This window comes from Falco peregrinus, chromosome 8 (assembly GCF_023634155.1).
Source record: "Falco peregrinus isolate bFalPer1 chromosome 8, bFalPer1.pri, whole genome shotgun sequence".
Lineage (NCBI taxonomy): Eukaryota > Metazoa > Chordata > Aves > Falconiformes > Falconidae > Falco > Falco peregrinus.
Window position 1 is genome coordinate 4,087,637 of NC_073728.1, and position 72,089 is coordinate 4,159,725.

A 72,089-nucleotide genomic window follows, 5' to 3' on the forward strand; every position below is an offset into this window, starting at 1 on the left:
GAAGGGTTACTTTTCCTTTTTTTTTTTTTTTTTTTTTTTTAACGTGGGTCATTTCACATCTTGTGTTTGCAGTGAAGCCCACAGATACTCAAGTTATCGCAGATTATCTCAGCTTTTCTATACAGACAAAAATGAGCAGCTTGGCATGACAGAAGGCAAGAGCTTTTTAAATCTTTTTCTCTTATTCAGCTGCCAAAGTGAAGCTCTGTCCTAACTAGGAAGAGCTGAGAACAGAAGTGCATTTTGACCTCCAAGGGTTAGGAGACTCTGGATATGGCCCTCACCATGTAAATGCCATCCCACCGGCATTTTCTTAAGTGTAATTTTAAAAGCCAGGTAGTATGACTGAAATACTTTTGGTCCTAATTTATGATCCTTGTCAATCCTTTTTATGTGGGAGCAGTAGTTAATGGCTGTTTGAGAGTAGTCGTAGTATGGGGCTGCTTGTGGTTGCTCTCCTCCCTGTGCTAGGAAGCCCTTCTATTAGCCCTTCTGCAGAAGCGAACATAACCTGATCTCATTTTAATATACCGGCATTCACGCATATTCGGAGACACAAATCTTGAGTGTTAGCTATGAGGGTCTTTCAAATTAACACTGATGCAGTGGAGTATAGCATTTTCCAAATGCTATATTATAGATAATTTTAGCCATACATGAGTCTATATAAAATATAACTCATTTAGCTTATCTATTTTAAAGGCTTTTACGCTACAGTCAGCCACCATAGTTGGTTAAATAGGTGCTTGTCACACCACTTTAATGAATTAAATGTGAAAGCCATTTCTTATTACTTTTGGCTGTAACAAGGCTGGCTCAGGTTCTGTTCCGCTGAAGTAATGGAATGGTAGGATCCATGTCATATAATTTTATAAGTGTAACGCTCATCAGTATATCAGCTAATAAGAAAAGCAGACAAAAGAGTTAGAAATAAGACCGCAAGCCAAATATCTAATCGTTCTAATTCCTCATGGAAAGATACTGCTTTAATTGAAAGATATGACAATAAAAATGAGAAAATATTAAATCATTTCATCAAAAAGTGGCGTAATTCATGTGTGCTATCTATCGTACTCTGTTCTTTACTTGAACAGAGTAACACAGATTGATTACTGACCTCTCTAATTTTCTAGAGAATGTTGTTATTTGACACCCACTGTAAGCTCTTAGACATGTTGTGTCCTTGCTAAGGTAAGAAGGAAGCATTGTCTTGGCTGTTAGGGAAAAACCTGCCAAGTTATAAAAGATACTGAAATAAAGGGAAACAACCTTTTCCCTCCCTTCTCTTTCTTGCCAATTCCGAAGAAGGTTTAACCTCAGCCAGGCAAAAAGCACTCAGTCCCCTCTGCAGCGAGTCCTTTAGCACCTGGGAGGTGGAAGGGGCATTCAGGAACAAGATATAAGAACAGGGCACCTTGTTCCTCTGGGAAAGACCTGGCTGCTCGGGCTGCGAGAGCTCCCACCCGCCCAAGGCTCTGCTTCTCCCCTGGCAGCAGGGGCTGCAAGAGGGGCTGAGGGTCAGCTGCTTAGCCCCCAACACACACCCCACATCGCCGCTCTAGTCCACTCCTTTAGGCAGTGCTCTAGTTTGCTGCCTCACTAGGGCTTGCTCTGATGTAGATCCAGGGAGACAAGCTGGGGTGTTCCCCCACAGAGTGGGTGTGCATTACACCCCAGAGGAAGGAGATTTCTGCCTTCTGAGGACTCCGATCTTTGTCAGGTTTTGGAAGGTCACTCTGTACCACTCCAATTTTTGTGTGTTCTCTTACACAAAAATCAGTGCCCAGCCCACTGACAAAGGAAATTGCTATTTGTCCCTTCGGATTAGAGTGGTAGTCTGGCTGCAATGCTAGACAAGTTTAATCCATTTAAGATGCAAAGAAGAAATATTCACAGCTGGGATTTTTCCTGAATGTTAATATTTGGGAGATAATATACTCTTGACTAGCAAGTTGTCTCTGTCAGGTTCTTTATGCACTAGAAACCCTGATTTGTATTGCTACTGATACACTGTGCCATGGAAGAGGCTCACGTGTGGAAGAACTTTTCAATGTACCTCTAAATCAGTAAAATACTCCCAATTACCTAATTAACTAAATGCAACTTTCCGTGTAGTCATTGTAGTACTCTTACTTTTAAAATTCACGTTTGCTTTTACATGATCTCATACACAATTTAATTTCCCATACCAAAAAGAAAAATAATAAGTGCCAGGATATTACATAGAGTTCCCAGTATTAATAAGTAAAAGAAAATTGCAGTGAGATAAAAAAATATGTTCTAAGAACTACATCTCCTTACAAAGAAAAGTGAATCAGAAAATGTTTTAAAGTGTATGATGTATAATAAAAAATAATTAATGGCCAGGCATGACCGTGTTACTTTCAATCTCACAAGAGTGTATAAGTACAAAAAAAAAGATCTTGGTAACTTTTGGAAACCTTAACTCATGAAGCTTTTTCAGCAAAAGCTTACATTCTAAATGACTCATATAAAAGTGTTATTTTAAAGATGATTCTATCAGTTATTCAGGGACCAAATATTGGTAAGTAGTCTTTAAAACTAATTTCATGTTTCATTATTCCAAATGTATGCCGGCTGTTTTATGCAACAAAGCTTGTGCATCTGAATTCTAGAATTAGGTCTTTGTTGTCAGATGTCTCCTTTTGGACGCGCTTAAGGATCAGCTGGAGAATATATCTGCTCTAATAGTTTCTACCACAATATTTCTCCTACTCATCCAAGTCCATTCCACTGCTACTGTGAAGTAGGATTTTTGCCATTAAATTGGTTCTTGTTATTCTCATGCAGTGAATAGAGACGCTGGGATCAAGAGGTATATATCAAGAGACCTATACCATATCATTGAACTCATTATTTAGCATTTTTTCTTTTGTTGTCTACAGAGCTGAGCATTGCAAGCTTCTATGTGTGTCTGCAAATTACTTGGGACCATTTGTCCCTGCAAGGACATCCATTTTATTTTAACTTTTTGCTACCTGGAGTTATATAGGAACTCTAAACTTGAAGGAATGGCTATCGCTAATTTGATGGCTATGAGGCTAAGCATGTGGCTTTACTTCTAAGCAAAGTGATTAAGGACAGATCGCCAAGCACCTGTTGTCCTCTGCCGAATTTTCAATGTGTAGCGATATTTGACAATAGTCACCCAAATAACAGGTGTCAGACTTTTATAGCAAAGCCACAACTACAAGGTGTTTGGTACCTAAGTATTTAGGAAGCAAACAAAAGGTTAAATAGCTTGTTATGCGTAATTATGAGCTATGTGTGCAGCTTATGCAAGGCTGTATATTTCAATGAAAACAGGATAGTCTCAAAATGAAAAAATCCATCTACTCTGTCAGAAAGTAGTTTTAATTGAAATTTCACTCAGAAAAAATAGAAATGCATGTGTCAGAAGTAAATCTGGTCAGGCCAAATTTCATCTCTGCTTTTACCTAAAACATAAGAGTAGACATGATGGGAATTCCTCAGGTCGAAGGACATATCCATGTAACCTACTCTCTTTCCAGACTGTCTCCCAAGATCCATGGTAAATTGTGATGCCCAATGGTAAAACAGAGGGAGTAAGACTTGCAATGGAAGTGGTATTGCAAATACCTATAAATTATTGAAAATTACAGTAACTGGTCATGTGGCTGAAGAGAAGAATTAGCTGAAATCAAGAAACTAAACAAAACCTGACAACTCTGAACCAGTATTTTCTTGAAAACTTTTGTCCTTGGTACTCCAAATATGTGAATCCTTCTTTTAGGATGGAGCTACCAAATATTCCCACTGTGGCCAGCTTAGAATTTAGATCCATTGTCTTCACTACACACACTGCAAAATGTTCCTATTAAGTTTCTGGTGTGTAGTGACTAATTGTGACCTATTAATTAGGATTGCTTTATTCTCCTTCTGGTTCCAGCGCTGACTTACTGAATCGCTTCATGCAAACCATTCACTCTTCACCTCCAGAGATTATAAAGTCTAGACATTATAAAGTAAGTCAAAAAGCACCTATTAAGTACTATGTTGTTGTATTAGTGGAAAGATAAATGTTGTTCAGTTATAGGTTTTTGTTTCTGGTACACTGTACGTTGGGGGCAAATGTCTCTTTCGCAAAGAAATGAACTAGGGACAGGCAACAGTCCCCCTGAGCATGTCCCTTCTAATCTTCTTGGCTTTAGCCTACTGAGCCAAATCATCCACCAAACACGAGTCTTAGAGTGATACCATCAAAAAAATGACCCCGTACAGGTGCACAAACATGTAAGAGTACAGATCAAAATCAGTCAAGAGGCAGACAGATCTGACATTTGCTGAGAGCGTCCCTATATTTTATTGAGTTGTCATGCCTTGTTGCATACTTAATGAGGATGAGCCCCTTTAGATGCCGTTTTCACATTACAAATGTTGTTTTGCTGGGACTGTCAGCTGCAAATAGCTTGTAGCAATACATCTTCCATGCAGCAAATAAATATATACAATGTTATAGCACACCCATGTTATTGCCGCAACTGTAAACAACTAATAAAAGGAATGTATTTCCTGTGCCTTAGAGTCAGTTGCTCCAGTAATATTTTTTTCCATTTTCAAGCCTATTGACTTTATGCAACGCTTGGCATTATTTCATTGTACCATTATGGCTTATTGTGTCATCATTTAAACAAAAATAATGCTATATACCTGCATATATAGTAGGCCACACAGAATGGGACATTTCTGTGACCAACAGGTATATCGTGTATAATCTCAAAGACTGGGGAAGTATTTTGTGCACTAGAAATAGTTATTCACCTCAAGACAACTGACAAAATTCTGGTGGTAGGACACTGATGTCATCAAGTTGCTTCTGGTAGCATCTGGGCATGGGGGAAACCAGTGTCTGACACTGCAAAAACAAATATAGCACAGTGGGATCTTCATGGAAGTCTGTCTCTCTGTTGACAGTGTTGGTGGGACCAAGAGCTTGATTGCACACAAATGTGGTTTTGGCTTTGCTTTTAGTGGTATTTTTCTGGGTTTGAGGATAGAAAAACATGTAATTATTGAAATGTGTTATCTTGTGGATGTTACTAGACTGTTGGCACCTGAGAAAATCAAATCATGCTTTGAAAAATTTTCTCAGGAATTCAGCCAAGCTGTATGTCCCCTGTCAAAGATGAGTTGTAAGATCTAGATCCAGAAAGGAGCTCCTGTATCAGTGGACCCCTTTGTTGACATATCCTTTCTCAAACCCATACTTTGTTGGTGGTTCTTTATCACTAACTTCTAACTTAAGATCCTTTGTGGCCTGTTTTAATAATTTGTTGTCCAGCTACTGTTATCATTCTAGATTCAATAACTCCTTTTGCCCCCTTGATTTATTCAGAGTGCATAACCATAGCCTTCTCAGCTTTCTCCTTGGCTAAAAAAGGCAAGCTCTTTTAGTCTGCTCTCATAAAATAGCCTCTTCATTCTCCTTTTGTCCTGGCAAGCATTCTGTATTTTTCCCAGTTTGAATTAATCTATTCTAGTGTGACAAGAACTGCAAAGAGTATTCCAGAGGAAATTTGTATCCAGTACAGTAGCATGAAGCCTCCTCTGTTTATCACAAAAATCTTGACAGAGTAACTTCTGGAGAGTATTTGCCCCAGTTTTGAAGGGCCATTATATTTTTTTAATAATTTACTAAATAGAAACCCATATCTTTGTACTGTGACTTCTAATTGATGAGCCCACACCTTACAGAAGAAATCTGTTTTCTGAGTCTTTACATGTTAGCTTCATTTCCCCTTTTTACTCTGCAGTACTGCAAAACTGTTCACCCACTGGAAGATCTCTTCCTCTGCCTTATCCTTCTTTTGCCCCCGTTTCTCAAATTACATCTTTGTGCCTCTGTCTGATTTTAATTCCCAGCAATTTTATTTGCTACTGCACAGGTAAATAGCTTCTGTAATATAGTCAGGATAGTGAACGTGCTTCAGCTTCTGAATATCCGTGTTGCGGCCCCAACCATTGTCTTAGTAGCCATCCTTACCTTCTCCCTCTTGATTACTGTCAAAGAAAAAAGGGACCAATGTACTATAAATTCATCTCCTTACAGGCTCCCACTCCAGCCTTTGGGACAGGTTAAATGTACTCACAATAAACTATCCGTGCTTTTTTAACTTGGTGCCTGAGTTGTGGGTAAATTACATTCCTCTTTCTACTGCCTTTCACAAGTGATACAAACTGCAAATTGGCTAAAACCTGATGAAGCTAAGTTTGCATCATGTTTTTTCTTCACACATCACTTACAACACTATTTTATAATGCAAAAGTATTACCTGCTGCTAAGGAATTTTAACTGCATCTCCTAACTAAGCTAGTGGCAAATTGAAAACTAATAAGATATATTTTGCATATCAAATACTGCTCTGGGGACAAGCCAACCTAGGCACCTACTAGATTGCAACTTCCTGCTCAGTAAAAAAGAAGTAATAAAGAAAATCATGACAGCTCATTACATGAAAGAAGAAAATCATCACCCAAAGCAGAAGAAATGCTATTTTATTATACAGTAATTGTGAAAATATCTTAACATTTTTGTTCACAAAAATATTAAGAGCTTTCCAATGTTGTCTGTAATAAATGTTACTCTGAAGGCAGCAAAATGATGTAATATGTTTTAGCATTCAGCAATACCTACAAAAGTGAAGCTATTAATGTAGTCAGTTGAGCCATCTAACTGTGCAGAGCAAAAGCCAGGCAGTTTCTTTTGCTGTCAAACAAAAAAATAACATGCACAGACTTCCATGGGTTTATCCTCACAGTGCCTCTTTGAAATGGTATCTCTTTAACCTCTGTTTTTGTATTAAAACCAGTATTGACAGTATTTGTCCTTCCTGACAAGTATGCTTCAGAGCACAGGAACCAGAGCACCTTCCCATCCCCATGTTACAGAAATTTTGGGTTTATTCTCCATTAATCACAAAATATTGTTCTTCAACCTGTCATTGATAGAGAAAAGAATGTGGCCAACATGCATCTCAAGCCAGGAAAGGAGGGTAAACAGGGGGAGTTACAGGGATAAAGTTCAGTATTTGAAATTATTAAGTTATGTTTTACATATAATTATCTTGAAAACTAATCCATTTCATTACAAGTTCAGCAGCATTTATATAAATTAGGCACATGTGACATTTCTAATTAGGTATACTTTAATGGTTAAATCATGAGTTTTTAAAATTATAATTGGGCTAGTTGTAAAATTTCAAGGTCTGTGATTTTAAAATTGAATTGCTCTTTGACTTATGTAAAAGAATAGATTGTTAAGCGAGTGCCTCACAGGAGAGAAGCAGTCTAGGATATTATGATTTGAATTAGTTTTTCAAAGGAATTTAGAGTAGGCAATCTGTCCTCTGATCTTTCTTTGCACACTAAAAGTATGAGTCAGTTATGCTAAGATAGCTTAAATTGAGAATACAGTGATTTAATTAACAGCTGGAAATGCAGAATTCCACATGTGAGGAGAGCAATGCATTAATAGCACCCCGTACAGATGCTCTAATGAATCCAAGGTATTCTCCAGTGGAAGCATTTTTCTAAATACATAGTTGTTTGTTGCAGATGCGGCACAGCCTTTATGAGTTCAGAACAGAAATTTGGAACTTAGGGGAAATTGTGTCACCACCTGGAATATTTATAGTTGTTATATGGATTTGTTCCAAAGGCCCCGTGTATTGGTCCACGTCACTGGGAAGGGCAGTAGGCGAAGGCAGGGCATGGACACCTTTTATGCGCTTTGGAGTGAAGCACCATGGGTCCGATGTACTTGCTTCCCCTCCATGCAAGCCCCGACAGTGTATCAGAGGGCGATTCCCCTCTCTGAGTCTCTGGTGTGATCTGGACAGAGGCAAAAGCGAGAGCTGGGTGTGATATTACCAGTAAAACCCTGTCAGAGCACACACCCTTGTGAGAGCGTGAGTTAAAAACCTGTTAACGTGCTGATGTTGGTACTCTATTGACTCAAGATCTTTGTGCAGAAACATTCAGCTCCACGGAACATAGAAATACACTCTATAATGTAATAGCAAATATATTTTGTCACAGCTTGGTAATACAGCAAACAAGGACAGTTTGCAAATCACTTCTACCAGGGCAAATGATTTATTAGTGGTTTTGGGAGTTACATGGGAATTACTTTATTTTTGTGGTTTCAGTAGGGTAAAATAACCCAGGTATTAGGGCTGCATGCTTTGCATCATGTAGAAGAATAGTGAGTGCCTCACAAGACACGAGCAGCTTAGGATATAATGATTCAAAATAGGTTTTTCTGAGGAATTTAGAATAGACAAACTGTGCCCTGATCTTCCTTTGCACATCAAAAGTATGAGTCAGACATACTGGGAATGTGTGGCCTTCTTCTGAAGAATGACTGATTAGACTAGTGTTTTTCAGTCTGGGAAAGAAACACCTAGGGAAGCAGGAGAAGTTTCCAGATTGATGAGTCATTTGGAGAAGCAGGACAGGGCATTCCCCTTCCCATACAGAAATGGAGCTATCCAGTGAACCTGGGAGAAATCGTTCTCAGAACAAATGAAAACAGTTCTTCCTGTAAAAAGGAGCTGAGTTTAGGAAGCTACTGCTAAAGGTTACCCAGGAGTGCTGGAAGTTTGCATGGTTTTGAGACAGTTCAGGGAAGATAAATCCATTGAGGATTACTCAATACCTAGAAACTATCTATGGCCAAGAAAGCCCCTGAATTAAAATGATTGAGTGCTAGAGGAAATGTGTGTGCTTTTTTTCCCCTCTGGGTATCCATTTTTGGATACTGTCAAAGACAGAGTAGACTGTGCTAGTTGGACCTTTGGTTATGAGCCATCTCAGCTACTCTTGGTTTTTTTCCATATTTTGCAATAGGCTTTGCTCACAATTTCTAATTTTGGCTACTTCTCTGATGGTCAGTCAAATCAATTAAAAGATACCCTGCGTTCACTGAGGAAGCAAAATACGAACCCTTATTGGAGATTATGTGAAAAAAGTACCTGTTTCTTCTTTCCCTGTAGTCTCATTACCATTCAAACTTTGAGCTCTGTTTTAATTAATTTTATTTTAATTGCTAACCCAGGAAAAATTTCTTACAGCCTCAATTAGAAGTCTGCTGGACCTCCCAGCACAGGTTCAACAAAAGGTTTAGCTCAGGAAATGTCGTTCAGTAAAGCTAACCCCAGGTCCTGATAGAAACTACCTCACTTTGAACCTTGATTGCACTTCCCTGATCACCTTGGGTTATTGTGTCCTGGTCTCCTGGACTAGCACTGCTTTAGTTTTTATAAATCTGCAAACTTGGGTATATGTGATAGTCCTTTAAAAAAAAATCAAAAGTTTAAGTCTTCAATACCAGTCAATTAGGCATTCCCATTCAAATTGTGTGCTGTATTTGACTACGCTGGATGGACCTCCCAGATTAATTTAATTTATGTTTACTGTCTTTTCTTTCAGAGGTGTTTCTGACAGCATAAATATGTTGACTTTTTTGTATGCTGCTGATATCTCTCAGGATTCACCAAATAATTAATGCCAACATCTGTTTAGTATGCAAATAGTAAAACTGTGTTGTCCTCAGATTGCAATTTTGATCTGGGAAATATTAGGCTACCGCTCACCTCCACTCAGATATTCAGTTCAAGCTTGTTTTGACGTGGGTTTTCTGCCTGATACCTCTGAAAAGGGAGATGGTGGCTGCCTTGGTGCAGTCAAGCACTAGCTCTGAGCCTTAGAAGCTGGAGTGTGTCCTACAGCTTCATTTTAAGGGACAGAAGAGTTATTTTAGATTATTATAAGATAGGTTATGTTGTTTTCTCCCACATAATACACAAAGAGAATATGAGGGCCTCTTCATGTTGCAGCCATCAGACACTCACAGATATGAATACTTTATGTACAACACCATCACCTATATAAGCGTGAGTGTGTGTGGTCTGCATAATAAAGACCTGTTCAAAGTATACTGCAGAAATTGTTGGAAATTTACAATTACAGTTATAGTCCAGAATAGCCAGAGGTTACACTCCAGCAGTCACATAGGGGAGGAGAGTGGCACCAGCATTTTATAAATAGGAGATAACTACTCCAGTGCAGTGGCAAACGTTGACTCTTTAATATCAACCACTGTAACACCCAACTGATTTATGTGCCTGTTCTGTTGGTACCACTTTATTCCTAAGGATGGGAAGCACTGCAACGAAGGTAAATAACAAAGCAGAAGGTACACCTCGATACTGAGACGTTACGTGTTGTGAACAACAGTGTTATCACTTGAGAAAATCTGTTGTCGTACAACTACACGATCACAGCATCTTACATTCGCAGAATCGTTGCCAAAGGATCCCAAAGGTCTCATGCACCCATGAAACTTAACTTCTGCTTTCTTTACCAATGGAAGAAAAAGATACTATGAGCCTTTGTTTGTTTCCCAGTAGTGTGAAAGACACTGATGAAACTGTCTGCAGCATTTGCTAAAACTGTAAGTAGAAGATTCTGCAGCACTCAGTGGTTCCTTACGTTTCCTTTTGAGATCTTAGAATGAGAAGCTACACGGTGTCAAAGGGACTGTCAAAATGCTGTCAGGTTGTCTTCAAGCAAGTATTAACTCCAAAACTGGAGTAGCTTCTATTGCAAGAATTGTGTAGCTTTGTTCAAGAGCACAGTCACTTTTGTGTTAAAAGTTTGAGCGATGAGCTTTTTCTAATAATCTTATTACAATCCAAGACTTGTAGCATGTAAAAAAAAAAACCATTAAAAAAAAAAAACACCACTTCCAAACAAACCAAAAAAGCCCACCAAAACCTACTTGACTTGCATAGTCAGGATTTTTTGATGAAGGTGGTTAGCAATGCTTTGATAGGGCAGTTTTCACTGGAAAATTCAGATTCATTGTAATAATTATGGAGACAAATTGTTAGTAATGTAAGTCCAAAGAAGACTGGAAAATTACCTTATTTTTTGCACACTGAGTGCATGGTTCCTCTAAAACATAAAGAAAAATCTCTAAAGAAATCTTACAGGCCATTTTTAAACGTAGACATAAAAAACAGTTGCAGTTATAACTATAGGGTTGTTCAGAAATAACTGGGAACAATTTACATCTTTAAGCACCAGTGTATGATTTTAGAAAAAATCCAGTCCCTCTGAAGTCCTCTTTTTTTAAAGTTCATATGAGAAAATAATAACTGACTCAAATATAATGAAGCAGGTTTGAGCTTAACAAGAACTAGAATTGTTGCATGGGTAATAAGGCCATGTCATTGAATTGCTACAGATCAAAGCCCAAACCAGAGTGTTGCCTGCACGAGCTGCGGTCACAACTGCTTGAGCCATGCTGTTTGTTTAAGACTGGTGACAGAAGGAATTTGGGGAGGTCTGCTGTCAGTGCTTGATAGAGATTGATTAATGCTACTTGTGTGTGCAGGAAAACGTACCTGGAAGACTGAAGACTCATTCTGAGCTAATATTTGTAGGAAGAATATTTGAGGAGGACGACAATCTGAAAATTAGATTTCAGCCTTTGAGTTTCTCTGTACCAGGAAATAGCATCATCTTAGATGATACTAATAGACAAGGTTAAGTATCACTTTGGTTTTAGTATACGTTAGGAAAGTAACATTTTATATGTATTAACGGATTAAAGTCAACCATGTAATCATTATATGGTTAATCCCAATGCTAAAATAAATTTAATAGCATTTATTTAATCCATTTTATTATATTTGACCTGTCCAGTCAGAGAGCTCACTGGAAAAATATGACTACATTTTTGGTTATAATTCTACAGTTGAATTTATGATTATTTTTGCTAAGAATAAGGATAATATTTATTACTTTTCTACTGTGCTAAGAACTATATGTCATCTTCTGAGATGATTCAGGTAAAGGTACTTTCCTGCTTTATAACCACACATAAAAGGAGTGGGAAGTAATATATGGAAGTCTACAATTCCAAAAAAGCATGTTGCTGGGGGATGTTATTGACAGTTACTGTTATTGGACTTGGTGGCAAATATTTCTTTGAATAAGGCAGTCATGCGGGAAGAGCTCAGGCAAATGATAAGACGTAGCACAGCATTTCTGTTTTAATTGGATAACCTCCATGGACAAAACTACCCATCAGTGTTTATCAGATAAAACCTTCCTACTGCGTTACAAAACCAGATCTCTCCAGTATCTGCTAGACTGTTGCCTCCAGGTTTTTATCACTTGCCTCCTTCCAGATACACTTTGGTGTATTTGCTACTTCCTATTTTTCTTAAAGATATTGTTAAATGTCTTAATATCTTCTTCTGCTTAACTACTTGAAAAGTTTCTAGTCAAAACAGCTGAAAATGCACTTTACTAGTAATGAGAAGAAACAGGTTGAGAAGACAGCTTATGTATGTTGTTATCCTAAAATATAAGAAAGCTTCTCCAGTTCTGGAGAAGCTTCTCTAAGGTGCAGTCAATCATGTTACACACTGTGATTAAAGGCATATTGTTCTAGCCCATGGACTTGGCACTTAGTACTGGAAATTAGGAATAAAGAGCTATATGCACCCTTCTGTTACAGATGTTTTAACACATCAGGTTGTCTTCTCTTCCCTAGTATTTGCAAGTGACTGCTGCATACATCAGCATTTGATTAAGATATTGCCCTAAGTAGATCAGTCTTATATACCAAATGATCTATACAGGGAAAATAAAACTTTCCTAATAACCTTTTGGTATTTTAGCATCAGCTAATTTTCTGCTGAGGAGAGCAGAATGTGATTAAGGCAACAGAAAACATTTTATGGAGTGACAGGTGGTCATGAAATTATATTAGCATTTAAATGACTAAAATGGAACCTTTCCTTTCCTGGTCTGAGAATGTCAGAAAGTGAAGAGTCAGGATTCATCCTCTCCTCCCATTCCCCATGGGTTATATTTTACTTTAAAAACAGCTGTTAATTCTGTGTCACAAATTATGAAGGATTTAAAAGAGAGTGTCATGACTCGCTGTAGATACTACTAGAAAACATTTTCCATCTGTGTGACATATTTTAAAAAAGCCCTCAGTCACTCAGAAAGCCAGCTTTGTGAAGTTAATCAGATGTTTTTCTTCTCTTGTTAACTAAGAATCAACTCTAGGGAGTGTTAAGATCACTGTGGTATTTATTTTAAGTGAGTGATTGAATGATTCCTGAACTGCTCTTCTGGAAAATGAAGTAAAACCCTGCTTTAGAGGTCACCTCTAATTAGAGATCAAAAAATAACTGCAGATTACTTCATCAAAAATATAAATAACTAATCAGTACCAGTCCGGTGGCTTTGTTTTATAATTAGTCCTGTACAAAGGCTCCTTGAAGTCAGATGACAGTTGGGTCTCCTGCCTCAAACTTCACAAACGAACCAATAGTTTCAAGCTGATGCTCCCTTTGAACTGCTCTCCCAGGATAAATTACTGATGGCCTAAATGTTACATTTACATTTATTATTCTCTATTACCAAGAACATGTGAAGCTGCAAAAGATTAAAGCGGCAATTACTGAAGTTAGAACATTGGAAATTAAGTTCAAACACCAGAAATGGATGTTTAGGAAAACAGAAAAGACAATTACTTGAGGCCAGTTTTAACTAAGTAAAAGCAGTGCCTTCTGTGTCAGAAAGGACATTTACAGGTGATTGTTTCTATGAATCTTTGAATGAAGTTCTGACAGCTTGTGCAGTTGGGTTCGGGAGCAGGCTAGGTAAGACCTTGGTTGTCAGGAGGTTGGCCATGAGCCCTGGGCCTTGACAACCTCAGACTTCAAGGGAGATAACAGCATGGGAGAGAATACACTTGTCCTAGCAGTTGCTCTTTAGAAAACATTTCATAGGGATTATGAAGGTGTTGATTTATTTTTTTTAATCTTCGTTATCTTTCTCTTTTGCTACTGTTTTTCCCCATTTCATAAAGTGTCGTTTTGTTCATTTCTTTGATTCGTTGCCCTCAGTAGAGGAAATGGAGTTCCCTGAGTCCCATTCAGTTTAACTGAGTTTTCTCAGATTTGGAAGGGAAGGATGAAAACAGGAGATATTCAGAGAAAGAGCAGAAAATGGTTTGGTGCAAGTTTTGGTCTCTTTGCGCTGTAATCCATCCCTGTGTCATCTTGGCTGCAGCTACATGGAGAAATTCATCGAGGCTCGGTGTCTTGAGTGCAAGGTGTCAGGGCAGGAGCTGCACTCGGCCTGCCTCACAGGGTGACGTGCGCCATGATGACAAGGGTAAATCTCCACTCAAAACTTTCCCCAAACATTCTGTGGCTCTAGAAAGCTCAGCAGAAAGGGCAGTTCTGCCTTTGCAGAGCCGCTGTGTGTGGGGAGAACAGAAAAGGGGCTCATGGGGTGCCCGTGCATGGCTGGCAGGCTGCCACCTCCGCATGCTGACACAGGCTCACACAGCGGCCAGTAATGAGATTGTTTTTCAAACACTTCTTTTCACCTTTAAAATGATGAAATTAAGCTCCTGTAGTTATTAAGAGCTAAAAATAATGATTTGATTGTACTGTGCATTCTAGTAGCAGGCGCAGCAGTATATTGATCTGCACTCCGTGTCATGTTACAGTTACAATACGACTTGATCAATATGGTGTTTCTGAGCCCATGGTTCTTGCATGTATCAAATTGGGAAGTTTTATTCTTAATGCACATGACCAAATCACAACAGTGTAGTCTAGGGTACAATACACACACTAGATTAAGCAGAGAAAAAGTCGGCTTTGTAACAGCTTCTTTTTTTTTTTTTTTTTAGCAGTTTTGTAATTTTTTTTTTAATGTCCAGTAAAAACAGAAACACCAGTGAGGCAGGCACTGTATAAATGTATGGTAAGAGACATCCCCTATTGCACCGACCTTACCGTCAGTGTGGACAGACAGACAAAAGCAGGAGGAGGAACAAGATGACAGCAATGAAGTGACCTTGCTGAGGTCACCAAAAAGGTCAGTTGCAGCTCTGAGGACAGAACACCTTCCTAAGCCCAGGGCATTGATCTGTCTAATTACTTAATCACTCAATAATGTAAGAAGAATGTTTTGGTTTCTGCTAATATACATTGAGAGAATAATTTGAGAATATCAGTGGAGTTAAAGTGGTGTTATGCTGAAACAGTGGAAAGAAAGTTTGCCTTGGAATTTTTATCGGGTATTTTCTCTTTAAGGGAATAAGGTGCTATTTCTTCAACTCCTGTGCCTACAATAACAGCTGCCTGAGAAACTCTGTCTCCAAAGGACTGTCAGTTAAGGCCAGAAATAAGAATTTAACAAAGAGAATAGATCGCTATTGAGGGCCATGGTTGCAGCTAGTGTGGTGTGTAGATCTGGATGCTCCCTGAAAGAGATGACAGAGTGATTGAACAGGGTATTTCACTTGGTCTCCGCTCCAATTCTAATGGGTAGGAAAAAGAGATTGAGGCTAACAGTGATGCACTGAAAAAAAGCCTTTTGGGGACTCTTTTAAAAATTTATTTTGAAAGTAAATCCCCATGTGTGTATAAATATGTCTGTTTCTGACTCGTCTGTCTTCTATTAGTTTCACTCATATGAGTTTCAGTCAGTCTGGTTTATTGTCATGTTGAACAACTAATAATAGTATTAAGGTGTCAATTTGGGCTTATAAATTTGCTGTAACTTTTGAGACATATCTTAATTTTCTGGATAGCTAAAGCTGTCTTTTGTGACTCTCTAGCAGTAAACATATTTTCTTATTAAAAATCTCCACCTACTCCTAATGTACTCACTTAAAATTGCAATTCCAGGAGGTGATCAAGACATTAACATGATAAAATATAATGTGCTTTTAAAACACTTTTCATCAGCTTCAGCAGTCAGTTCAGACCCTCCCACTTTATAATAGAGCAATCATTTTCCATCGTTCAGTACACAAAATGAAAGTTGTGCTTTGCACATGGAGTAGATGTGGAACAAAAATGTTAAGAAAGTCTAGCTATGTTTGTGAAGAAATTATCCCGAGATTGGTAGTATGTCAGTCACCTGGAAGTTATTGCACAGAAGTAGGGGTTTGGGGTTTTTTTGTTTAAACACTTCAGAGCATTGTGCTGCTTTTTAATTACCTTCAATTTTGCATGCTGTCATTGCAACTACATATTAAAAGATAAAAAAATCAATTGCATCAATGCCATAAGGGAAAGGCACTGAAAACTCAGACCTTGGAAGCAGCGCTGAGTCATTCTGTTGAAAATAGGTTTCTGAATTTCGGAGGAGCAATGGACTTTGTGATCTTGAGTGAATTCCTGCTAGCCACTGAAACTGCATGGAACAAACATGATCCCAGACAGTTTCTCTTCTGGGGTTTTCTGGTGTAGAAGATAGCTCTGCCAAATGCATGACAAATTCCAGATGTTTGGGTGGGAGAAGTGGGGTTGGGGAGGTATTCAAGTTTTGCTTGGTAGAGCTGTGGTGTGAAAGCTACACTAACACTGTGTTCCTGTGTTCAGGCAAAGTGTTCAGGTTTTGTTCTATGCTGCTTGAAGCTGGCAACTAAATTGTAATTTCTTATGAGCTATGTAAAAGTCTGAAGAAAAGTAAGAAGGAAGTATTTGTGATGTGCTTCTATTTTGGTTCATGCATACAATTCAAGGTTAACATCCCAAGAACAAAAATGCTTAACACAATTCAAATTTGAGAGGAGCTGAGAGACAAGAGTGGCGTGTATTTAAAAGACTATTTAAGCTATTGCCCTGTAACTGTGGATGCTGTTGGGAACAGTCTCTGTCTGAGTAGTAAGTTTTTATTTCAATGTGGCTAATGAGACTTTTTCTGAAATAAGAATGTAAAGCTTCAGAAGCAATGTAGCTGTAGGAACTCAACACTGCTAAAGAAATGTGCATAAGCTAAATAGGTTTAGAAAAGGAGGTATGAACCATTTCAGAAGAAAACATGTAGGAATGCAGAGAAGTTATGGATGTTTGTATTTTTAAACAGTCTCTTTCCTAAATCACCCAAACAACTCTCTCAGACATTAACAGAAGTTTGTATAAACAGAAGTGCTATCATATAAACTACAAACTACAAGTAATGCAAACTACCTGGCTCCAAAATTAAACAAATACTTGCTTCTGTTCCTATTGATCAGTGTTTGTTTTGCTATTTGATGTATTTGCAGAACGATATCTTCGTACATAAGTCATACAAGAAGATGACAGGCTAAACCCTACTCAATTTAAAGAATTGATTCAATTAGAAATAGCAGGACTGCTTGAGCAAATAAACGTAGACAGTGTTTGGTACTGAAAGTCTTTACAAACAATTCTAAACAGTACGGGGTAGAACCTCAGCTGGTATAAATCACTATTTCCATTAGCACCATCTTCAATAGATTTATGCTGATTTATGCTTAGATGATCTGACTCTCTACATCCATTGTGAGTGCAGTAAAATCAGTTCTTTCCTCCAGTATTTCAATTTTTTTCAAGAAACGTATCAGAATTTAGACAAATCTGTGGAACCTGTAGTATTCTAAGATATTTTATTTCCATGCGCGATTAGGAACTTCAGTACCTAGGCCATAGATATAGAAATTTATGTGTGCGTGTATCTATGTGTATATAGGCGTTGAAAATTACCATTTTCACAGGTGTAAAGAGGTCAGGCACCTGCTTCTTAAGGTCTAGCCAAAGGTTTTAATTAAAATAACTGTATTTATAACCATATTCTATCATTAATCAAACATAGACTTAAATGACCCTGCATAAATGATGTAGCATTCTGAATTATTGAAACTACAGACTATGTAATATTCTGAGTACAGAGTATCTTGTAGCATCAAAATTACAAGAGTGTGTGTGTGTTTTCCTACCAAACCATGCCTCAGTTTGAATTGTGGCAAACGTTTTGAGCTGCTTGGCGACAACATAATGCAATTTAGATGAAGTCTGGGAACTTTTTCCATAACGTGCCTTGAGTTGTCCAGTGCATTGTCATTGTCTAGAGCTTGGCATAAGCACAGTCCCAACAGTCTGAGGGAGCACTGCGTGTAAAGGTCTTGCCAGCACTTCGATGTGCACAGCTTCCCATAATTCTCTGGAGGAAAAAAAAAAACCAAAAAACTGATACACTGTACTGAAATACTCGTTGCAGCTTAGTCCTTTTTATAGCCTTTTAAAAATTCTGTCAGATCTGAGACCTTAATTCTGGTTTGGGTTTTCTTCGTGGTGTTGTAGGCTTCATCTGGTGCCTACTTCTTTTTCTGAAGATCCAAAGAGTTGATTGTGAAGTTCTCAGGGGGTATGTGTGTTAACTTTCCACTTGTGCACAAGTTACTGAACTGGCCTCTGAATTCGGGTGCTTTGCTGCAGGAAAGGTCAAAAGCTAAGTAAAGTAAATTTAGATGTGAAGCTTTTGAGAATCATCTTCTAAAATAGAAAGCATATTATATTTTTTCCCACTTTGATTACATCTTTCTGTGATAGCATGTATTCTTCTGTATCTTTTAAAGTGAAAATATTGTCCACAGCAGAAGAGGAGCCCTTCATTTTCTTTATGCTAAACACACCTAGCTCTGCTCAGCAGTTTCTAACTCTGGAGAAGGGCATATCTGAAGAGGCAGGTTCTGGGGAAGAAAAGGTACTCACTCCCCTGCAGTGGCTGGTAACATGTAAGGCTCTATAGTATGTTATTTCTTTTCCTTCACTGAAGGGTGAATGTGTAGGGACAAATGTTTCAAGATACCTGAGCTGTTCCAGACAGCAAAACTAAGTGGAAGGTTTGTGATGAAAGCAGAAGAGTCAGTGCATCATTCTTGCACAATGTTAAAAAGATTTAAGAGTGGTTGAGCTAGCAGATGTAATTTGGTGTGCTGTGTTTGAGTGTTTGAGGGGTTGGGCGGAGGGAAGTTTGGCAAAGGTAGTGCTTTCATTGGGCTGCCCTGTGCTGAGATGAGGCAGGGGAGCCCTACAGGGCTGATCAAAATGTGCTTTGGAATGGCAGACGTGAAAAAAACCCTGGGCAAAGGCTGACCAGGAAGACAGAAGAGCTGAGCCATGGAGCTGCTGTTGCAAATCCAGCAGAAATTTCTCTGGTTTAATTTTATTTAACATCACGTTTCCAGCCTTTAAGACTACATGTGAAATATGCTTGAAATGTGAAAAGCCTTACTAATTCTTCAGAAAAAAAAAAAATCGTGCCATGTAACTAGTGCTATAGTATTTACCAGCTAAACAGACCAATGAAGGACAGGGGGGGAATATCATTTACAAGTCCTTGTGCACATACTGGCACATGTCTAGAACTATTTGGTTAGAAGGGAAACTGTCAAGAAATTTCTTTAAGTTAATGCTGATGCATCTCAGCAAACGTGTATCTCTTTAGGTTAATGCTGATGCATCTCAGCAAACGTGTGGTCCCATTATTGGCACTACTTTTCCCAAACGGAGTTTTTGCAGTGAGAGCAACAGATAAGGCTTTATCTACCTTCTGGGCAAAGGAAAGGAGCAAACCGCCTCTGATGGCAATCTTTATTGTGACCAGGAAGCTCCCAACAGAGAAAAGCAACAATTTCTTTTCCTTTTAGAAAGTGGGGGAAGGCTTTCAGCTTATTTGATATCTCTTAACTTCATACTATGTACAGTACTGCATGCTTCTTGCTAAAGGAAAGCCCTGTGCTGCAGAGCTCTCTTGCAGCTCCTCATTAGGTGGTGTGAGACCGGACCTCCTGCAGTGGAGTATTGGTAAGCATCCACTTCTGTTCTTTTCCCTAAGATTAACTGCAGTTTCACATACCCCCAGGTGATGCAGGGGAAGGACACAGGGCAGGTAGCAGAACACCACACCACAACTTTGTGCTTTGCTGCAGGTAGGTGTAAACCCCTCACCTGGAAACCTTCCGAACACTATAAATGCTTGGCTGAATTGTATTATTTTTTGAGAAGTGTGTCCAAAAAGGCAAATGGTATCCAAGCAGCCTCCCTGCACATAACAGTATCTACGATTACTGATAAATGTTTCATGAGTGGTATTAACATCTTTTCTTTCATTCTGAGGGCACTTGCTATGTTCCTTTAATGCAACTAGCAATGACATTCTTGCATCAGGTGATGTTGTTCCAGATAGGTGTAACTGCTATGTTCAATATGAATTTGTATGATCCCTGTATCAAGCAAACATGATATTCTACTGATGTAATACTAAAAATCAAGTGTGTTGTGACTGTTTATGGCAAGAGCAATATGTTCTGACTACCTTGTTGACAGTTTTGTCTTGGACTTGACATTAAAACACTGCAGAATGCTCGTTCAGGCCCAGCTGATTAATACAAGTTGAGAGATTATAAACCACACGCAGGCTGTGCATAGATTTTAGAAAACTCGAACAGAATGCGGATCTTTGTATTTTGTAATGGATGCAGGGAATGTTTTCTTTGAGCTAGAAAGGACTAGGCTTGACAGCCTCTGTAACAGAGAGACATCAAATAACCTCTCTAATTGCTCTAATTACTTCCCTGATACTTACTTCTGTGATCTTACAAAAAAATAGACTGAAGGCGAGTAACTACACCATACTCTGCATGGAAAATATGACACTATTTTTTTCAGGTTGCAGCTGCAGATGTAATCAAAAGTAACTATTTGAGCTGTCATAGGCAAAGTAAGGTCTGCAGGTAGAGGAAACACCTTTTATTAATTTAGCTAGTTAATTCATTATTATACACTGGATTAAGCTATAGGTAAGACACATTAGCTCTGAGTTTCAGTCTTATCTGTAAGACTACTATTATTTTTTTAATTTAGTTATCCCTAGCAAAATGAAATGTGACTGTGCAGTTAACTCGGTGGTGGCATCCTGCCATTGCCTCAAAAAAAGAGAACAGGATGGGAAATGATTCCTCTAAACCAGCCATGGTAAGTTTTTGACAATTCAGTATTCTTTTCTAGCTTTGGTTAAAGCTAGCACCATTCAGAAGCAGACCCACTTAGGGCAGCCTTGTGCCTGGGGCGCTTGGCAAGTTAATGGAGAAGCAGGTTCAAGTCTTGAGTCCATCTCAGAGAAACGATGAATTTAGACCTCTGAGTTTCACTTGGGTGGTCTGTTTGGTGAACTATTGTCGCTTTGGGAGAAAGTCCCTCTATCCACAAGTGCAATAAAACAAATGAAGATTCTGTTGATTCATAATCTATTATTTGTTCCCAGTATAACATAATTTGAGATAATGATGTAAATGCTGTACTGCAAATACATATATCTATAGCTAAAAGCAGAAGAACAGTGCCAATAGTGCTGTTTCGGGCATAAAGTCACATATATACGTTATGTTATATGTGTATATGAATATGTATATATATGCATATATATACATTATTAATGTTAATTTAGTAATCTAGAAGGAAGTAAAAATCAGAAAGGTAAATAAAAGTTCATGATCCAAATTTTTGTGCATTTTAGAGTGGGATGTTACTACAAACCAGAAACCTACTTCTAGAGCAAAAATATCTCTCTTGTGACTTCTTCCCTCACTCCCCCCCAGTTTACACAGTGATTTCTGCCCACATGACATATGAGGGAGAAAACTGTATGCTTTGAGAACGGTGCTCTTGTTGACTTCTGTGTGGGACTATTAGAAGCAAACTGGCCTGGGACAGGCACTCAGGCATACTTCTGTGGCAAGCGATATTGTCTTCTGAGGAACCCCAACATTGTGGTGTTTGACTTAGGTGCTTGCTAGGCTGGGGGAGAGAGAGCGAAACAGTATTTTGGCAGGTTGTTGTTTGGGTGGTTTTTTAATCTCTCCTTAATGCCAGAGCAAACATAGGCATGGATATAAATATCACTTTAAGGAACGGGGTGTTTGCAAGTACGAAGTGTAGACACGTACCATGCATTTAGTCTTCACCAAGAATTTGAATGTCAGATGGCAGTGGATGCATGTAGTCCTACTGAAGCAGCCTGATACCTAGGTATTTCTGGCCCATCGGTAATTAGGGACATAGCTGATGCTGGAAGCTTCTCTGCTAACACCATACTGAGATGTTTTCTGACTACTTATTGATCACATCACTTTATTTCACTGGCCTTTCTCCAGAGCATTGAGTGTTTCCCAGAATCTGAAGAGTATCTTTAGAATATCTAAAATTTGTCAAAACATCATTGATATGATGATGTATTCTTTTAACTAATAAAGCTTTAACGCACTTTTTCCCTAGCCTGAGATCCCACCTAATAACATCTTTCAGTTTCACATAATAAAAACTTGATAAAATTTTGCAGCAACTAGTTTTAGTGCTCACTTTTTTTGCAATAGCTGAAAACTGATTTTAGGAGACCCAGGAAGAAGGCTTATTTCAGAGTCATGGAAATATTTTCTTCTTCTGAAGTTAGACTTCTTATTTCAGTGGGAAGTTGCACCTGCTGCTCCCAAATACAAAGCTGGGCACGGGACTTCTGACAGTCCCTTAATGCACACTGAATACTGAGGTCAAACTCCAGGAAACAAGTTCATCTCTTGAAATGCAAGTTCTATATGTTCTTTCTCAAATGTACAGTGCAACAACAGGCCTACTTGTGTTTAATCTGGAAGATCAGTCTAATGTGGAGCCCCATCCGAAGCATGCAGTGTTGATACCTTCATCAAAAGCAGTAATGCTCAAAGAAGAAAGAGAAGATTAAATTATTGAAGCCTCAAACCGATCAGAAAGAACTTCATATTCTTGGTAGGCTTGCTTGATAAGCTGCTGTTCTACAGTGCTCCCGATGTGTACCTCAGTTAAGCCACGCCATACTGAACTTCCAGATAGGATATTCCAGCTAGACAGAAGTCACCTGAAGTAAAACCGCTGCAGGACAGGTATGCTAGCATTGCCTGTGTTGAAAGTGATTGAGGAAGAACAATAGGAGGATTTGTTTGAGCACTAACACTATTTTTCATCCTGCTGGCTATGCCAGCTTCTACAGCTAATTAAGCACAGGAAAAAACAATATTCACCAGATGCCTGCAGAGCCAGTCAGCAGATGGGATACTTTCTCCTTAGCCCACGTGTGTATTAGAGGAATTTTTCTTGGAAAAAAATGGTTAAAAGCTGCCAATTATGCATGAATTGAACATGAACAGATATGTTCCTGCAGCAGTGGAACTTGGTTGTGGCACAAATATTCTTCGAAATATGCATACACCTTTTCTTTAAAGTAAAATGTCTAAAATAAGAGGGAAGACAGGAGTTTAGTTCAATGTTGTCAGTCCATGACAACATTGCTTTCAGAAACCAAAGGTAGCCAGTGCTTATCCACAAATGAATGAAAAGCACATGAATCTAGGACTTTACAGTCCTGAAATGTGTGCTACTGGAAGCCACTTCTTCAAAGATTGGTCTTTATAACAGAGAAAGAGCTCACAATTACAGAAATTTCTTCTCCTGGGAGTGGAAGAAATGCTCTGAGGTATTGTAAAATGTCATCGAATCATAGAATCATTTAATTTGGAAAGACCTTTAAGTTGATCAAGTGCAGCCAGTAACCCAGCACCGCCAAGCCCACAACTGAACCATGTCCCTAAGCACCGCATCTACGCGGTTTTTGGACACTTCCAGGGTTGGTGATGCCACCACCTCCCTGGGCAGCCTGTTCCAATGCTTTACCACCCTTGCAGTGAAGAAATTTTTCCTAACATGCAACCTAAACCTCCCCTGGCACAACTTGGGGCTGTTTCCCCTTGTCCTGTCACTTGTTGCCTGGGAGAAAAGACCAACCCCCCCTGCCCACAGCCCCATGTGCCCACCGCCGCCCCCCATCAGCCTTGTGCCCCAGCCCCTTCCCCAGCCCCCAGCCCAGCTCTGGACACGCTCCAGCCCCTCCGCGTCCCGCCTGACGTGAGGGGCCCGAAGCTGCCCCGGGGCTCGAGGGGCGGCCGCACCGGTGCCCAGCGCAGGGCACGCTCCCTGCCCCGGCCCTGCCGGCCATGCTGTTTCCCACACAGGCCAGGAATCCTTCCCCTTAATCCCATGTAACAAAGAGATTTTTGGAGACTTTTATATGGTCTAAAAAATCCCAAAGTTTGAGTTAGGCTTATTGTCATTCAAACCCTAGATGGCCCTTAAGGTATAACTCTGTTCACACTATTCTTTTACATCAACTTGCATTGGACTCATGGCAGGTGGAATGTCTGTTTCTGTACCTATGTAAGCTTACAGTCACATCTTACAAAACCCAGCTATGTAGTTAGGTTATATAAAAGTGTATTTCACAGAATCACAGAACCACAGCCTGGTTTGGGTTGGAAGGGACCTTACAGACCATCTAGTTCCAGCCCCCGGCCCTGGGCAGGGACACCTTTCGCTAGAGTAGGTTGTTCCAAGCCCTGTCCAACCTGGCCCTGAGCCCTTCCAGGGCCGGGGCAGCCACTGCTGCTCGGGGCAGCCTGCCCCAGCGCCTTGCCACCCTCACAGTGAAGTATTTCTTCCTGATACCTAATTTAAATCTACCCTCTTTGAGTTCAGAACCATTCCCCCTTGTTCTATTGCTACAGGCCCTACTAAAAATTTGTTTGCAAAGAATGAATCAATTCTGTCTGTTTGTATTTATTGTGCACAGTTGCACAGCAGAAAGTTTTTTTAACTAGTTATTTGTAATATAACTGTTCAGGTTCATTATGAATTTATAACAAGGCTGTTTTGTTTAAGAAAGAATTAGAAATTTCCTGATTAGCTTTTGATAAAGAAATTTGATTCAACTCTAGTTACCAGATCGAGTTAGGGCTAGCATTAGGAGTTCATTGGTATGCAATTTAAGCTGCAATCATTATGGTGTCAATAGTGATGAATCTTCCCGGATAAAATAAGTGTTGTATTACATAATACAAAGATAGGTGGGTAATAGATTAGTACATCCACCCCCCTTCCCCTGGAGCCACGGAAAAGGATTCCAGGCTATTAATCAGGAAGGTCTCTGGCAGGGAGTGTTTTCAGAAACTGGGGCGATGTATGGTAACTTGAAACATGTCAAGATTGAATACAGATGTTTATTTTATATTTGGTTGCTGCATTTAATCCTTTTGCTAACCACTTCTTCAGCATCGTCAGGCAAATTATTTGAGGTTTTTGCGACCCAGGACTGGTAGGTGCAGTTCCAGAAGCTTGCCTTTGGCTTTGGTTTTTATATAGAAAGTCGAATTCAGCAGTGGCATAATCTGAGAGATATGAAAGCATTGCTGCATGTTCAGATAACAGAAAAAAGGTACATTCTGTCTTGATCTATGTTAGATGTAATGTGCCTAGGTTGGGGAGGAGTGATTCAGAGCTTTTTGTTCAGGTTTGGTGTGGTGGTGTTTGGGTTTTTTTTAAATCAAGGCTTAAAAATGGATTAAATTATACGCGAGCAAATTGTTGCTGGAGGAGAGCAGAGGTAAATGTGTTACTAATTAGAGCAGAGGACTGGGATTCAGGAGGACTCTCTGCTTGCTGTATGTTCCTCTTCCTCTGACTTGAATAAATCATGTGGGGCTGGACATGGGATTTCTCAAAAGCACCTAGGAAGGTGGAACTCCAGCTTCAATTTCAGTCTATCTTCACTCTTCCCTTACTGTGCAATGTTCCCTTCTGTGTACGGAGGATGTTAATACTTCTCTGCCTCAAAACATAATGCAGGTCTTTCCAGTCTCGTGTTTCTGTGATTAACCAGTGCACAGAGGGCTTTGAGATCTTCAGTCGAGAATGACAATATGGCTATAAAACAGCTGACCAAGATCTTAACAAGTACCTAGGGGTGCAATATCCAGTCACCTATCTATAATTTCATTGCACTTCTTTAAATAAGATACTCTGGTAGCAATTTTTATTGAATCTGTCTTTTTCAGGGAAAGTGTCATTGTCTTTTAGCATCTTAAATATTTAAACCATGAGTGTTTGTGTGACTTAGAATATAGCGTGTTATTTGTACATTGTATATATTATGATTTTATTCAAGGTATGTTTGCAGGCTTATGGGTAGGCTCATCCTACTTTGATTATCCAGGATGTTAGGGAGAAAAAAAGTTGGACATAGCATAAGAACTCAAGTCTGGTGTGCTGAGCACTCAGCTTCAGCATCTCCAGGTTAGCCTGCTGCTAATTAAAGAAATTAGGCAGTTGTAGAGAGTGAGTAATTCTTCCTCCTTTTTAACTTAACAAGCAGTCCGCAGTGCATGGCAGTGACTTCAGATGATTAGGGATTCATCTGCAGTAGCAGACGGCTCACTTTATAACTACCTGTCTATGCCTCTTGCTTTTTAAGCAGCCCTGTAATACAGCCACTTCCTAGCAGCTTTTAGCACCCACCACACCATCTACTGCTACTCTACTCTTAGAGTATTCGGGACCTTGTTGTTATTATTATCATACCCATATTGTGTTTATGACAGCAGTCATCTAAGCTGATCGGAACAACTCGAAGCTGGACGCAGGGTGAAAGGCTCTATGCAGTAATTGAATACAGCTGCTCCACAAATGAAACACTTTTTTGTTATGGGGAGCTTTGTGGGGAGCAACAAGAAATTGGCAACATGATTATGAGTTGTTCTTTTCTTCCACGTACCTGTGTGAGCTTGAGGCTCTTGCCGAGTGTCTTTTGGCAATCAAGAAAGCCTATAAACATGCTATTGCTTATTGGGCCTGCCTGGGAGCACTGCAGACCTTTTTTATCCAGAAAGGTGAAAAAGAAGTGTTGGAAACTGGCCTCTAGAAAATTCCAGAAATTTCTTTCCCTAATGACAGCAGAAATAACAAGCACTGCGTTCTGCTATCTTGTGCTCTTTGTTTCCATTCCCCAACAGGACTAGAATACAGAAGCAAGCAATAATTAAAAATTTGCAGATCAAAAGTGATTTCAGCTATTAGTCATGAAAAAAAATTGTTCAGTTTAGCTTTGGGAAAATGTCAGCATCAGCTTTCACTTAATTTGTCTCTTCGATCTCCTACCTACGGCTGTCATCTGCACGCTGGAGGAATAGTATGGTATTATGTCCTCTGTAGTGTTGCCACAGCAGTCAAACATTATCAGGCAATTATTCTGGAATATTTGCTTTGACGTAAGTTCAGTACAGTAAACTAGTACAAGGTTAAAGACATCAAAGGTGTAATGGACTTGTCAAACCCTATAAGGAATTTGTATAATTCTGTACCTCACGTATCTCATGAGGTTGTAACAAGCCTGCCAGTTCCACAGCAGGGAGTCGTTGGGATGGAGTCTACCCTCTAATAAATGTTAAATTCTTACTGTATTTGTCTGTTTCTTCTATTTTGACTGGGTTTGACCACTCAGTGAAGGCTGATTTTAAATGATGTTATGTGCATTGGCTCGGACACCAGATTCTGACTCAGTTACATTCCGAGCTTTCAGAAACTGTGCCCATTCAGAACTGGGATGAAACACCAAAACCTTCTAGTCTTAACTGAACAGGAATCTCACCATGTTTTGTTATAGTGACGGTATAGGAGCAATCTTCTCCAGATCCTCGGGCTGCAGCAGAACTGGGGGAAGCTGCTAACTCACGTGGCTCAGATCCTTGACACTGCCGCCTGCACTTGAATTGCAGCTGTATCTCAAGCCAAAGCTCTGTCACGTTGAAAAGTCAGTGCCATCCCTTTCTTCACAGGATTTAGATATTCAGAGGAAGACTATAAGCCAAAATTGGGGCTACTGGAGGTGGCTGAAATTGCCTCACAAAACAAAGGGACGTACAAGGTATTGAGAGGTGGTGGGTTCAGTGCTATGTATTTTTCAATTAGAATAAAAAAAAATACATTAGATAACTAGCTACAAAGGCAGATTTCCAAACCAGATAGGCATTGAAGTGAAGCAGATACAGAGCAGCTGTAGGCATTTTCAATGATCTAACTTTCAAAAAGCTGGAATTAAACATCAATTGCTATGGCAAAAAAACATAGTGATGATCCACTGTTGGGAAAATTTCACTGTGTCTTCTTTCTGCATGACATGAAGGCCAGAGGGGGTTTTGTGCGTGGAATTGTGGGCTTCCCCACCCCTACTATCAGTGATTCCTAGTTGTGTTTATTTCTGTAATGCCTTTGCTCTTGTAGCTTTCATTTGAGGAAGAAAGGTGCTTTTTTCTGTTACAGGTTACATTTTTTAAAATAAAAGTATTCTCATGCCCTAGATGGTAACTTACAGTTTCACATGGCTGACATCCAGAGATGCTTAAAAGACTTACACAGTCTTCAAAGCTGAAGATGTCCCTGATGTAGACATAAAGTCTACATTTCTCCATTTCGCTGTGTAAAACAGCCCCTTTAAATGAGAACAGATATTCCTTAATGCAGTGGTGCTATAGACTTTGGCAGCCGAAACAAAGAATCTACCCAAGGAGTAAGGTTGACATCTATTTTGCTGCCATTGTATAACCCCTTCAGGCGGGTAAAGACTGGAATGAGGCAACTGCTGTGGTAATGCCAGGCCATGACCATGGTGGGCGAAAGGAGCCTGAGTCTCGGGGGTTTCAGTCCGGGCCCTTTGCCAGTTGCTCCATTTTGGGGAGTGCAAACGGACATAAAAGAGCAATTTATCTCCTATGCTGCTGAGCTGTCAATAAAGGCAAAATTGCTGCCCGAGCAAGCTGAGAAGCAGATGTTTTCAAAAGATGAGGTATTTTCTCCTGTTTTGAATGTTATTTGACAATCTCTACAAACAGAGCAGTGTTTTTCTCTCCATGAAGTTTCTTGAGATGCCAGCCGTGCTTAGAGCTGTTTCTTGTAATGCTTGAGGGGGAAAAAAAAGTAAACCAATGTAGCTATTTGCAATTTGATGTAGACTTTGGTTTGTGATTTATTTGCAGTAGAAACCATTGCTAAAGGGCATTCTTTCATTTGGCCACCTGCTTCTATTTAGAGCTATGAAATCTGGAATTAGAGTTCAGTCATCTTTGTTAATGCCTTCTGAACCATATTGAAAGACATTCTCATGCTCAGAATATCACCAAGCTGTGTCCTGCCCTATTCCAGCTGTTGCTGAAACACCACCCTGTTAGACCTGTGTATGTTGCGATTGCCTAATACGACCATGTCAAAATACTTTATGTTGCTAAAAACTCCTGTTTTGAGTATTAATGCCATCTAGATTGTTGTGACAGTATGGAAAGGGAAGGCGAGCTGCAACAAGCCTGGTAGGCTGTAAACTCTGCTGGGGTGGTGATGGGTAGCTAGAGGTAGTCATCTCTTGATGTTATTTGGCTGAAACCAAGCCACAGGACCATAGTTGGAGGCACCCTGTGATCCATTTTCATGTTGTGTCAGCCTTTAAGTTTTCCCCTGAAGGTCAGGGCCCATACCAGATTCTCATACAGCTAAGAGGAATTTTGACCTTTATAATAAAAATTGCCTTGGATGCTTTGTGCATCAATGAGTAGTTGCATGTGCATATCCAGAAGACTGTTGCAATTGCATGGTAAGCACAAATGCCTCCCAGATACGTATCCTGTACATTTTCAAAACTGGAGAAGGCAGAAATACAGCTCGGAGGATTCTATCCTCTTCCTCATTTATGGATGTAGATGTTTCTTTGGCTATGTTAAAGAAAGTCTTTAACCCTTCCAGCTGGCTTCAGCTCATTGCTTTCCTGCTGCCGTCTTACTGTAAATGTTCTTCTACTCACTTCTTTCTGGCACACACTTTCTCTTAGGCTGAGTTTTAACTCTTAATCATATGTCTTGTACCTTAATTATAGTAGAGGAAATCATGTCTCCAGATCAACACACAGAAGGAACCTTCCACACACTAGTGATCTCTTCTTTGTGCATGGCTCAACTGTCCCCACAGCACTGCCCCTCCACCACTTGCACTCGCCATTGCCAAGATCTCCGCTTCATGCTGATGCACAGGAGTGTCTGTGTTGGGAAGGCAGTGACAAAACTGGCAGGTAGTGAGCAAGGGGGAGACAGCAAGCTTGCAAAGAAAAGAGAGCAAAACCTGGCTGTTTTGTTCTCTGTCTTCATTTTGCCAAAATAAGAAGAGGTTCTAGTTAATTACTATATATGGCTGTGTGTTGGTATATATTTGAATATATTTGCATACATACATGAATGCATACATACTGTCATATATATATATGTGTATGTATATTTGTGTGTAGATATAAATAAGAGCCCTCCCATAGACTTTACGTTGTGTTGCTTCCTGTCCATAGTTCTCTCGACTTCCCACAGAAAAACTGCAGATGACAGCTAAGAAGAGCTGTAGTTAGAAGTAGCATCTTTGGAGAAACAGCTGAGTTATACAAGGTGATTATATAATAGAAAGATCCATAAAACAATAATCTGTGAGCTTTGTGTTGAAAGCTGGTTGAAAAAAGCTCATGTTGACATCCAGAAATCTTGAATCAACCTATTTTGGGGGGAGGGAGAGATGAATCTCTGCCTGCTCTCCTTCTCGGCTGCATACTTGTTTCTTTTTTTTCTTCCATCTATGCTTATGTTCTTGAAGAAAATCTGCCTGTCAGTGCTTTAAATCAATATCATTAAAGCTCTATTTGAAGGTAAACTATTTCAAGAGGCTGGCCTGCTCTACCCTGCAATTATATCATGTGCTAAGTGAGTGAAACTTTCAAAGGTATTGAAGGCTTCTGGGTTTGTGTTTTTCTTTTCCATTTCGCTAGATGACATCCAATGATAATGGCCTTAACATGATGGGAAATTAATTGAGAGAGCATTTCTACACTGCCATAATTTCATCATCTATCCTATTGCTGCTATTAGCAGGAATCCATAACCCCATGGGTGTTTTGAGAGAATCTCTTTCAGCAGAACTTACAGTGCAGAGGTTACATGGTTAGCTCCTTCCATCAGCTGGGTGTCAAATCACTGTCGAAAGGAAATTACTGGTGTCTTCATTTTTTTAGCTTCTAGCCTTGTGCTGTGGTGCAGGAGATGATTTGTAGCAAGCCATTGGGGAGAGAAGAGTGCTAGTGGCCATTGAAGGCTTCGCTCACAAAGGTACTTAGCAGAATCATTGCACATTAACACAGATGCATGCAGCAGCGTTTCTGATCTAATGTCCGTTATAAAGTGGTGCAAGGAAATTATGCCTTCTGACTCATCATGTTGTAGCAGGATAGTAAAATAATCATGTTCCAGTGGATTTGCTTATTAAATTGCATTTGCTGAATTTCCCCATGCTGACTACTACAAAGCAGTTTTCTTCAATCCCTAGTAACAAACTAGCCTTGCTAAGTTCATAACACTGACAATGTGAAATTATTTAATTTTCTTCAAAGTTTGTTGTTTCTTCTTTTACATTCTTGAACAACTTTAATAAATCTTAAGCTGATTTATAAAGCATACTGTAACTTAGAAGAATGGCTTTGGAAATGGTTGACATGGGCTCTAGAACTTCTGTACTTATCTTGCGACTTTCACAGGTATCCTGTTCATTTTCTGAATTAAGTGACCCCTTTCCCGCTCTGCTTCTCCACAGTAGTCCAATAAATTGGGACAAAATAGGGTTTTCCTCTTTTTTCCTGCGTTACTTGTAGCAAACCAGTCATAGTTTTATGAAACAGAATATAGCCATGATTGTGGCATGCTCATCAGCAGCTATGCTTGTTGGAACTTCAATTCAGGCTCACTGAAATGTTATAGTTAAAACAATATGAACTCAGATAAAAGATGAAATTTTGTGAAAATTCTCCCTTTTTTCACTTGAAACTTATTGCATCTAAATACATACTGAAGAATCTCAAACTTTGAATTCTCTTTCCTTTTTCCACCATTTTCTCCCCCTTTCTACTTTGCCATTAATTGGGAAAAGGAAAAGAGGTGAGAAAACTGCAAAAAATAAATATTTTAACTATCCAAAATGCACCTAGATTTTTTATTGTTTTTCCCCTTAAAATCATTCATGACCCTCTAATCCTTAATTGGCATTTTTGATGCATCAGGTGGGATTATTGCTGATCTCTGGCTGCACAGATCGTGTGATAATTAAGCAATAATCATGCTTAATTTTTCCTGTGCAGCCAGCTGACGTGACTGAGTGCGTGCGGGATGCAAATTACTTGTGTGAAAGTGAGATTTTGCCAGTTCTCATCTTCAAAGTGGAATCACAGCTTAAATACAACCCTGAAGACGCTGCTTCCTCCTCTCCCTTTCCTTCTGTGTGACATTTTCTCTCTAGAAAATACTTTCCTCTGTTCAGATTCCCCTGCGGGATTCCTTTTGATTGCTGCTGTAGCAGCAGGAGTTAGTGTGACGAGGAATGCAGAAACCCTGAATGAGCAGAGCTTGCTTTCGCTCCTCCGCTGCATAGACAGAGAGCTCACGGTGCTGCGTTTCCAGACAAGGAGCTTCCTCTGCTTCGGCCACCATTTGCAGATCTCCCAAGGTTTTCTCTTCCATGTGCATCAGTGTTCAGCTGCAGAGCACCTCAAGAGAGCAAGGCTGTGAGCAAACCCTGACCTGGGAAAAGTGACTGCGCAAATCAGCAGCTGATCATTAATAGCAGCAGTGGTTTTCTCTTCTCCATTGCACACCTGGGATAAAATAATGTTCTTCAAAATCCCTGCCCAAGCAAACCCACCAAGATGATGTGCTGTGACTATGTATACAGAGGACTAGTCCTATGGCCAGAGTCCTTTGATGAGGCTGACCAAAAGGCAAAGAACATTGTAGGGCTATCATAAATGTAAGTGAAAAAGAAGAACCAGTGGCCTAGAGGTAGCTAAAAATACAATTCTCTGGACCACATTTTGCATTAAAGGGGAAATACTCTTGCAAAATGTTGGAGTACATCTTTTAGAAGGAAAAGAAATGCAAGGATGAATCATCCCTACTGTTATTTTCCCCATAAGTTACTAGATCTTCTGGGATTTTGATGATATTTTAAAGGGAAATTTTAGGAAACAACTTCTTATGTCACCTCTGCCACAGGCTAAATGTGGTACAAAAGAAGAGCAACATCTTGACTAAACACAAAAAATAAAACACCTTGCCTTTTGTAAGTATTGGAAATGAATGCTTGCAGGAGAAGAAGGAACGTCTGTCTGTTGAGACTAGAGTACTTCCCTATGGTTTTGTTTACAAAAACACAATGTAACTATTATATAAGTTTGATCAAGAGAGTTCCTGGCCTATCATAGCTACCAAAGAAGCTACAATTACTCAGCATCTTGCAAACTGCTGTTTTGCAACTGAGTGAGGACAGCAGAGCTGTCACTGGGCTCAGGCCCACAAACATTTTGCCACCTGAGTAGATCTACATGATAAAACATTTGTGGGGCTAAGAGGGGACTGAAACCTTCCAGGACATGAACCTTGGCAAAGTATCAGCATGGTGGTGCTCTCTTCGTTACTTCATTGATACTTTTCCACTAGGGTATCTCTGAAAGGAAAGCAAACTTGCATTTTGTTTTAGGCATAAAAAACCCGCCTAAATTCCCATGTTCATTATTTGCATCATATTTATTAGATTTTTAATTTGTTACTTTGAAAATTGTGTGTTGCTCTGTCAACTGTTTGTTAGAAGATTTCCCTTAGGGGAAAACAGAGCTTCATATCCACGCTCACATATCACAGAATGAATAAGACTTGCCACACTCCAGTTGGCAGGTGGGGAATATTAGTCAATAATGCTGGAATATAATTGGCTTTAGCTTCTCATGTTGTGTCACTAGATACAGCTTCATTCTTAGGGAGCCTGACCTGAGAAACAAGGACATATTTCAGATTCCAATGGGATTGAGTCACTATATTAAGGGGCTTTGATAGAATTCAATTGTTGCTATTAAAGTAAAACTGCCTTTTTTTTTCATCTCCCCCAAAATAATCAGTGGTTTCAGTGGCAATGGTTATTTTTGTTGCTGTTTGTCTTAAGAGATTCAAATGCTGACAATTTTGATGGGGACAGCTGGCTTACAAATAATATCTTTATTTGTTAAGTTTTATGCCAAACAACATCTGAACTGCAAGGGATAGTTACTGCAGCTCTTAAAATAAAAAAAAATAAAAAAGGAGAAATGCCCTTTTAGTCCTTCTTTCATAGCGGGAGCTATTATTGCCTTTATTGTTGCTGCATTAAACATATGTTTGAATATGATCGTCTAACTTTCATCGCTGTTGGGTTAAGAACACAAAGAGCATGCCCCCGTCCTGATTAGCTAGTCTTGTACAGTAGTACAAAAAAAAGCAGCAATGGTAATTTCTCAGCTCATTAGGTGCATATTCATCTTAATGGGGCATCAAAGTTAAAAACTATAATGCCTTCCTCTCATTTAATACTCCAGAGAACATTCACAGTAACCACATGAAAGCAAAAAGGATTTCAACATTGGAGCTGCAAAAGTAGGTGTCTTCATTCCCTCCAGGCACACAGAGAAGAGAAGACCGAGCGCACTGCGTTTTATCCTTATCCTTGCCTAACGCCTTGCTGTGCTAGCCACTGCTCGCTACAGTTGTCTGAATAAAAATGTTGACCTCTGCTAGTTCTTCTGGTAGGTCACATTTTAAATCCATAGCCTGTGAATGTTTGGCATCAGCTGAAGAGCAGTGTACTGAAATTCCCTCCAGAGGTTATTTTATTGTTTATGGGGGTGTAGACCCTGATACAGAGACCCTTCATTACAATGGGAAACTCACGGTGTCTTTTAACATTTAGGTGAATAACCCCCATCCTTAAAAATACTGTCTTTGCATAAAATAGTTGTGCCAGCTTAAGCTCCAAGCTTTGAAAAGGCACGGTTTCCTGTGGTTTAGGTAATAACAGTGCCCAATTTGTGCTATTTACTGAAACAACAGCATTTCCAGAAACTGTTCATAAAAGTATTTCAGAGCTAGCACCCAGCACGAGTTTTGGGACATGTTTACAGACCTAAAACTAAGCCCTGTGTGAATGCCACGCTTCCCTCCTTGACTGCATGCATGTGTGGCGGGGGATGCTTTATTGGCTTCCCACCTGGGGTGCACCAGCACATGCAACTAAATTTACTCGTGGTTGTAAAAGTGTTCTGCAACATGCTGATTTGAGATGTTGGCTTTCTATCTCTGACAAAGTCACAGAAGAAGGTATGATTTGTATTGTACGGTCAGTTATGTAAGATACAGCTTATTGAAACATTACAGTATGCAGCCACTATCTCCTAAAACCAAAATTCTCAGTAGATTTTGTCAGCCTCTCCTAGCCATAAAATGATGGGCTAGGTAAAAATAACTGCTGGTAGCATGTGTGTTCATTCAGGATGGCAAACAAGTTTTTCTTCCAGATTGGTGAAGCTCTCTTTTTCTTTCAGTTCTACCACCCACATTAAGAATGGAGAAAGGCTGCTTCTTTCTCCCATACCACTTCTTTTCTTAGGATCTTAAAGGAAAAATTCAGTATAGGACTATACTCCCTTACTGTATTTTGTTTAAAAGCTAATTTTTGTGTATACAATTCCTACAAGGCATTTCTGTAATGATATAAATTTAGTGAAATAAAAAAGTTAGAGAAATTGATATTATAATTCAGAATATTTTTATGAAGTCTTTGCAGAATAGAGGATTGCATGAAATGAAAGGCTTAGAAGAGGTTTTGAGGTAGGTGAAAAAATACCAGTGAAACAGAAATACTGGTAAGCTCCTTCAGAAATAGCATGAGAGAAGACAGGGTGGACCTGTCCGTTCAAAAAGCATGAATTAACGGGACAAGACAGAAGAAGCAGACAGAAGCATAAGTTCCTCATCTGATTAAACTGATAAAGGTTCTCTGATTTCAGTGAAGTTGTATGGATTTATGTCGGCTGGGAGGATTTGTCCTTCAAACAAGGGGGGGGGGGGGGGGGGGGGAAGCACAGAGATGAGTGATAATCTTATCTTAAAGAGGATGGAGAAAGGCAATACCAATGAGAAGGTAAAGCAAGGTCTGAAATGCCCGTGGATAGGATATGCCAGTTTGGGGGCAGTAGGAGGGAGAGGGAAAAGAAGAGCTGATGGAAGAGAAGGGAGGATATTTCATTGAGAGCAGCTATAAGGAAGCCTCCCACTCCTATATGCAGAGCTTGGACCTCACTGAATTAAATTCTATTTTGTGCTCTTGCTATGTTAATTTTATCTACAGTTTTTATATATAGTATTTGGTTATGGAGTCCTTTGAAGAAAAAGTATTTTGAGAAAGCAAGCCCTCTTAGCTCTAAATTAGTGAAGGATGAGGGAGGATTGCTGTGTTCAGGTAATGGAACTCCATTGCTGTGAAGAACAGCAGCAGCGTACATACGGGCAATTATGTAGCACATGTCCTGTATTCTTCTTTTCTTTTGGCAGCTCAGTTTGTCATCTAGTTTAATTTTTTTCTGTATTGCTTGTGCACTAAATATTTTATCAGGAAAAGTGCAAAATAACCTATTTTGTTGTGTTGCATTGATATGTATTAGACAAGTCCAATGATCCAGCAGCTATATTTTGCCTTTGGTCATTGTGCATATTCGTTGTATATATTTTATATATATATAAATATATATATATATAAGCAACTTCCGCTCCATTTTAAGGTTCTGTACTGCCTTTCAGAAAAAAGATGGTTCTGTGTGAAAGCAGTTGATGTTTTGATGTTTTAGCAGGGTTTGGATTGATCACTAGGATCAGGATGCTTTAGTTTTCATGAAGTAATTTTTCAAGCTGCGCTGAAACATATTCTGCTTGATTCACTTCATTCCTCGTGGAGGGATTCCTGGGGGAAATTCATCTACCTGCGTTACGGAAGAGATAAGACTAGACCTACGTATTGGTTCCTTCTAGCCTCAAAATGATAAAAGTTTAAACTAGTGGCAATACAGGTTGTTCTGCTTAAGTCATTAGTGCTGTACTGATATTAACACTAATAAGGAATTATTCTGTGCACATGAGGCTGTAGATGAATTTTGCGATCCAGATAAAAGACCTTCAGCTTAGGTATGTAGGTGTATTGTTCAGAATAGCTTGGCTTCTGGCAGTGGATATGTGTGGATCCGAGACACAGAGAAGGCCAGCCACACAGCGGTGATAACAGACATATCAGACCTCTAGTCTTGGGAGTCACAGGCCTTTCTTTTAAGACTTCTCTTTAGGAATACAGGAACTTGAAAGAATCATTTTCTATCTAAAACTCCAACTACAGGTTCCTCTATGAAACCTAATAGGGGAGATCAGGGGTTCCAGTCCTCCTTTACAACAAAAAGAGGATATTCCATAATTCATATTGTAAAATATGTCTTCTCCTGTAAACAGGAATCTATAAACAAGCAACCACCTGCTCTGCATGACCTTGTACAGGCTCTGTTCTTTCCCATCTGCTACCCTGTCTGGGTAGCTGTCACAACCCTTTCCCTTCTCCACAACAATTTTTTTAATGTTGAGCTGTAATTAAGCAAGAATGATGCTTCACCATGTACACCTACTTTGAGATTCTCCCTTACGCAGCATCAGCTCTGGTGTTAGCATACTGGAGCATGCATCGGTTTTGTGGCATGGATGGCAAAGGCTTGCATCTCATTAATGGGCCATGCAAAAACTAATGTCAATCCCAGTTATATTTGTCTGCTGGAACATAGTAAGTGCAGCTTTTTTAATGGAAGATGAGTGCTAGTGGTGTGGCACACTGAAGACAGCAGACTTTGATGACTTAGCAAAGCTCACGGTTCCTGGCAGAACCAGCAGTTTCTCTGGCCATATGCAGTGCAGCATGCTGATGTCCCTGAGCTGTAACTTATAAACTCTGTGCAGTGTGGAAGTTAGCACTAATGCTTTTTTCCTGAATGGCTGACCAAGAGCTTAAATGGAGCAAGGCCCATCAGAAGAGATGAAAATAGATCTTTGGACATGTTTTAATGAATCTGATGGTGAGTGTCCCATTCTTTTTTAACACTGGGAGACCACAGTTTGGGTGTACTCATAGGCAGGATGATGACTGATGTCTGCATCGCTACCAGCAAAAATGTATTCCTTTCCTTCTAAGTAGCATGCTTGTTATTTTCACAAACTAGCACATTTTTGTCTTTCATTAATGTTTCTCAAGTATTCTGATGACAACGTGGTGACAAACCACCGACAAAAAATGAGAATTGCGCAAATTAACACAGGCTGACTTGTAAGGGAGAGACAGAAAAGCAGAAAACTATTTATACACTTCAGCTGGGAAAACAATAAAATACTGACTGCAAAAATGCCTGTGCTGGTACTGCAGGCAAACCTGCTAGCTGAGCTCCTAGCACCAGAAGCTTGGCAGGCCAGGTTGCTGTGCTAAGTATATGTCATCCCTGCTAGAATGTGTCAGTTTTGTGGCTGGTCTTCGTTTTTGTGGAGGGTTTTTTCTGGCCAGTGTTTGTGTTCGTTGGCAGAAATCATCCATGCAAGAACGTTACAACTGACAGTGACTACTGTTTTCAGGGGAGCTCTGTTCTCGTGGAGTCTTTACATTTTAGCAGAAAGAAAGCTAAAGGGCACGTATAATCCTGTCAGTATGGCAACAGAAAAGCAGATCATGGGACTGGGCCCTCAGAAAGATTTCTATTAATTGTAAGTAAGCATTCACGGTAAAATATTAAAGTCAGCAAATCCATAGGTAAGGGGCCTCCACTCATGCAAGCAGGACAAAAGGCACTTCTAGCTCTGAGGGTTTTTTGGTGTGGGGTTTGGTTTTATTTCCTGAAGAAGTCAAACATGTAAGAAAATATAACTCCATATTCTTAGTTGTTTGATATAGAGTTTAAATGTGACTTTTGCTTCTATTTGATTGTCTGACTAAGCAGTTCTGAAGCCCTAAGGGTAAATGGTCCTTGCTCCAATGACCCTTCTCTAAAACAACTTAAATCAATTATTTCTCTGCCCCCACTCCCCTCCTCTGCAAAGGCAGAAGGAGATTTATATGCATGGCTCCAAGCCTGCCTTGTCCTGTTCTGGGCAGATCAAGGCTTTAGTGTTAGCAGAAATGCTAGTGCGGGAAGAGGCTGAAATTGGTGCTACATGAATTTGTGCTTCGCAGGCACGTATATGTGCATGCACAAATAAGCACCGCTATCTGGCCGCCACCCTCCTTATCAGCCTGTGCTGCTGGTCAGGCACTGTGACCTCTCATAACGGCTTTCCTTCCTTTCATCTTCTCTCGCTGAAGCTCTTTGCCAAACTGTCACACCATGCCTAACTCTATTCCAACCTGCTGAACTTCCTCCTGTGCCATCCCACCCCACTTGTCATATCTGCTGTTGAAACCACTGTCCCCCTCTTCCAGCCGGCTTTACCTCCTGTCCCCAAGCACAGGTGCAGGAGGAACAGCCGGGCAGGGGAAGGAGGCTGAGCACCGCTGAGCCATGGGAGAGACGATGCAGGAGGCATTTAGCAGGAGCTGCCCATGCTAGAGCTCAGGCATGGATCATTCCTCGGTACACACACAGGCAACTGAGGATGCTTTCCATGGAATAAACTAAACTTGAAGAATATATCCCAGTTGGCTTCTAAAGCACTCCTCAAGCCAAACATTTTTCTGTAATTATCTTTCTTACATAACAACGGTGGGCTCCTTAATTCAATTTACAATAAAAAAATTGGCACCACTTTTTTTTCTCCCCCCCAAAGAACACTCTTTAGCCAGTTTTGTTAAAGCATTGTTCTTCCTTTAGCCTTAATTTCATCAAACTTCTACCGTAATTAAAATCCAGTTTATTTTCCCCAAGTTGTTAAGACAAAATATAACTTTTCTCATTCTCTAGACTAAATTGGATTTTAAAAACAGAACACCCTGACTTTTTTGTCTAATAGGATTTATTATACTATTTTGTATAATCATTGTAATTAGGAATTGTGTATCACTCTTTTAACAAAGCTTTTAGTCAGAAACACCCAAAACCTTATGTTTCCTACTCATTACGAACTGATCTTAGATATAGCAAATCACACACACACACACGCACGCACACGCACACACACGCACGCGTAATTTATTGGGCACCCCCTACTCAAAGAAGATCTTACCAGTTGTTATTAACACTTGAAACATAGCTCTTTAATCCCTTCATCCCCCAGCCTGTACCGATATTGGGGATTGCCCCCAGTGCAGGACCCAGACCTTGCACTGGCCTTGTTGAACTTGAGGAGGTTTGCATGGGCGCACTCCTAAGCCTGCCCAGGTCACCCTGGGTGACATCCCCTCCCTCTAGAGAACCTACTGCACCACTTGGCTTGACTGGGAGGGTAGAGGAGACCACCACATGCGTTCCCGATCCTTTTAACATTGCTCCAAGGAATGCATAGTCTCTTCTGCTGGTTCAAAGTTGTGTTGTGGCAGTATCACTAGACCCCACCTGTACAGTGTGGGAGCAGGTGATGTCCCATAAGGGTTCACCAGGCTCATCTCAGCAACATCGCAAATGTGAGCTCCTGGGAGGCAGCAAACTTCTCTAGAGGAATTGTCTGGATGATAAATGGGTGCTTCACTCCCTCTCAGTCAGCAGTCTCTAATTAATGATACTTTCTGTGCTTTTCTGGTGGCACTGGTTGTCATGCAAGTGGGTGGCCGGACCAGCTTTGCATGGTGGGCTTCCCCTGGGTCCTGGTCATTACCCAGGTGCTCCACATTGCCCAGCCCTGGAGCATCTACCTCTTATGCAGAGGCGCTTTACAGGAAGGTTTTTCCTCCTGCCCTAAGAATAGACAAGGGTCCACTCTCCTTCTGAATTCAGGCTTACATTCTCCTTAAGAAGGGCTGTGAGGCCACACAGTGTGGCGTTAGCCATCTCCTGCGCACATTCCCAGCCACCCCACCACCTCTCAGGATCCCCTCATAATATGGCTACTTCTTTTAAGGGTTGCTCTAGCCCGCCACACTTGCAGCTACAATATCCACCTTGAGCTTCAGGTGCTAGGGCGCTTCCAGGTGCTGGAGGCCCATGGAGCCCAAGGCCTGGAGAGCTATTTCAGCCCTTGGGAGGCCTCCTGGGCAGCAGCTGCAGTGCTTCTCCTTGGGTTCCTGCCTTAGCCTTGTAGCTGCGGTGGGCGGGCACCATTTTCTGTCAGGAGCGCACAGTCTCCTCAAGAAAAAGAAACCACCACCAAAACCCACAAACCCCAACCGACTTACAAAACAGGAATTCTTTTGAGGGATGTCACCCTGCAGCCCTCAAGCTGTTGCGTTGGCTGTGCAGCCCCAGGGCAGGCAGGGGGGTGGCCTGACCCCACTGCCCATCAGTCCTTCCCTCCCCACAGGCAGCCCGAGAGTGGCAGGCGGCCGGCACCCCCACCATGGCTTTTATAAAGGTAAATACTGTGTGTAAATGAAAGGCCCCATGGGCTTTAATGAAACCAGCTGTGCCCCTCTCCCCTCAGGGGCCGAAGGGTGCCATTACTGTGCAGGAGCAGTACTGAGCCCAGGCTAGTGTACAGATACAGCGTGAGGCTGAAGCCAAAACCCTTGGAGCGGATGGTGAGGTGGAGGTTTAGAGTTTTGACACAAGCTCAGAGTTTTGGTCATTTGCCCCGTTCCTATAACCCGTGATGGACACAAGTTTCCAACATGAGCCGTGCTGGCCATCGCACGGCGCGGGTGGCTGCTCGGGGCCCAGCCCCACAGCTGAGGAGAAGGTGCCCCCTGCTTCTGAAGGGAGCAGGCACAGGGCTGAAAATGTTGAGTTCCTCCCTCAAAACACCACGTACAAAGGTTTTTGTTGGATAGGGAGTTAAATGCGTTATAGTAAGTATACCAGCCTGTTATCTGGTGTGTGATGATAAGCTGTCCCTAGCTCTGCGGCAATGCATAGCAGATATATGCTTTGGCTTTCTTTTGAAACAAGAAAACACACAATTTGGTCATCTTTTTTTTCCCCATGAATCTTCCAATGCAGTCTGCATGCATATTATAGATTTACGAACTCGCTATACTGCTGAACTTCCATAGCTGAAATGAGAGTCTAGACACCCTATTACTATCTAAAAAGACACTTATTCATGCAAGCCAAATTGATTTGAAGTGTCCACTTCTCATTTCAAAGGCATTATTTCTGAAGTGACAGTTGGGGTTATTTTTGTGTGCTGTGTTAATTTGACTTAGATTCGCCGTTGAATAGATAACTTCGGGTTTGTCGCTGCAAACCTGCTGCTCAGCACCAGGAGCAGCAGTCAGGAGGTCAATGCAGAATCCTCGTCTCCTTTTCTCAGCAAGGATTAATGCTTTTGTGTAATACCCGGCTTCTGCTAACAGAAGCCTATATGTAGTGAGATGGTGATACCATTTCTAAAACCTTGTTTCTGAGCGATTGCAACTGAAGTTTTGTCATAAGAACTCAGCAGGCACTTTTAGTAATTAGTATCTTTATATATGTATAATCCTTAATGATTTCTATATACTGTTTGTAAAAGCTGTACGTTGGAGGCTGGTGAATAATCCATGTTATTGAAGATATATGTGCACTATAATTACACTGCTCTAACGCTACAGTCAGGAAACCATAGCAGAGCCTGGTTTCAGCTGGAAAATGAACAGATCATCAATAGTCTATTACGTATGCCTCTTGAGACAGGTTTTCCAAACTGTGTCAAATGTGTGAGTGACTTCCTCCTTTCAAGGATACAATCTTTGTAAACTATTCTGAATTCTGGATGGTTTTGAGATTCTTGCTCCTGTCGAGGAACACACTTGGGAAAGGCGATTTGGATGCTGGAAGTGAGAATTTCAGAACTCTAAATGCCCAGGAAAAAGGCTTGTAAAAGTTGTCCTTGCTTCATATCTCTATATTTCTACATAACCAACCCTAAGGAGACAAAGACATTCTCATTCATTTAATTTGTATAGTTTTAGAGGATGAAATGCATCAACAAGCGATGTTTCAAAGTCATGCTGTTTCTCTTATTGGCCTGATTTTTGGCTAAAAGCAAGAAGCTATGTAATTGAATTTGAAGGTTCTGTCATTTCATTAAGCAATAATATAATGTGAAATCACTCTCCTTCTAAAATTTTAATTTTTCAGGAGCTTAGCATTGCATGTCAATACATAGAGTAAGTCAAGAACTTTTAAATAGTCATAAGGTGGTGAGTCACAGGACTGCAGGCCTGCTCCACCTTCTCACAGTCATTATTTTAAGCTAACTCTGCAATCACTTTATGCCTTGCAAATGAAATAGTAGAATATCATTAGAAAACAGAGGTCATGGTTGTGGTAGCACTCGCTCAGGTAAAAAGCTTACAAAAACAAAAGTGTATACAACAGAGGGGTTGTTATCCAGATGATCCTGACTCAAATCGAAAATGGATACTTGAAATTGTGGAGAAGAACAGAATCCAGTGTTGCATTAGAGATGCAGAGTAGGAGGTGGCAAAGACCAAGTTTACCCTTCACATAAGCTATGAGGTGGGAATGAACAGGTTTGGCTTTGTTCTGTGAATAACGTTTAGCCTCAGTTAACGTACATGACAGAAGGGAAAGTTGGTGGATGTTCTGTTATTCTGCTGTGTGCTTTCCATAAGCACGAGGCAATCCTCTTTGTCATTCCACTTATTCTCACACCAAAGGCTCTGAAACCTCCTTCACCACTTGTGAGAGCACCTGGGTGATGTTTCTGACAGTCCTGTGTCTGACAGAACAGGAAGGAGAGTCAGCATGGGCTGCACTGACATGAACAGTGACTGCTGAGATCTGATCCAACTTCACACACTAATTTTTTCATAATTAAGTGGATAAAAGTGCAAAATTAAATAGCTCCACATTTTTTAGTAAAGTGGGTGGATATGAGAGTAGCAACCACAATACAAGTGGTTCTGGGAATGCACTCACCAGAATGCTTATAATAAAGAGATTGAGACATCTCAGTGAGGAGCAATAGAGAAAAAAAAAAAAAAAAAAAAAAAAGGGAAGGGGGAAAGAAGAGTTGGAAGAAAAAAAGGTAAAGTTTAAAACAGCCAAATATATACCACCTAAAAAGTGACCATTTTGTTTCTGATTCAAGAAAACACTTAAACATTTACTTAAGTGCTGCTCGGAATAAGAATGCTTTCCTGAGTTGAAAGCAAAGGAACTGGTAGCAGTCTATGTATCTAGCACCTTGTCCCTGATGTAGGGCAGGAATAACTTGGGAAGATGTAAACATTAAAAAGCTACATTTCATCTGTTCAGAATACGATTTTTGCTATTTCAAGTGAACAATTTCTTGGGACATCCTAAAGTAACAAAGTATGATAATGTAAACATATTCTTGGGAATAATTCCAGCTTGGCAGGGAAATCACTTCATTGACCCCAGAGATTTTCTTGTGTTGTTCGCTCCGTTGGTACACTTAAAAAATAAAATTGGGAAAGCAAACTGGAATTTGCAGAACTGTGAACTCACTGCTATTTCAGTGTTAACTTTCCACTAATGATCTTTGAAGGCTTTTGAGTGAAACCCTCCCTCTTCCCTTCCCCCTTCCTATTACCCTTAATATATTATTATCCATTTTAGCTCCCCTGCCAAGGGAATCTTTTGCTCTCTGATCTCTGCTGTAAAAGGAATGAAAAAGCACAAGTAAGCTGACAAAGTCTGAAGGAGCAAGCTACACCAGGTTCATGCATAATGTAGCCATCACATCGTCTGTTCTTTTAATATTACTGAATTCATATGATATTCAACGCTCACACTCAAAAGAGATAGAGACATATCTATTCCTTACTTATGGATATTATTTCTATGTTAATGAATTCTCTTTCCGTCAACAGATAAAAATTCAGGAGACAGGGAATTCCTCCTCTCTTAAATTCTCTTGATTATAAAACATTTTACATAATTACCAATAAATTATAAGAATTTAGTTTTCTTAGAAAATAAATTTGAACACAGCTCTCACATCCCATATTATAAAGTCCTTTAATATTTCAGCTTCCAAATGCAAATGTAAGCTAAGTAGCATTCTGGATTAACAAAACAAAACAAAAACAACAAACCAAAGACAACTGAAAGTAAATTTAATTACAAAGCTAATTCACTTCAATGGCATAAAAAATTAATCTTATGTAACTTTAAAATGTAAGTCTACCACACTAAGTCCCAAGGCAGTACAGTATTAAAAAGTATGAAGTAGGCTTATTTCAGCCATGAGGGAACAGCTCATGCAAACTTCCTAGAGCACCTACTGCTATAAGTAATATGAAATGTTTGCTGAGATATCATTGCAAGTGTTTTGTTCAGATAGATGCATTATAAAAAACTAATAGCGGAGAGTCTGCAAGGAGGTTTGTTCTGTTTCTTCACGAGTCAAGAAGCTATTCAGGAGGGGTACTGAGAAGCCTGTTTTTTATAGATAAATAGATAAATATGTAAATGTATTTGTATAAAACTGAGACACAACAATGAAGGGGGGAAATGCTTCTGTTTCTCACTTCTGTTCAAGTCCACATTCAGAAGAACATAGCTACCCTTTGCCATTGCCAAGTGGCATGGTATCAGATTGTGATTTTTTTTTAATCAGTATCATTTAAAAGGAAATAGATCACCATGTACAAGCTAATTCAGTTTGATGAAAAACCTAGAATAACAGAAGGGTACAGAAGTGTTACAGAAAAATTTACTTCTGAGTGACCATGAAGTTCAGTGCTCAGGGTAGCAAAATGCGGCCTGGTCATGAGCTGATGTCCTGCAAAGTAAGAAGAGTGAAAACGTTCAGCAGCAATTTGCTTTCACAGAAAAATCAGCTGAGAGTGGCTGCAGCCTCATTTTTAAATACCCAAACGGCATGTGCAGGTAATAATGCAGCGAGCAAAGGCTGGAAAAGGTATGGAAGGCTCCTTGCACAGGTATTGGTGGTTTGGTGTGAGGGAGGAAGAACCTACAGAACAAATTTTTTAAAAGATGATACTTTAATGTATAACTCTTGGCCAATAACCCCTTGTTCTGAAAAGTATAAATTAGCTCTTTTTCTTTCATCTAGCTTTGCTAGAAATCCCTAATTCGATGTATTGAAATTGACACAGAAATTATGAGGAAGCTTAGAATGGGGCGAAATCCTCCCACATGATGCAATATGCTCCAGGCTCGGCAGTGACTCTTGTGAGCCAGAAAAAAATCTTCTAAGGGCTTGTGTGTGAGAGAGGATTTGCTCTGAAGGGGTATTCTTTGCTGCAACTGCTTCATACCACCCGGCATGGAGAAATGTAGCAGCCAACTTTCCCATACCGTCAGATAGTGCTTCCCAGCATGTGGAGACACAAGTGGGAGCTGTGCACGGCAACTGCGCTGCTAGCCGGCTGAAAGGAGCTAGAGACACCTGTTTCTACATCCCAGAGATTGTCACTCTAAAAGCTCCCAGAGACAGATCACGGGCACTTCATCTTTGAAGACTTTTGAGAACAGGTCAGACAAATGTGCCACAGATGGCCCTTTTGAGATGGGGTAGATTAGATGACCTCTCATTTTCTTTTCACCCTGTTTTCTGCAGCTCTGCAATCTATCTTTTGAAGAATAGCTGGTGCCAATTTCAAATCCTAAATAGCCTACGATGAATGAATCTTCTTGATGAAATGTTATTCCCAGTCCTGTTCCACGTCTTCCAGCCTTTTCTGTGAACACAGCGTATTGCCAGCTTGGCAGGCAAAGTGCAGGGACCAGAGAGACAGCTGATGAAGACAGCTATGTTGTGGGTGCAGCTTCGTATGGGAAGTGATATAGGGCAAAAGAGTGGATTTGTTCTGAACCACTACAAAGTGAGGGGATTAACCATTCCCTTCTCACCAGCTGCAATCGCCTTTCTGAGCACAGAATAGGATTGGCAGTTGGAAGATTCAGAGGCAGAATTTGGGAGGCTCTTTCCTCACATCCACTCAGCACAACAGTTACATTGATCAGAGGGGAATGATCAGTCACCTGTGATATCACACAATCTCATTAATATTACAGCAAATACAGCAGTTCTTATGAAGTTTTTCTGCAGTCTTTCTTGGCAGCCCACAAAATGTTCTGGAAGGGAACGCTTGCTGGCAGTGAGAATTTAGGCCTGGGACGTGTATAAATGCACGTGCATGTTTGGACCACGTTGCTTATGCACTGCCTCTCCCCAGCTGGTAAGGCAGTCCAAGGTCTCAGCAGGGTCCAGGTGGAGGTATAACGGCTGGATAAACATGCCAGATGTGTTCGGTAGGCGTGCTGGTTCATGGAAGGTGTAAGTGAAAAGGGACACGATTGAGCTCTGCAACAACTCTTCCAAGGTAAGGTGACATGTAGTCACGTAGGCTGAGAGTCCAGCGAGGAGTGGAGGCACCAGTGGAGCAGAGTGGTGTGGGAACGCAGAACCAGCAAAGAACTTCATATGTGACCATGATGTATCCAGACTTGGTCTGAGAAACAGTGCATCCGAGTAAAATCTTCCCAGAGATTTGCCAGTTATATGGTTGTGACAAGCTGACTGTTGTGAATTCAGATTGCTTTGTATCCAGCGTCTGGTTTACACTGTCCATGTATTTTCAAGCATTAAAAAACTACTTTCCATTTCCTGATCTAACTACAGAAACAATTTCCCATTATGTCAATAATGCTGCCAGAATAAATGTTACTCATTTCTAAACTGGGTAATATAGAGTTCTTATCAACTATCCTGGAATGTCAACCAGGGCACTCAACCCATCTCACTGAACAATACGTTATTGCTTTCTTTTTCTCTCAGTTCCCTAGCATGTCCCAAGAGATAGGAGATGCTATTTGTACGCCCACTTTACGCATTTGTATTAGATAGCAAAACTACATGTCTTATTTCTCACTACAGTGAATGGAAAGAGAGAGCCCATTCCACAGGAGAATACAGAATTGGGACTTTGCTGTGGCAGGCTACCCAGAGTGAGTGCCCCGTCCCCTATTAAGCAGTGATCTAGGGACAGTGTGAATTGGTGGTGAGGGCTTAGGGATAACTGCGGTGCTCTGGTTGGAAAAGCAAAACTGCTGCTTTGGATGGAAGTTGGTGTAGAGCTGCAGAGAGACAGACAGCAACTTCAGGCTTGCCTAGAAAGGAGCAGGCAAATGCAAACAGCTCAAGTAAAGTTAATGGGCATAAATAAAAGCCTTTAAACTACAGTGTGCATGCCCTTGTTTGGGGTAAAGTACTCTTAGGTTAATGTAGTTTGAAGGTTGCCTTACTCCCAGATGAGGAGTATGTACATGGTGGATTAACAGGCTTCGATATATGCTCATTAACTTTACACTCTTAGTTGACTCTTCATAAATTTCTGATGTATTGACTCTGTTGGGAGTTCTGTTGGGTTTATTTTAGTTCTTTGTTGTAGTTTTACTGGAAAACAACAATCTCTGTGATTTCTCAGTGAAAATCCAACCCTTACCCCTATTCCAAAAATATAAACAGCATCAAATTAGAATATTTAAAAAAAAAAAAAAAAAAAGACAGTAAAGTTAGCCATGGTAGAAGAGACAGCTGTTCACCAGGGATCCAGTGTACCTGTCATAGGAAATGCTGATAACACCAAAACAGCAAGGCAGGGTCAGTTACTAGAATGTGATTTGTGTGAAAATATGTTGCATAGTTTAAAGGTCCAGCTTTGACAATCTTTATTATTACTTTATGGGGCTTTACATAAAATGTTGAACTTAGTATTGTGCTAGTAATATTTACGAAATGGCATTAGAAAATGCGATAAAGGTTTATAGGAAAGTCATTACTGTAACCATAAAGCAACGGCTCGCCCAAAATACCACTGATGGAAAAGTAATCTGCATCAGATGACTCGAGTGACTTCAGGGGACTTATGGCAGACACAGCCATGCACGCCGCCTGAGAAAAGGGGGCTCTGTAGGTCTGGGTGAAATAAAATGATGGCTTTACCAGGATTCATCACAAGGTATCTTCTCCTGCCTCTGTCCCCCGGGTTTGCAGAACAGCGCTGTCGGTGCTGCAGAGAGATGGGGATGCAGAGCCCAAGCCTGGGGGGGGGGGGGGCGGGGCTCAGCCCTCCCCGAAGCAGTGTCGGTAATTATTAACTGCTAATGGCGAGAAAAACCATTATGGTACACAATAGGCTTTCCTTTCACACCGCTAATTGTGTGATGAACTTACTTTGGCAGTAAATTGTCACATCTGCTGTGGAGAGAGATTACACTTAGGGAGATAAAATAAATACAGTTGCCATTCCTTTATCCCTGGATGATTGAGGCATTTTAAAAAAGGGGGGGGGGGGGGGGGGGGAAGGGAGGAGGGGGGGGAAAACTTGGCAGATGGAACATATTATTTGTTAGACAAGGCTTTAGGGGGAGGTAATAACTTTTTTGTAGATAACTGATAAAGTAGGAAAAACAGGCAAGCTTTCACAAGCCTTCTTCAATTTGTTCTTTCTGCTCTGATTGCACTCTAGAGAGTAGTAACACCAAAGGCCCGGGTCGTGGCACAGCTTTTGGTGGCAGTGCTAGCTGGAGATTCCTTCTGTCCATGTCCTTCCACTGGTTCAGCCTTGTCCTACTCCTTCAGCTGTGACAAGGCAGCTGTCTGGGTCTAGAAATAAGTAGGTCTGGCAGAGCTGTGTGGTGTGGGTGATCGGTTGAGCTGCTGCTCCCTTTTCCATGCCAGCGCCGGTGTTTGGGGTGTACTCGTTGTCGGCCAGATCATGGAACTGATCCTGCTGAAATGTTACTCAGGCAACAACATCAACAAATAAAGAGATTTGGGTTTTGGAATAAAAAGATGAATAGCAAGTTTTTTTCTCAGGGAGGGAGGTAGCCGTGGGACATTGAGGGACATTACACAGAGGCCGGGGGGGAAATGTCTAATCAAACTAGTATAATTGTGAACCCTGTGAATTTCAGGTCCTATTTCCAGCTTCTGGTTAGTAATTCTTAGGCAACTGCTGGCTTTTTCATCTTTTCTGTCCTAAAATGTTGTAGGATTTAACAGCTCTAGTCTTTTTACCAGTGAAATACTTGGAAAGCAGAGCAGTGCTTATTGAATGCATTGCAATATGCATTACTTTTTTCAGTATTTAGTCTGCCACCAGTCTTCAGCTCTTCTAAATACTAGTTCTTGTTATTACTTATTTCTACATACTAGTTCTAAATATCAATGTCCTAGCAGGTATTCTGCAGATTTTTTTCTGAGTGCCAGAAAATGTTGTCTATTTTTCTTCACTTCTAAAAGCTGTTCTGTAATTATTCATTATTTACATTGCAAGGAGGATGACAGTTTAGCAGACCAAAAGCTGTTAAAAGGCAGCAGAAAATTGCATTCCATGTGTACTTTTATGATTCAAGAATAAAAGGGAAGGAAAGAAGGAGAAAATTTTGCAGACAGATATGTAATTTTTGTTTCCTTGGGCTACAACAATCTGTACACAGGAACTGGATATTTATATCTGTACTTAGACATGGAAAGAAGAAGACAGCACTTGTTGCATCTTTAGAGATTCAGTTATATGGTAAAGACATATGTCGTAAAGAAAAGAGACAGCACACTTACAAATTATACTTTCGACTTTTTAAATGAATATGAGAGCAAAGGGTGGTTCTGATCTATATAGCCATGTTCAACTGAGCCTTATAGTTCTCAGTCCACCAGAATTTCAGAAAATGGAAATTTTGGATGAGATGTGAGCAATGCTATTATCAAAACATTGTTCCTAACAGTCCTGAATGGTGTTTCTAAAACTACCAGTGCAGCGTCAGTATTTTCAGTTGTGCCCACAGATAACTGGATGTCTCTGTTTTAGAAAGATGAGACCTTAGAGGAATTTGTTTTTTCTAATGCTCAGTGTGATATTCTGTATAATATGTGCAGGCCGATTGTCAAAACATCAAAGCAATCTTTGGGGTGTCTTAGCAATAATCTCAAATTGCTTGAGAGGAATGACAAAACTTTTATTTAAATGTCCTCTAGCAAAACTCCTACTTTGAAGCATATGTCTATGTCATGTCAGTCCCCCTTTTCAATACAAAATTCCTTTTTGTATGTCAGGTCCATAACACTGGGTTTGCATTGCCCAAAGTCACATTTACACAATCTTTTTGTCAGTTTGATTGAGAAAAATGCAGAAAGTGACAGATGGGTTAATGGTCCTACCACAGTGTCATCACATCACTTCAGGAAATGGCATCAACATGCAATCATGGCATGATGTACTATTACAGTTCTTTTGTTTTTAGAACAATTTTGGACACTCAATGGGTGTCCCATAGTTCAAGATCACACTTGAAACTATATGCATCCTGCTCCTCCAAGTTGTAGATACATTGTTCCATGCCTTAGTTCCTGCAATTGATTTTTGAGCCTCAACATTGCCTCTGGAGCTGGAAAGAGGTTCAGTTTTTCAGGAAGTTTTGCTTTAGTTTCAGTTCGGGGGGGCGGGAATTGAGGGGGGGGGGGGGGGAAAAGACATTAACTCTATGTCCCAAACCAGTTTTGCCAGGAACCAGAAGCATCTTTGCAATTACCGTTGCAGGTGCTTTAGTAAAATTATTAGTTCTGTAATTTTCTGTGCTCCCAGTGTCTGTGGGTTTGGTGAACATTCACCAGCCAGCAAAAGAGGCCCCTACAAACTATGATTTTATCACAGGGCATTTTGTCTGTAAAGTCTTCAATAAGTACTGCATACCAGGTCACATAACCATGGTCCTGTAAGATGCACCCATTTATTTGCATTCTGAATTCTTAGTTATAAAAGTCTCTTTGTCTTCAAGACTTTTCACATCCTACACAGTGCTCTGCTTTCTCCTTGTATCATTCTTAGACTCCTAATTACAGCCTTCCACCAGTCCAGCATTGCTTCCTCTTCTGTTTAAAATTCATCCTGTGATTCTCTCCTCTGCTGTTTGCAGTAGTTCCCCCCCCACATCCCACCAAGCTCTGGGCTTCTCTGCCTCACATTTGCTTTAACAATGCACTAGGAAAGTTTAGATTTCTTGTGCTGTCTGCAATAGGCAAGTTTCTGTTCATTGCTAACTCCCAACTTGAGACCAGTACCCTCAATACTAGCATGCAAACTTTTTTAGCTCACTCTTTCACCTGTCTGCATTTACACCACTTCCCTTTCATTGAAATACTCCACAATAGAATGCTCCGGTATTACATAACTTCTGCAAATAGCAAGGTATTTCTGTGAAAATGCATTATGAAACAAATATTGTATTGCATTGTATAGGAGGCATAATACAACATTCTCTGGACGAAGCAATTATTTCTCAATAATGTCCACCACATTCAGCTCTTCAGCTTACGGGACATTCTTCTAGGAGCAGAAGAGTATGTTTCTTGGTAAAATAATTGTATTTTAATTTAGAATATCCTCTTTCACTAAACATGAAAACTGTATAAAACTGCATTAAAGCAGTCTCATCATGCTCATAAGAGAAGTGGACTTTTCTCATTTAAAGTATTTTGAGCAAATACATTTCATACTTCTTTTCAAAATTGTTTTTTCTAGATGTGGATGTCCATATAAATTAGACTTCTTACTGTCTGAATCACAGTTACAATACAGTATTGGGAGACAAAAAATTGCAGAAGTTATTTTTGTGGAAGAGTGGTTGTGACATTTCATTCTTTAAAAGTTTTTTTGAATTCTTTTTTAAGCTCTTCTGTGGATTGACTTGTAAACAAAAATCTGAGCCTGCTTGTATTTCATGTAGCCAAATTTATCCATCCTTTTTCTTCTAAGGACAAGTGTCAGCAAAATGACAAGATTTAAATGGCACCCTGTAAGAGTTTTGTGTTACCCTGATAAGTTTGGTTGGCTGATCTCATTCATAAAAACCTTCAGAATATTAGAAGGTGTTCAATAAAAGGCTTCTTATTTCTGCCTTCTTTGTTAATAGCCTTGAACTTTTCCTTAACATTAATTTTGATCGTTGACTGTGTGTAATCACCTAGCTGTTTAGCAGGGGGCACAGCAGGTTCTCATCTTTGTGTAACACAACCTTAGTGATGGACCAAGTCAGCCAATAAATAAAAATAAATTGAAACTGTATTGTGGTCTGTCAAAACGCACAATTGTGTTTAGACTTTTAAAGATTAGGTGCACTACATGCAATCAAAAGTAGATTAAAGCAGCAAAACTAATTTTTATTTTAATTTTTTTAAAAAAAGTGGTTATTGTCCAGGTACACCTCAGGAGTTTCCAGACTTAACACTCATTTAAACAGGCTTTATGGAACACTACTGAAGGGAGACAAGAGCAGCTGTGCTGGAGGCTCTTACAAAACAACTTATAAAATTTTGTACCCCCTTAGCAATGTGTAAAGTATTATACTTCTGCAGCACAAACGTTGTGCTTGTTTTCTCAGCCTAAATACCAAAAGAGTACATCCATGAGACAGGAAAATGTCTTTGAATGTAGTACCCTATGTAGCTGGGTTTTTTTTAATAAACTGTGAAGTCTCTATTAAGCACTACCTATTGCCAAGTCAAAAAAAGTCCTTAGAAATTTTACTTTGACACACACACATGTGCATAACACCTTCTGTGTAGAACAGAGTTGTTTGTGGTTTTTTTCCTTTCTCCCTTCTTTTAAGTCAGTTGGTCATCCAAAACGCGTCCTAATTAAATCTGGTTGTGAGTTATCTTAGGCACCCTTGCTCCTGATTCTGAAGGATGGATTTAGGTAAGCATGACTCAGCTCATGACTTTTTTCTGTCAGAAGTGGAAGGAAAGTAAAATCAGATATAAAAATATTTCCCCCTCAGTAAAGTAATGGCAATCTAACAGGATCTGTATGGAGCTTCCCCTTGGCAGAGTCGGTTAGACATCATAAGAGTCTGTCAGATGATCTCTGATTAACCGAGACAAAAATAAATCAATATTTATGTTAAGTAAATGATGGTTGGCAAGTAGGTGGGAAAATATCCAAAGTTTAATGTAGTTGACCCATGTAACACAGAAATGGAAAAACTAAACTGTGAAAACTATTTTTCAGGATCTCAAAGTATGAGCAAGGAGGAGCTTGCTGTGGGCCATACTCAAATGTCTTTCTGCATATCTATCTCACCTTTCCTGATGAAACACCCTGCTACTGTTTTGAATTTGTCAAATTCAAACCATGTGGGAGCCCCTCCTCAGCAGACTGCTTCTCACTTCCACATTAATGCATTGCCTATCACATAACAATGCCTCTTTGAAATATTTTTTTTACTTGAGATCAGCTCAAGTACCATCAGCAATGAAATACACCTTTTCAATCCTCTCCTATAAAAGAATCTTCATATAAGCTAATCTGGTCCAAAGCAGTACATATATATATATATATAATTTATATGGATTTATATGCACATATTTGATCTGTATCTTCTTATCCAGAACTGCCCTTCAGTTAAGAGCTCTATTTACAAAGATTGGTTCTGTTGAAATTTTAGTTGTATGATTTTCCATTATGAAGAAGGTTCATTGTTACTTGTTAACTGTGAGAAGGGATAAAGTGTTTCTTTATACATTTGTTTGTCATAGACATCCCTAGCATAGGGATCAGGAAAGCTCTAGGAAGAATGATGTAAGGACAAAAAGAGCAAAATTTTTACTGCAAATGTTTCAGTTGGTGTGTATAAGAATAAATGCTGGAGAAAGCAAAAGAATTGGAAGGCTCAGCTCTCTGACTTCCTTCTGACCCTTATGGACACATCCCCTAAAAAGAAGTATAACAAAATATTTAAAAACAAATTATTCAAAACCAAAGGTGGAAAATGGTTTGGTGCTGAAATTTCTGCTAAGGGTGTGACCTTCTGCTAAGAGCACTCAAATTGTGTACATCACCACATTTAAAAATAAATGATGGACAGAGAATTGGCAGGATGCTCCCAGAGGTCTAAACAGCATAATGTCAGGTAGTTTGTAACTGCATGGTTATTTGTCACTGCAGTCCCACATGAAGGACACACACTGTGCAAACTATTTTTAATGTGTTACTTTGCTTTCTGGTTGTGGTTGGTGAGTTGAGTCTGATATTTTCCCTTTTCTTCTCTGAATTCATTGTGGGAAGCTATCTGGTACTTCATGAATTACATAATAGTGTGTGATGTGAAGTATTCAAGTACCTGCTTATAGCATACACCTGTACTTGACAGCCTCATTGACAAATTTGTTGAAACTCTTTTCTCTTTGTGCCCCTCCAGGATATTATAAGCTGCTTGTGGTGTAGAAGGTCACCCAGGAAGGCCTGCATGCTGAAGAGGAGCACCTTGTTTGCTGTATCATTCATACCTCTCAAGATTTTTAAGATGAATTATTTATCAAAGATGCTTCTGTCAGAAGTTTGGACAGCAGATGTCTCCTTTAATTATTCCTTACTTTTTTTTCCTCCTATGAAGCACATGGTAAGTTTCTTGAAGACAGAATGAAGACGCTTCATCTTCAGGATACCAAGGAACAGACTGAAGAAAAATGTTTCTCTGCTTGCTTGCATGCTAGCAGTGACTAAAGGCAGTATTGTCCTCATATCCATGCCACGGATCCCTGCTCAGATATTCACCTCCCTGGATGTGGGAGAGTCCCAATAGTGTCAGCAAGAGCTGAAATGTGCTGGACTGACAGTTCTGGATGCTGAAGGTCTTTGTCATGTAATATGCATTTTAATAGACTAGACAAGACATTACCGAGTATAATCACAATCTTGGTAATAAGAGGGAAGATGTGTCAGAGGGCATGAGAATTAATTACACCCACCATTGAGATCAAACACATGTGAGAGAGGAGAAATCTAGTGGGAAGCCTTCACGTGTGCCCAGTCTGTGGACTAAGCTCACCTGTTTGAAAATCAGCCCAAGATTTTTCTGTTACTTCAATATTCAAAAGAAGAATTCAGGGATGCATCAGCTGTGGGCTGCCTCTCTGCAGAGGAATCAGACAGCCTGCCTTTGCAAAGCAACAGCGTGCAGAAATACCAAAACACAAGAATTTTTTTTCATTCAAATTTACATTACTTGTGACTTTCTTTGAATATTTGCATAAGAAATATATTGTTTACAAGGACATTGCTTTTAGGACGGACCTAAATGTCTAAAAACCTCAAACACATATCTGAAGAAGCCCTGGCTGTTAAAGGCTCCCACAAACATCCTAAAATACCTTTGTGAGAAACCAACACACTCTTCTAACAGGTAAGGATTGCAACCTCTAAATAGGGAAAGGGAATTTCGTAAGTGCTTATTCCCAGGCTTGCTCCCCAAAGCACCTAGCAATGCCTGCTGCTGAGCAAGGCCAGTGATGTGGGCCGAGTCAGGCTGCTGCTCTGGTGCAGCAGGAGCTGCTGTGAGTCATGACGCAGGAGCACACTAACGCAGATTTTTCCTGTTGATTTGTAAGCATATCCTCATTTCATTGAATGTTTTGTGAAAGATAATTGCAAAAATACTCCCTGGTAAAACACCAACAGCTCTTGGATGCAGGTTTTAATTTATCAGAATAAAACATGCATTTTTCACATAGGTTTAAAATACATCTTTAAGTTTTCATTTAAGCTTATTACTTTGCAGAAAATTGAAGCTATATAAATAGTTGATGTAGAAAGAAAGGCAGGCTAAATGATGAGGAAAGTTGGAAGGGCAGAACCATACAAAAAAAGGAACAAGAGTGAAGGGAAGGAGAAGAAAACAGCTAAATGAAGAGAGAATTATTTCCTTCTCCTGCCCTGAAATAAGCATTGAAGTTTTTGCCTGTGAAGTTTCATTTCAGAGCCGAGCTGCTCATGCAGCCTCCGTCCTCCACAGTGGCTTTGGGCCATGGTCAAGGCTATAAATTAGCCACAGGTGGGCTGGCTGAGCCCTAATATCAGGCAGCTCTCAGGGAGTAGAAACTAAGGCTCAGTTTCTCCACTATGCAAGAAAAACATCAAACAAGAGCACCTTCTCCACCTGCAGACAGGTAGGAAACTGCACTTTATGAAGCAACATCGCTAAAAATTTTATTTCTGTATTTTCTGGTTTAGTGGGGAGTGTGTGTCTCCCCGCACCCCCCCACCCCGGATATAGCTGAGGTCCTGCTCACCCTTGTTTGTTTCAGTATTACATGTTTGGACAAAGGGAAGGGGAGCAAGTAGGTATCTGTGTGCTGTCTCTGTGATAGGGTTTTGGTGAAGCTGGTGCTTCTGGTGTAAAGAATGACTCCGAAGGTAAGGGAATTACTCTGAGCCTTGTTAGAGTGGTATCCTTAGGTCTGCTCTTGAAGGTCTTCTGTGATATGAGCTTCTGAGCATAACATGTGGTCCCAGGTAGCAGCTGGCTCTTCAGTCATCTGCATGGTGTCTGTCTTGGGTGTGCTAGTTAATGGGGCTCCTTGAGCTACAAGTAAGGATGTTGTGTTTTCTGTACGCTATGAAAATAAATGTCTTTCCATACTCTTAGTTTACGATGTTTGCAGGCTGCTGGCTCATCTTGTTTCCTCTGATGGTCTGTAGTCATTTAAAAAAATTGCATTTAGTTTTGCGAACAGAATTTTGTTCCAAACAGACTTTTGCCCTGTGCTCCACCCTGGTGAATCCACCCCACCGTTACCGCAGCCAAGGAAAACTTACTATAGCTGTTGAGTAGGCTACAGATCTTGGCCGGTTTTATTTACTGCTTGGGAATGAGGTTTTTGACAAAGAGGCTGTCATAAACATTGAAGCTACCATATTTTCAAGGATCTCGTTGCTTCTGCTGCAAAACACACTGCTCACAGCGAAAGCATTGAGGTCTCCTCCTTCGAATACGAACCTAACATTTCTTTAGGCATCAAGTCTGCTGTACCCCACTAGTATTTTTCCTGTTCACTTTGGCAAATGCTACGCTTCCTTTTTTATAACTATGATGTACTGTAAAGGTTAAGATTTTTTTTTTTCATTTTTGGATATTTGTTTGGTATTTCTCCTCTCTTAATGATACGAGTAGGCCCTTTTCTTCGATTTCTTCCTCCTTTTATGCTTCTCTGCTTGTGACTAACAGACTCTTTTAATCTGTAGCTTTCCTTCCATGTAGGTTGTGCCTATGTTGCACCATACACATATGACTTTCTCTGCACAGTCCTCAGTATTTTTCTTTGTCAATTCTCCAGTATCCTTATCTACTGTATCTTGTTTCAGGGCACTGTCATTATTTCTTTCTTGGATGAGTTAAAGAGAAAATTTGGAAAATATCAATACAGGGATGTATCAATGTGGTTTCAAAATTTCCCTCTTACTCTGTGTGACCAAAAAAGGAAACCTTCTGTTCTTTACAGGCTCGGGGTTTTTTTCCAAATTACTGATGGAAGAAACTGTGTGGTATTCTGCTTCTACTGAAACTTGCTGTGATGTGATGTGGGGGAGAGAGTACCCTTTAGTTAATCATTTTAATAGTAAATATCTGACCTTTCTTTTTCCTGTGGGTTTTGTGCCAGTTCTGGACATGTGTTCTGCTTTTTTATGATCTTGTGGTGTTTTGTGTACAGCTTTTTTTTTTTTCTTCATATTTTATTTCCCTGCATGAATTTGTTTTAAATTGTACTGGAACAGAAGACTGTCACCTATATCAATAGAGCCCTGCAACAAAACCTGCCAAACCATATTTACTTTACATACTGCATTTTTCAGCAGCAAAATACTTATTTTGAGTAAAGAAAAAAAAACCAACCAAACCTCATTTTCTTAATTAACTTTTTTATTGAGAGTTTAATGCATATTCATTACAGAAATTGCTGTTCTACTCTGAAAATTGACTGTAAAAAAATTCTTAGTGGGGTTCCATATTTATTGTGCCTTAGTGATTTTCAGATCAAATACATGCAGTTTGGTAGTAAAAAGATGTTTTTGTTTTTCTACCTGGCAGCCTTGTGCGTTCAACTGGGGCTCTGGCTCAAGCTGGGTTTTTTGCCTTCCCATGCATCAGCAACAGCAGGACAAATTACAGCTTCTGTTTACACCTGCCTCTTCAGTGTGGTTGTGCAGGTGTGACAAAATACAGCTTAGCAACCAGCTCCCCTTGTTATAAGAGGGAACTCAAACCTGGCTTGCCTGCTGCCATGTTGGCTCTGTAAAGTTAACAGGACACACAAAGGGGGAAAATCACCTTTCTTTTTGTCATGGTCACAAGTATGTTTACACTTGAGGAACAGTTCTGCTAGACACACAAACAAGTAGTTGACATCTTCACGCAGTCATATCCTGAAAAGCAGCTGTGTTTCTAGCCAGGAAAAGAAATCCTTTTGAATGAGACAGATGGTTGTGTTCTTAGCAGCTTCTGTAGGTAAAGTTTAGGACAAAATCTTTCCCCCTTCTGCAGTTCCGTGGCATAGAGTCAGTTCCTAATTCCTCAACAAAAGGAAGTTCTCTGCATTGCAAAATGTAAAACTGCTTCACAGACCAGGGCTGTTCTGTGTATGGCTTCTGTTCAGTGAGTATTGTGCAGGTTGGCATGGTAAATACCCAAGTGCCTGCAGTGGCACAGGGGAAAGAAATCCCTTACCTAAAAATTCTGGTGGGTACCAGTGTGAGATGCATGTCATTGAGGCAAACAAACCTGAGGCAAATGAGGCAGAAGATTCACTCCCTGGAGGACGACTGGTCATAAAAACATTTGCAAAAACTTTGGTGAGTGGCCTTTTGGACATAGTTGCCTACTTTGTGAATTAAGTCGGTTCAAAATGGAGATGGGTGAAAGTAAGTCTATCCCAGGGTACAAACTTGAACCCATGTTTACTAAAGTTTTGGTAGACTAGGCAGAGCTTCAGTTTCTGAGCTAGCACCAGACATTACTCCTCTGCAGTCACCAAGATCTTCAGGCATGTTGCTGCAGAGCTGCTGCTTGCACTGGCAGACATCTCTTCCTAAACCAGTCTATTCGAAGGCTGGACCAGCCTCTGTAATGCTCAAGTGCCTGGAGATTTTTGGTGCCACTTTGACATCTTCTATCTGCAAAGCAAAACCTCATGGAAAATGGGCAGGAAAAGATTCCCCCAGTTTCACTGTTCATCTTTTAACAAATCTTGTTAGTTATAAAAGTAGTTGCACCTCCCTGCCACCTTCACTCCCTTGAAAATATTACTGAATCCAAGAGGAGGAGTAGGGAGAGGGGATTGCTTGAATTCTTTCTAGATAAACCTTGCAATTTTTTTTTTTTCCTCATTAGTGTAACTACACTTAGAGGGAAGGCAGAAGTATGGACCATTTTGATGACAGGTTCCCTTGTAGTTGCTGTATTTGAGGTTACTGTAGAATGCCAATGTGTGGTGGCAGCTACTTTGTTTCATCCCTGTGCTTTTTTTTTTCCTGCCACATGCTTTTTGCTTAATTTCCTTCTTATAACATCATCACATGTCCACTCTACCTGAGCTTGCAACTTTATAAAATGCCATTATAGTCCACCTTGTTACATTATCGACGTATTGCACTTTCATTGAAAAGGCTTTGTGCATTTTTTTTTTACTAAATAGCATGCATGTTATTCTTTGGAACTGTAAAATCATGAGTAGAAAGATGAGCGTAAAACCACTGAGAAGTAATTAATTACAAATGGGCTTCTCGGCACATAAGGAAAGGTTTTTCATTTTGATGTTAATATACTGAGGATATGATTCAAATGCTTATACAGGGGAAAAATGTTTATACAGTTCATTTGAACTGCATTGGGTATGAATAGCAGCTTCACACTTCTGTGGAAGATGCTTCCCTGGAATTTAAAATGTGTGCACCCTAATGCATGGCGCTCAAGTATTTTCTGTAGCATCTTCTGAAGTAAACTGTCATGTAGCCTGGGTTGAATGGTTTTGCTACTCAGTTTTGTAACCAAACAGCAGTAAGAGGTGGTTATCCACTGAAGTATACAAGTATCTATGTCCCAGTTGATGATCATGAGAGTTTAGCTCTCAGTCGCCAGAAATATGGCTAGAATAAATAAATAAAGAAAGAAAGAATAAAAAGACACAAAGTGGAGGAGCAGTTCTCCATGTGATGGCCGCCGCTGCATCCCACAGCCCGTGAGCTAAGGGTCTGGTCCCAGGGCCGTGTGTCTAAGAGCTGTGATAGATTTGTTATAAGCAGGTGTCTAATTTGGAAACCCCTGTATGTATTTGGGCTTCATACCACTTTATGGCTAGCAGGTTCCTTAGGGCCCGTTGGGTTTATTATCCTTGTTGCCTCTTTATTCCTTTGAAACATGGAGGAAGAGAACAAAGCCAAAGAGCTTTTCTTCCTCTTTCCCCAAGTTTTGCATGGGCCCCGAGCCCAGCCTCTGTAGAGGCATTAGTAAGGGCAAGCACCTCCGTCGTGACAATGAGGCAATATTATCAGAACCCTCTTTTCTGACTGTTAACTGAGACCTAGTGTTCTGCCCCGCAGGGTGTAGGTTAGTTCCCAGATAGTGGTCTTGTTTGCTTCCTTTCATGGTGTGAAAGTGCTGTCTTCATGGGTTAACAGTCTGCATGTAGCAAGGAACAAAGGTCAAGGATGTGTGCTGATATTCTGAATAAAAGTGATTTTCGAAGTAATTGCTGAGAAAAGTCAGGAGTTAAGGAAACAAATGGGACTTTGAGCTTATGCAGACCGTAATAGCTCCTCTCCTGCCTTCTGAGATGCAACTTATGTAAAGGTAATTAGAAAAAAATAAGCTAGTATTAACAAGCACAGCCTCCTTGATGTCAGGGGAAAGGCCGTAGAACATAAAATACGTATCTTTCCCTTCCTACTGTTTGAGCTGCAGTTGTTTGTTGTGGCCATGAGTGAGCAGATATCTCAGAAAATGAATGAGCTACTGGCTTGTTAAGCACTATGGAATTTAATGGAAATGTGTTCATCATTTCTGGGACCCCGGATTTTATTTCCTCTTTTATACTGGCTAAGGAAACGGTTTTTAACATTTTAACATCATAGAAAGGGGCAGTGAGACGTCTGATGTAAGGCACAGACCTGATGTCTCCATGTTTATAGTGGGGATTGTTTTCCTTGCTAGTATCCTGTTCTTTTGTTTGTTTGGGTTTTATGTTGCTACTTAGTAGCAAAAAAGTAGCTACTTTGCTACTTAGAAGTAGGCAACTTTGTTTTGGTTTGCTTTTTACAAACCATGCATGTTAGAGTAGGTGGATCAGGGTCTTTTATAGAATTGCCTTGTTAATTACCAATTCAAACCAGAAATGAGTGTTTTCCCTCTGTTTTAAGGTAGCATCTCTGAGAAGTGACTTTCCAAACACTGTCTTAAACAGCTCAATCTTTTGATGAAAACTCCAAGGCTGAAAGCAGTATGTTCATTAGTAGAGCAGCAAATCAATGAAGGTATCACTGTTGCTTCATCTACTGTCTAAACAAAAAGAGTTCAGTATTTTACATCTACATTTCCCTTCTTTACCCTCGTTCCCCACACCCCAAGTTAAAGAATTTAAGATCTTCACTTCACTTGCAGCTGTACAACGGACAAATTAGAAACTGCTACTTTCTGTGAATATAGCAGACTGATGTATTAAGAATTTTTTTTTTAATGGCTTTCATTGCTACAGCCAGATAAAGTAATTTATTTTAGATCCAACTTTGCAAATAGGTCCTGTTGAAAAGGCTGACTGCTAAGACTGTTTGGCTCTCAGAATGAATCTTCCTTTTGAAAAGTGTTTAAAGATTTAAGCTTAGCCCTAGACATCAATTTCCCAAAGCTTTTGGACTTCAAACAATGAGATTAACTAGCCTCTAGAATAACATGAAAGGTAGTACAATGTCCAGAACATCTATTGAAAAAGCCTCTAATAACTCTAAGTGCCCAATTTATGTCTGGATTTAACTTTAAAACTGATGGACTTTTTAAATGAGGGAAAAGTTCTTCTAAAATATAATCATAAGCTGCTCTGAAACACTGTTCTGAACCGACTGGGACAGATTTAGTTTCTTACATACCTATTTGCAGTAAGATATGCTGCTTGAGGGGATGATTTACTGTTTCTATCAAAAGGAGCTGCAGTTCCTCTTGCAAAACTGTTAGAGGCTGAGTCTAAAGGGATTAGCAGATTTTAAGTTTAAGCTTTTTAGTGCGTCATTTGGTTAATTTATGGTACCTTTTTTAGTGGCTGTGGAAATGGTCTGCTTTCTAATATGGTACCACTGATAGTTTTATAGAGAATTTTAATTGCTTTACAGTTAGCATTTTAAACTCTCTTCTAACCCCCCTCTTCATTCTTTCCTTTCCAAAGTGAGGGCTCCAGCTGTCTGACTCTGGTATATCTACTTTCTCCTTACTTCTGTTCATTGTAACAGAGATATATTTTAGATGTGGATGGGAACAAGTGGCTTTGTTAGAGTAATGGCAAGCGTCTTCCTTCTTCAGATGTCTCCGGTATCATAATGACAGGGAATCCACAGAGGACTTGCCTAGGTGTGGCCTTGTCCACACAGGCATGGCAGTTGTCAGATTTTCATGCCATTTTAATTTGCATTAAGTGAAAAAGGAAGGAAACAAACTTTTCTTCATTTATCACGACAGTTCTTCGGTTAAATTTACTGTTCCATAATAATTGCTTCATCTAAGATGTGGTTTAAATGGTTTTCAGCTTCTGGGTGTCTTCTGAATTGAAGTTATTTCATGAAAGTTGTGTAACTTGGCACAAGACATTGGAGAGTAGCAAAGTCCTTAACTGTCTTCCTTCCCCTGTAGTTTCCCAAAATAGCCTTGGGTGCTCAGCTTCTCCCGTGGGGATTTCTGGGTCTATAACAGGGGTGTGCAGAAGTCCTCGCAGCAGGTGCAATGTTTAGAACTTCATTGTCTGCTGAGAACCTGAGCTTAGGAGACCAAACCTTGTAGTCCAATAGACCTATGACACCGGTCACTACTAAACCAGAGCAACACCAGTGGCTGAAGCGGCTTTGCTTGCCCAGCAGTTGGGCCAGGTTGGTCTGGTTTGCAGAAACTGACCCAAACTGCTGCTTCTGGAACCACGGCTTTTGTGGCTGGGAGCTGTCTGGTGGCGGTGCTGAGTTCTGTGTTTGGTACTTCTGGCAGAGTGTATCTGACCTCAGCATCTCACTTCTGGGTAAGTCCTCTTGATATTTCTTCAAAGGTAGTTATGGTGACCTGCTGGTTTTTCTGTGGGTTAGGGGTCCCCCTAAAGAATTTGGCCCATGTCCCTTCTGTTTCTTGGTGTTAAATGAAAATCTGCCAGCATTGTTTTAACTGTTCTCAGCTTTGAGTTTTAAAGAAGAGGGGTGTATTCAGCCTTTCACTGGCTTTCATTCAGCTCTTGGCATAGGTGTGCTTTCTAGGTTTTTTTTAAACCCTACTAAGATGTGAATGTTACATCCACATACGATCACTGAAAGAAAAGAAAAAACTTTAGAAAATAGGCTGAATTTTTTCAAGTAGGCAGTTTAAAATAGACTTTTTTTCACTGCTTTTTCTTCTGTTATGATCTGCTTTGATAGAAGAAATATGAGTCTGTCACCTTTCCATCTTGGGCATCCACATACAAATACATCTAACTATGATGTCTTTGAATGGATTTTTTTCAGTAATTATTTGATGGTGTCCATCATAAATTCTGTTGTCCGCTGTGCGTTGGTCACTGAACAGAAAATGGAGCCCTTCCTCCTGGGAAGGGTGGTTGCCTGTTACAACCCTCTTGTCCCTCCCAGTCCTTTGGGCTATTGATCATTGCTGGGGAGGTGGTATTTTGACGTGTTAATATTTTACATGCTTATCACATGTTTCTCAGGCTCACCCCACTTAGCCCTTTTCTGGGATTAAAAAGATGGCATTTGGAATCCCAGTTTTCTTTGGGAAATTTTAAGAGCTGCCTACAAGACCAAGCTGGCATCAAATACCTGCGTCTCTCCTTATCACAGAAGGTTATTAGTGAAATTAATTTCCTTCTTATAGCCTCCAATTAACATATAGTTTATCACGATGTACTTTATTGTGATTCACATGAAAAGACATCACTGCATTATTTCTCAGCAGTGAAAATGCTATTTGTAAGGCTCTGGGTGATTTCATGTGTCACTGCTTATACATACAAGAGGAGAAGGAAAATCCTTGAACAGTTGATGGATTATTTCTAAATTGTCATTGTCCTTAATGTTACAGTTGCTAATAATGATTTATAATGCTTGACCATTTTCTCCTCCTTTAGGAACAGATTTTAGAGATTGCTGTATTTGAATCTTCTTTCCCAAACCCTGATGGTTTGGGGTTTTTTTAGCATTTTTATTGTCTTGTTCTGTTCTACAGATGGACACAATGTCATGATATGAAGACTAGCCTTGATTGCACCAGTATCACTGGTGGTTGTGAATGTATTTGTGTAACCTGAGGAAATCTGTTTAATTATTAGCTATCAGGGAATATTACTCTGATACTCATAACAATTACATAAATAATAAAGTTTTGAAGGATAATAGGGGCTGGTTTCTATTGGGATTTTTAATCTTCTAAAACAACAAAGTATGCCCTTGATAAGCACTTAAATGCATGACTGAATCCATTCTTTCAAGAAAAATAGTTGAGTCCCTATTTTTAAGGATGTTCTCAAGCATTGTAGATAACAAATATCTAAGTTTTACTATCAGGAGAATCACTGCGGTTTTGAAGAACTTTGGTGTTAGTTTGACAGATGTACCTGATAATCCCAAATCAATTTCTGTCAGATTAGAATAATTTGACAAGTTTAGATGTTGATGGGGGGGGTGGGACCATTTTGCTTCAGTTATTCTGCCCAGCTATGCCAATTAATCTCCCCTTAATTTAAAGAAATTACTTACTGTATCTGATAATGAGTTAATTTGTAATTCAATTAGCAGCACCATTTGCAAGCCTTTAATGTGAACAAAAACACCTGCTGAACTGCTCAGCCCATGTTATACCTGGGAGATGGCAAGATGAATCTTCCTCCCCTGGCATGGCAGGCTGGGCAAGGCCAGGTCATGCTGCTGCCCGCAAAGATGGACTGGTACCGCCTGTCTCATAATACCAGTAAAATTTTACTCCTTATAAGTAGCTGTCAGATGGTGGCTGGGACGGGCTTTTTCCTGCAATGTTTTTTTTTTTTTTTTTTTTATTGGGGTCATGATGTAAATACTGAGTTCTCAGTTGCTATGTAAATGGGAGAAGTATACCACATAGGACAATCCATTCACCCTCTTGCCATGAGCAGTGTCCTTGTGGATGGGGTTTTTTTGAGCCAGCTGTTAGCAAAGATCTGGTCTCCCTCTCCTGCAATACTAAAATATCAGGCTCTCAACACTTCCCCACCTCCAGGTTCTGTGGAGATTTCTGGTAGCCATTTAGCAAAGAAATTACATCTATGTTTAATTCTGTTGCCTACAGTGCCACTGAAAAGGGAAGAATGCACCACAGAGTTTTGATTGTTAACAGTGCCCTGAAAGGTCTTTTTTTTAAGGAAAATCTTAAATAAAGTGAAGGTATTGGACAAATACATCTTTTCAACTGTAATCTTGGCTAAACTGGAAAAGAAATTGTGTTGTAGTAAGTGATCTCCCTGATATGACTGACACATTTATGTACAGATACATAAATATCTACTTTATACAATATATATTACTAACATTTTTGTTACTTTGAACCGAAAAGAAAGGTGTTGTCTTGAAAAGCTAATAATGAGAATACTGACAAAGAACAGGTCCACCTTAAAACAACAACAAAAAGCCCAAAAGAAAACAAACAAACAAAACAAAACACCAAAACCACAACGGATGAAAAGACGCAAAGTTACTTTTGTTATGGAGGAAATGGTCTGCAGATCAGTCGCTTTCTAAAGCTGTTTTACACCTGGTTGCTCTAATTAATTGAAAATTGGAAGCATGTCCCTTAGCTATGTTAAGCTATAATGGAGTGAAGAAGGTAGATGTAAAGTCATCTACACAAAATGCTAATACAAAGCGCTAGTCCCTTGGCAAACAGAAATTTTATTTCATTTTTTTTTTTGGTAGCTACCATAGTGTGTTCTAAAATTAGGATAACGACATAACCAGAGTAGAAAAAGCAGGCTTGCATAAAAATGGCACAACAGGAAGGGTGACATAGGGTATCATAACACTTAGTTCACTGGGAAAGGAAAGGACAGAGCAGGGAAAAGAGATCGAGTGTCTGTATTTCCTACCAGACTGTGACTCAGGATGGGATTTAAGCCAAATGACCAGATCTAATGCTTCTAATCACTTTTTTCTTCTAAGGTTCTTTTTTTTCCCCTTCATGACTAGCACCATTTAAAAAAGACCTAACAGGCCAATGTTCATCTTAATTATTCTCTTTCAGGTTTGTGCGCGCTCACAATGCCAAGTATTCAAGGCGATCCAAATTTTTCTGCCTTTGGCAAGGGGAATTAGATGCTGGCCCCTAACACTTATATCCTATGTGCTGTATGTCCACAGCCCCATTGAAGTAAGAGTGACAATGTTAAAACAAAGTTATAGTTTCTGAATTTTTTAAGATATTCAGAATCAGAAATAGATTACGATAGAGGCTAACAGGAGGAAGGTGGGTTAGAGCTTACAGGCAGTTGAAGACTAGTAATATATGTATCACTTTAAATATAAGAGTTTCTCATTCTTGCAGTAGTGAGTCCTAAATGTACATGCCTTTGGGATCTACATTCAGAATTTTACCAGTTGCCTCTTAGAAAATTATTTTTGAATGAGCATCGATGTAAAATGACAGCCAGCTGGCCACTGGGGTTTTTGTTTGGTTTTGGAGTGTTCCAGGGACTTGGAGGTTTTTTGTTGTAGTGTGGTACCCAGGAACTGAAGCTGCTGTTTAGCCAGTTACTGGCTCCTGTTCTTTCCTTTTCTACATGACTGGGAGGCCCTTACTCCATGATGTGCTTTGAGTTCTTTATTTGTGGCTTTTGGGAACAGCAAACATAAAACCCCCAAAAATTTTACCTGTAAAATTTACATTGGATTAATTAAATAGACTGGGCAATGTAATTAAAATATTAGTCATATCTTTTTTTTTCTTTTTTTTGCTACTGACTTTTGTGACTTACTCTTATTTCCATATTCCTAAAATATGGGTTCCTGAACTGGCATGCAGTATTTAGAAATATATGTCTCTTGGTATGCAACTCAGAACGACATTAACCCTGCTAACTTAATGTTAGCTAAGGGTTCCTCTTGAGCAACTTAACTCCAACCCTTAAACACCCTCTAACTCATTTCATAAAATGAGTTAGTTACAGCAGGTGGTTTTTTCCATATGGCTGTATTAAACATGTAGTCTTGGATTGTTGCCAGTTTACCAGGTCACTGAACTGTCACCAGTTTACCTACTCACTTTTTCATCTCACTGCCAAAATTGTCTTGGTGCCCTCTGCATTTTCACAAGTTTTTCTGGCTAGACATGCTTTTTTATTGAATTACATCAGACTTGATCCCTTTTAGGACTCAAGTAACTCAACTCTGGTTTGCTGATGTCAGCTAGTAGCTGTAAAACTACCTTGAAATTTGGAAAGGAACTATTTAGGCTGTAATATATTTCATTAATATGTGTATTATAAGGATGTTTAATTATGTTGTGGACATCTAAGTCACAGTAATACCGTGGTAAAATGCTAGCTTGTATCATCATGGTTGCCCTTATTGGTCATGTCTTTGGCCTTCTGTGCTTGAAAAGCAGAGGGAGAATTTTTCCAACTCAAATGTATTTATTAGCAAATACTTTGATAATCCAAAACTAACTTTGAAGTTATTTTGTCTTGTGGTTATGTCAGACAATTACTTTCACAGGATCGTGGGATAATTCCGGTTCAAAGGGACCTCTACTCCAACTGTCCTCCAAGGAGTGTTAGTTGTGAGGCAGGGCTGCTCAGGGTGTTAAGGCAGTCAGACCTTGAAAACTTTCAAGTGTGGAGACTGCGCAGCCTGTCTGCATCCCCATTCCTTTGCTGAACTGTCTTCATGATGAAAAAGATTTCTCCTACCCTTTTCACCCTCACACCATTTCTGTGAGTATCTGTAGTGTTTCAAGTTAAGGGAGTTTTTTCATAGTCTTTATTAAGCTGGCCTATCTTATTAGTTTATAAATATTAGGAAGTGATGGGACAACATATAGTTATTAAAGCAATGCAGGATACTACTGCAAACTTGAACTGGAAGGGTTTTATATAAGCTTTCCACTTTGACACAGGAAGGGGTTTTGTTGTGAAAAGAGTTTCCATTCAAAACTGTGGAACTGTGATATTTTTCAGACAAATGAAACGTCATAATATACTGTCCTGTAACCATATAATGCCCTATATCTTCAGAATGGACATCTAAATGGCTGAAGGTTTCTACTGTGGAACATAGGTGTCGGTGTACAATGAGTAGATGCTCCAAGTCTAGTTATCACAAAAAGCGCACTGGGCTAGACAGCATCGATTTGTGCTTCAGTTGGCAGAAAAGCTGTGCTGTCCCTGGGGAGCCTGATCCAAGGCAGAAAGGAAAGGTTTTCCAGAGCTCTTTCCAGTAGAGGAAATGATATCTGCTTGTCTTGTTTTATACCTGTTCTGAGAGTCTCTGCTGAATAGCGTCTGTGTTGCTGTCCAAGGCTGCCAACCCAGCGTGCCTCACAAGTGCCGCAATTTTGTGGTAATTCCTCCCATGTGGATTGAAGCACGCACTCTGTGTAAATTACTGAGAAGAAAAATGGGAATCGCATTGTTCTAGCAGAAGCACTTTCAATGCAGATACTGAGTGCAGGGGACGATACCTGCACTGGTCATGATACCCTCCCTGTTCTAAAATTCTGTCCCTTTGTCTCCCATCGCAGACTTAAGGGAGTGCTTTGTTTGCTTTATTAAACTTGCATTTATCGCCCAACTCTTTAGTTCTTAATCTCCTTTTCCTTCTTGTGCTGAGGAAGACAGAAAACCTCACAGGGAAATGCTTGGTAGGTCATTTACCCAGTAAAAGTCCCACAGTGTTGCTAAGAGAAGGGAAGCCAAATTTCAAACAACATCTAAGTGTTCATAATGATAGACTTCAAGCTTCCTTGATGACAAAATTACAATTGCTTTTTATTGCAACTTTAAAATCTTGGTGTCCACGTTGAAAATACGAGCTCCACCCTATGGTAGAAATGAGGTATTTTAATGTTAGTTCTTCACTGTAGGCCTTTGTTATGATATATGAGATCATGGCCAATGGCTGAATGGGTCTATAGGTTTTCTAGCTTGAGCACTTTAAAAGTCTTGGTATAAAGCCCAAAGGTTATGTACTAAAAAAAAACATGATTAAAAACCCTGTTGTTGCACTGGATTGGGTGAAACGACCAGCCAGCTTGTGTCTTGTTTCTAATGCTAGCCACTCAAGGAGTATCCTTGGATCTAAGGAAATCTAAGGAAAGAGCATTAAAAAAGGCGTGAAGCAAAGGATTATCATCTCCCTGGTACACCTCCAATTTAAGGACTTCCCAGGCCAGTGTGCATTTTTCAGTGCTCTGGAAAGTATCAAGATGGCCTACTGATGTGTATAGGCTCATTTTGATCACTTGTTAGATAAATACTATGTTAAAATAGAACTAGTATGTGTCATCTCTTCTACCCCAATAATTTCTTTCAAAGTTGATCAGATAAACGGCATTCAATCCGGGAAATTCAGATTCATAGTTAAACTCCAAAAATCTCAAGAATGGCAATGTCCAGCTAAGGCACATGCATAACCTAAACCCAGTCCTTTCCCAACAGTACACATTAATTATGGTTATGAATGAAGTATTTTAAAACTGTCTTAGTTTGGATTAACGACAAAAAATGCAGCTTGTTTTTCGAAGACTCATCCAATTGTTCTTTTTTATTGTTTCCATCACTATAGGGCAGAGTTAAGGCTGTTTGGATGCCCTCAACTGTAATTATGCTATTGCAAGCAATTTATCCAATGTTTACATGCATATAATACATTCTATATTAACTTCATTGACCCTAATGCGTTTTGGATTGGGTCCAACATAATGTGTTGCTGAATTTGTAAAATGCTTTGGGATACTTCAGATAAAAGGCACTGTGATAAAGTGGGAGTTAGTAATTACCATAAGCACAAGGAAGTGGTTATATTTGACTCTAGCCGTTGACCCATAACTCTTGGAAAGAAATTGAAAGCTAAATGATAGATACTGCAGAGTAGCATCCCATCAGAAAAGCTATGCAATTTCATAGTCTCTAATTTAACTACCCAGTTCTGAAGGCAGAAGGTGAGACGCTTTTGCCTGGTTACATTTAAACAAAGTGCCAAGTATTTCTTTTTTCCAAGTTGCACTTTGCATGCTGAGCTGTACGCTCATCTGAAGCCTGTTGCAGCCTCCAAAGCATTGGTGTGACCAGCTGTGCTGTTTTAAAGGCAATTCCATTCTGCAGTGTCCTCCTTCCTCCCAGGTGTTGTGACCACCCTTTCTTTGTATTTTTTTTAGTACACTGACGTACAATGCACATGAAGCACAGTCTTTGTAATCCTTCTAGTAATTTAATATTGGCATTTACCTTCATGAAATTACACAGCTAAGTGTCAGCAAGACTGCAGATTGACATGGTCAGATACCCAGCAGAACAGGAATTTGCAGTGCTCCAGATCTCATGAAATCTGGGCACCATCCATTTGGCTGCCAGCAATGAAACCTGATTAGCAAGAGGCAAGCAGAATGTATCTCAGAGTATGATGTGTCTCGCTAAAGCCAAATTAGGAGGAATGCAAGTGGGTTTGTGAAGTGTGTGCTTGCCTGTAGGTGTAAGGAAGGTAAGTGTATTGCTTCTGAAGTAAGGAACAAAGAGAAAACTTGCCAGTCTGGTTTGGAGAAGCAGCAACTACTAAGTACGTCTTGTCAATTTCTTGGTATTTATATTTCTCTTTTTAAAGTATTCCTTTGTTTTTTTGAACAGAAGATTGTTCAGCCCCTCTGTATAGAAAACTCTGTTGAAGATGATCACAGTCCTTACTATCAGTCACTGAACATCATGACGGTATAGCCAAGAGCTTCGTGGACAGTAGAACAAACATGAAAACACTTAGAGGGTCTTGCATTAAAAAATTAACTAACTTTAAAACAACCATTGATTCTTCTATCAAAAATGGGTAGTGGTGAAAGGAACCTGGGGAAGAGGGCACTTCTGAAGACTTTGAGGGGTTGGGTGCCCTATCAAATGTGAAATGAAGCATGCTACTGAAATCAGCCTATCTATGCAAATTCTGAAAACAAGGTCCTGAGGGGATATATGGTTCCCATCCCTCCTGGAAGGATCATGCTCTCTGTAGCTTAGAACCATGAATTTGTTAGCAGGGTGTTGCTTGTCCCTCTTCTGCAGAGCAGTGGCA